This window comes from Manihot esculenta, chromosome 12 (genome assembly GCF_001659605.2).
Source record: "Manihot esculenta cultivar AM560-2 chromosome 12, M.esculenta_v8, whole genome shotgun sequence".
Classification (NCBI taxonomy): Eukaryota; Viridiplantae; Streptophyta; class Magnoliopsida; order Malpighiales; family Euphorbiaceae; genus Manihot; species Manihot esculenta.
Genome location: NC_035172.2, coordinates 5839136 through 5900083, shown reverse-complemented (window position 1 = coordinate 5900083; position 60948 = coordinate 5839136). Strand labels below are relative to the sequence as shown.

Here is a 60948-nt window from a genome sequence, read left to right as displayed (position 1 = left end):
GTTTAATTAGGAATAACTTAACCAACTTTAAGTTCTTAAGAAATTTTTAAGTTCTTAAGAAATACTAAAATTTATTTGTTTGGTTAGCAAGTGTTCTCAAACTTTCAAGAAAACTGATCAGATCTGATGCTACAGAACCAAAAATGGGTTGGAGCTGGCTGGAGAGGGGGATGGCAACCCAAATTTCAGAATACTCGGTTGAAATTCATAGCCATATGAACCACAAAGCATCAATCCGAGATTCAGCTAGGAAAGAGATTTGGCAGAAGGGAAAGAGAGCTGCGAGTCTAATGAAGTTACTCTCCAGTTTCATAGCTTATCAATGATTGCATCAAACGACAATGATGACTTAAAAACTACTAGTTATGATACCATCATATGACTGCTCGTCTTCAATTTACATGATAAATTACTTTCCTTTTACCCCACTCTTCTTTTTCCTTATTATTCTATGCGACACAGGCAATCAAGAAAGAGTGCCAAAAGGATAGAAAGCATGATGAAGTGCACAGGCGAAAAAAATCATGTTAAAAAAAAAAAAAGAGAAAGAAATCACCTGCAAATTTGCCTCTTCTTAGCAACTGTTTTAGGCATCAGCCCATGTGTGATTTTTAAATGCAGCTCTAAATTATTATACCAAATCGACAAAACCTTCCAGAATCATAAGGTTGCACGCAAATGCACATGTTGCTATAATAATTTTAAGCTAGCAAAATCAACACATTTTTTTTGTCCAAATCAAAATCAACACATTTGACTTGCATTATAAGAATTGTGTAGATACGGATCCTATGTTCAGTAATTCAAGAAACATCTACTAATTGCTAAAAGAAAACCCCTGACCTCATCTGTTGAAGGCAACCTAGCAACGAAAGCTGACAATCAACCAAAACCTTGGGAAACCTATTTTCAACACGAATGAAAATACCAAGAGAAGAAAAATCACAAAGAAAACATACTCGGGTAATGAAAGCCAGCGCTCGCCATAAAATAAAAGGCTACCCAAGCTTAATGATATTCTAATTGCAGCCTTATCTTCTACTTAACATCAGGATAATACCAAATGCAAAACGAATTATGCAAATTTGCAGTGGGGAAAGAACAAGGTTAAAACCAACATAAGAGAATATTAGCCAAGCAAGCCCACATTCACAAGATCAAGGACACAAGAGAACCAATAAAAATGATAACTATCACAAGAAATATTATCAGTTTAGCATCCCAATTTCAACTTATAAAGCACAAACCCTTGCTTAGGCTTTTAATATCGTTAGCCACTCACATGGACATCTCTCTTCATAAATAAACATAAGATAGAAAGAAAGTCAGTTCCCAAACTCTAGATCTTATCAATATCTTCATCTTCGAACTCGATGTAATCATCACCGGCACCATCATCCTCCTCATCAAGACCTCCAGCAATACCTTCATTGAGACGTGTATTCTCAGGAAGTTCACCATAGGCCTTCAGAAGCCTAGCTTCATCTGGCATATACTTCAAGATAACATCAGCTTTGTCATCCTGGTAGTCACGCAGCCCAACAAGAATTATATCACCAGCCGCAATCCAGACCTTCTTGTGCATCTTCCCTCGAATGTGACATAGGCGCTTGGAGCCATCAATACACATGGCTTCACAACGGCCATTGCCAAGCATGCGAAGAACTTGGGCATACTCCTGTCCATCTTCCTTGAAGATGAGTTCACGTTTCTCATCATCTGCTTCGTTCTTTCCTCTCTTCCTATTCTTACCTCCCTTTCCCTTATTCTTCGGCATGATTTATGTTTCTGTCACAACACCAAATCAGTTATTAGCTATATATACAGAACTGTGATTTGAAAACCTAACTTTTTTCAAACTAAGATTTTTTTTTTAGGGGGGGGGGGGGGGTGGGTGTTAGTAAACAAACAAAATTTTAGATTGGAGCAAACAACAAATTTCAGGCAGAACACAAAATAAAATAAAAAAAAGAAACTAATTACTTGATAAAAATTTTCCACTTTTTAGTTATATATTTTTTGAAAAAAAAACAAACAAGCAAACAAACAATCAACAACCAAAATTGCAAGCAAACAAACAATCAACCACCAAAATTTAGAACAAGTACCATATCAAGAAAGGAATAACAAATTAGCCAAGAGAAAGCAAAATCAATCCAAACAAAAATTTCATATAGTCCTATAATCAGCAATAAATCGATCAAATACGAAACCACGTATGGGAGCAAAATCTATAAAATTTTGCCTAAAGTTGCATATTATTCCGATGAATTGAGCAGAAAATCATTCAACAACAAGAGAAGAATTAGAAGTAAAAAAACAACCTTAGAGAGAGGTAGCGTAGGGAGACCAAAAGAAGCTGAAGGAAATCTGATCAGTGATCCTGCAAGTTCCAGCCCTAGCCTTTTTGTAGCCAAGGGAAAGGTATTCTGGTCGAACTGTGCCGCCTCACCTGGATTCAGGCCCAAGTTATCCAACTTGACTCGTTATTGGGCTAACTATTCAAATTTAGATCGTGGGCTCTCTAGGGAGGTAAAGTTTTCCCTTTTTTTTCTTTTTTTTTTCTTTTTAAAAAAAAGGCTTATAGTTAATTTTATGTATACTAATTTTCTATTATTTTTTTAATACAATCTCAATCGATATTGCACTTTATTAAATTATTTTTAAAAATAATATGAAATATATAATCAACTTACGATTGAAAACCCTTATACAATAATAGCATAAAATATAAATAAAAATATACTAACCTTGATAAATTTGCAGATTCTTAATGGAATTGAATAAAGCCTCAACTTTATATTGAGAAGAATGATCAAATAAGTCCTCTTTAATAGTGTATTTATAGCCTAAAAAGTTTAAGTCCTAGTTAAAGTTGGATTATAAGTCCTATTCCAATTTAGACTAGGATAAATTAAATTAATTTTAAATAAATAAGAAAATTTTAACTTAATTAATTATAAATTATCTAAAAATCTCTTAATTACAAGAATAGGAGAGAATTTAAACTAAATTTTCTAGTTGCGAAAAACTTAATCTTAAATTTATCCAGAATAAATTAAATAAATTTTAACTATAACTCAAAATAAATAAATTATGTCATCACTGACATTCTCAAAGTAAATAAATAAATTTAATTATAACATAAAATGTTATTGATAATTTAAAATAAAAATTAAAAGATTATTTTTTTTTCTCTTTTAACTTTCTAGGAAGATCATTTTTCTCTTTGGATCATTTTATCCGGGAGTTTGTCTCTTTTTTATCATTTAATCATTTTTTTTTAGATCTTTTCTCCTTTTATAGGAGAGTGATTTTCTTTTCTCTTATCTCTTTTTATTGTTTATTTATGAAATCTTTTGCATGCAGGGACCAAGCTTCGTTTGCTCCTCTATGTTTACAGGATGGTCCTGCATGCTCCGGAGAGAGAAGGATCTTTTCTCTCTTCAGAAATCTTGATGGATCATTTTTATAAATATTTTTAAATTTTTTGAAATTTTTATCAAGATCATAACTTATATATTAGATTTATTGTAGATTTTAATAACTTTAAATTGATCTGAATTCATTATTGCTAACTTGGATAGTTAATCCTCGTCGACATCAAGGAGATCTACTTAGTATTTCCTCCCTCGGTACAAACGTTGTATAGATAGTGCTTTTGGATTTTGGCTGCTAAGCTCTACTCTAAATTGTGGATTTTTTTTTTCCCTATGTTTTACTGTTGTTTTGTGCTTCATAAATTTTTCGCGGCAAGTCAGAAGCTTCCCAATTCAGCATTAGGGTTTCGCTATTGTGGGTTTGGGCTTCTGGGCTTAAGCCTTTGTTGTTTTATTTTATTTTTTGTTGTATTATTTTTTTAGGCCTTAGTAACCTTCTTTTAATAGCCTTTTATGATATTTTTCTAAATTTTAAAACCCCTTAAATGGAATTATCAGGTTTTGATTAAAAAGAAAAAAAAAAAAAACCTTGATGCCAAAAATTTTACCGACACGTGCGTATTATCTACATTTGAAACCAAGAATCTCACAAAAATTCAATTTAATTAATATATTTTTAAATATTTTTTTTATTTAAAAAGAAAATTTTTTACTTTTAATTTAAAATTTTCATATTAAAAAAATAAAAATATTAAATAATCTTATAAAAATTCATTTAAATTTTTTTCTTTCAAAGAGTTTTACCATAATAATAATAATATGCAATTTAATTTTTGATATATCAAGTAAAATGCAAATTAATTTTTATATGTTAAGACGGAATGGTTATGAAAATTTATATATTATAATTATATACAAATACTTTAATTAAATTAAATATAATAATGCACCGTAAATATTTAAAAATTTTAATTACTTAAAGATTTTTGGCCTGTTCTCATGAATTTTAGGTGTAATTTTAAATATTTAATAAATAATATATACAAATATTAGCACATAAACAACCATAGTCGGAAATTCAAAAGCAGGCAATCGGTGAGTTTAGTTTCAAATTTAACTGAATTAAAAAATTTGAAAAGAGAAATTTTAGACATTGAAACAGCACCAAATCAAACTGGATCATCATTTTTCTGTTTACTCCGAATGTATTGAAGTTTCCTTACAAGGGTTTTTCCTTTGCATCTATCTTGTGTCAATATTTCAAAGTCCTAATGCAAGAATATCCTTTTAACTATAATTCCAGAACAGTAAAGAGAATATTATTCACATATTATCTGCAAAATGAAAAATCCTTGGCAATCCAGCTTTCCATGCCAAGATTCTCATAAATTATCCAGCGGCAATTCAAATGATTGTTCTCTTATTTTCAAATGTGCAACACTCACTTGAAGCTACAACACTCCCTGGGTGCTTTCTTTGGCAGCCAAGGATACATCTTCTACAGCAAGTCTACATCTAGAACACATTTTCTGAATGTTGAATCAAAACAATCTTGAGTTGCATTTGCAGTGCATGTATAGAAATGAATGCAAAACCCCAAACAGTTTCAGAATGAAAAATCCAGATATTTACCAGCAGCAGAGAATCAAAATAATTATACGCCGGAACTTATCAAGTCCCGAGCCAAGGATAACCCGACTGGATACGACCTGTGTATTCTCGTCTTCATGGTTTTGATTTTTTCACCAGGTACGATATCAATCTCATTTTTCTTCATGTTTTGCATTGATTTGTCAACTGTATCCAACTCTTTAGCTTCAGCAATAAATTGAAGGCCCTGAAATATTATGTTGGACCATGTTATAAAAGAACAGACAAGAATCAGGATTACATTTGAGGATTTGTCACTCCACATACCTTAGGAGATATATCATTGTAAGTCACTGCTGAATGGTTTGCTAGCTTAGCACCAACGTCCTGCCAAAGTTGAAGACGAAAGTAGATCAATTCATTAACTCAAATTAGGAGATTAAGAAATTAAAAATCGCCTCTAATAGCTGCCTATTCCCCAGCCATGTCAACGTCAAAGTAAATGACATTCTATGTGTAATTGGAGAAACTTACAGAAGGAAAATGTGTTTTAAGCTACAAATGCCAGAGCTTTTTTTCCAAAATGGGAGGTGTCTAGGAAAAAATAATTGCAAAGGTGTGTGGAAGATTTTATTTCCCCAAAAAGGGTGAGTCTAGCCATGTCAAAATCATTAAACACCAAGTCATGATCATGATTTTAAATAATGGTTATCATATAATGTTATTTATAGGTTTTCATGGGGCCGCTACCCGTTGCCTCTGAAATTTAAAGGCATCCCATGAATTGTATGTATAATGGCCATTATCATTTTTATGTAACAGTAACGGTTGTCACCCAGTAATATATTTGCTAAAAGTGACATCACACACCGTTTTCTTCCTTTCTTTACATTTCTGAGTATTTCAGCCACCCAAAGTAATTGTTCTTATCATATTCTCTCAAAAATTTTAATTGTACAAAGCTCCCCTTTTAAGCTAAAAATCATCATAAATATCTCTACTCCACAATTGATTCTTATAGTAAGTCTTTTTTTTTTTTTTTTCTGTTTTTGCTATTTCTTTTCATTATTTGCTGTTTTTATTAAAATATGTTATTAATTTGAGAATAACATCAAATAAAAAATTTAAACTTACTATATTAGTTTAATGGTAAGTTTAAAACTTAATGGAGCATTTAGTACTTATCTTAGTTATAGTACCACATATTCCTTAAAAAGGTAAGTTGATTTAAAATTGAAAAAGATATTTTTTAAGTTCTTAAAAGAAATTTATTTTCAATAATTAAAAATTAATTTATTATGGTGATAATATGGTTAGTTATTTACTATCTACATAATTATTTTAAATATAAATTCATTAATGTTAATGATGTTTAAGAATGATAGATTTAATGCATTCATTTGATATATTTATGCTTATTATACACTTCCATCTCTTAATTCTACTTGTATCTACCAAAATATATCCATTTCATGAATCTTATAAAAAAATATTTAAAAATTGCGTGTAGCAGTTGGCTTTTTGCTACGGTATGGATGTTACAAGCCTATTTCCCTTACTCATTACTGTGACCACAAATGCAGCCATATCTGCAATTTAAAACATGACCAAATTTTGAATTACAACTAGTTAGTGAGTGAAGAGTGTTCATTATTTTCAATCACTACTATATATATATTCAGCATTATTTTCACATCAAAAACAAAAAATTAAAATATTTTTAAGAAACTCAAAACTATTTTTTCCATAATTTCTTATTACTATAATTATTTATAATTTATTTTTTGCATGAAAAATAATGTCAAAATTAAAAATACAAATATTCAACCTGGCGACTCACGAGGCAAGGTGAGCGCCTCCGTGAGAGGCGCCTCGAGCCTCGGGTCACCTTTAACAATATTGAGTAGCTGGAGGCTGATCTCCTGTCATCAAGAGATCCTGTCCAATTTATATCTCTAAAAGTTTCAACTCGAAAATGACCATGTTTAAAGTGAAAAAGCCCTTTCCCTAGCACATACTTTAGGTATTTCAATCGCAAGGATCATGCATTAATTGACTGACTAAGATAACAGTATAGGCTATGTCTAGTTGAGTGCTCCTTGTCAATATCTGGTATCTTCCAATATCCACCAACTCACCAGTTTTTACTTGCATCTTATGATTACTTTCAACGAGAGATTTTACTAATTTACACCCCAACATATCAGTTTCTTCTAAAAAATCCAGAATGTACTTTTTTTGAAAGATAAAAATCTCTTAAAGCTTTCCCAAATCTTTAATTTTAATTCTTGAACCAACAACTTTTCTAATTGAGTCATTTCCTCTTTGTCACTTATCACCATTATATCATTAACCTATATAATAAGAAAAGGGTGATTTTACTCTTGTGATGTTTAATAAATAAAGTATGATCAACATTACTCTGTTGGTAACTAAAGAATATCATGACTTTGCTAAACCTGTCACACCAAGCTCTGGGAGATTGTTTTAGCCATACAAAACCTTTTTTAATTTGCACACCTTTCCTTGTGTCTTCTCATCAGCAAATCCAAGAGATATCCATGAATGCCTCTTCCTCTAAATTTCCATGGAGGAATGCATTCTTCATATCAAATTGTTATAAGTCTTAGTTTAAGTTAGCTACACAAGATAACAAAGACTCTGATTGAGTTCATTTTTGCAACTGAGGCAAATGTCTCTTGATAATCCACTCTATAGGTTTGGGTGAAACCTTTAGCAACCAATCTGACCTTAAACCATTCAATTGTGCCAAAGTTTGATGTGACACCAGAAAAGGACGAGGTGTCAATATGAGACCGGAGGTACTTGAGACCCTGAATTTCATTAGAGGAAAGGAACTCAATAACAGTTGTCTCCTTATAGGGGTGTAAATGAGCCAAGCCGTTCGTGAGCTATTTGAGGTTCGATTCGATAAAAGCTCGACCGAGCTCGATTCGATTTCTAAACGAGCCAAGCTTGAGCTTAATTTTTAGGCTCGTTTGGTAAACGAGCCAAGCTTGAGCTCCATAGTATTCGGCTCGTTAAGGCTCGTGAGCTCGACTCGTTTCTGAGTTTATGAGCAGGCTCGCGAATAGGCTCGTGAACAGTCTCGTTAAGTAAACTGAAATTACTATCATAAGAGAAATAAACTAAACCCTGCATATACTTTCATGAGCCAAATCTAAATATTTTAAAATTCATCTCTATATAGTTTAGTTACACTCTTAAACTTGCATATATTTAGATCATTAAGATTTAAAAACTCATTTTTATAAGTTTACATGCTAATTTGTAGATATACTTATTTATCTAAAATTATTTTAGTTTTAAACTTATTAGTTTTAAACTAAAACTCATTATACATTTAAATAAATTAAATTATTCATGAACTATTTGAGACTCAGCTCGATAAAAGCTCGACTCGTCTAAGCTCGTTTGCTAAACGAGCCAAGCTTGAGCTTCTTAATACTCGGCTCGAGTTCGATATGAGTAAAGCTCGAATTCGGCTCGAGCTCGAAAAAATTTTAACGAACCAAGCTTGAGCTCTTCAAAGCTCGGCTCGGCTCGGTTCGTTTACACCCCTATCTCCTTAGAGGGCTCCTTCACAGTTTCTGATAAATTAGTTTGAGCTTTAAAGTACCTTGTTTCCCCCCACGACTTCTGGTGGGACGATCATGTAACTTCCGGCAAGTCTTCTTAGCATGTCCCTGGTTCTCACAATAATTATAATGCTAGCATGACAGCGACTTTCCTCTTATTAAACATGGGCACGTGCCTCCTCTAGTGAAAGAAAAAGGCTCTTGATCCAAAACTACTGTCATTATGGAACATCAAAGAGACACCTTACCCACACCAAATAAGTTGTTACATTATGGAACAGGATTTTGGAGGATGTTACCCGTTTCACTATTATTTACAGGTCTCCCATAATTTGCAAGCGTAACCTTCATTACTAGGGGTGAGCAGTATTCGATTCAAACTGAAAACACCGACTGAACCGAATTAATTTCAAAATTCGATTCGGTTTTTTATTCAATTCGGTTTGGTTCGATTTTTAATTTCAAAAATTTCGGTTATTTCGGTTCAGTTCGATTTTGATAAAAAAAATCGAACCGAACCGATTAGTGATAATAATTTGTTATTTTCAATAATATAGAGAAATTAAATTATATTAAGATTAAAATATTTTAATTAAATTTTAAAATATTAAAAATAAAGTGTAAAAAATAAAAAACTTATTAAAAATCAAAACCGATCAACCCGAACCGAATCAGACCGGTTCAATTTGATTCGGTTGCTGACCAAAATTGGTTCGGTTCGATTTTTATAAATACTAAAATTTTGGTTTTCGGTTTATTTAGTTCGGTTTAGTTTTGAACCGAACTGTTCAAATGCTCACCCTTATTCATTACAGCCATTGCATAACGGTACTATTACCAAACGTTACTTATCAACAGTGGTTGTCACCAATAATTTGTCTCTTTCAAAATTTATTGTCTACATAATTATTTTAGCTATAAATTAAGTAATGATAATAGTGTTTAAGAATAATAAATTTATAGCCTTTATTTGATGTATTTATGCTTATTACATAGTTGTGTAACTTAATCTTACTTGTATCAACCAATATCTATTCATTCCATGAACTGAGCAAATTTTTCAGAAGAATTTACGTAGCACTAGGCTGTTACTGCTATGTTACAGTCATTATAGCATGTATATGCTACCCACGACCACAACTGGAAGTTAAATCCATGGCAGGATCTATACTATCACAGTTTTAGACTTGACCATGGTGATACTTTTCACCAATAGCTAAGATGGTACCTGTCCACCTTCTAATCTCTCTAGCAGCCATGCATCGCTGGACGCTTCATCAACAGGATATTAACAAATTGGTGGATCCTTTCATTGCAAAAGTAGTTGTTTAGGCTTCTTTTATTTCTATATTTCCATTCAATCGCTTGAATTTTCATGGATAGTTTGAGTACTGCATGGTATCCAAAGAGTTGATGGTAGATCGTGGCTATTAGGGTCTATAACCTGTGCGAGTATTCTTTCAACCTTATGGTGGGTGTCTTTAATCGAAAAATTCAAATGCTTGCTTCAAGAATTTAGAACTTCTAAATTCAATTTCAAATACAGTGCAGAAAACAAAAACACCCATGTGGCCTTTTTCCCTAAAAGAGAAAGAAAATACGAGATGGAGAACAAAGAATGATGTTTGGATTCCAGGATAAGTCCAAAAAGTTGAAATTCAAATGACTTTAGAGGCAATTGAGGGAAATAATCAATCTTTTATTGATATGGCTGTAGCAAAATTGGCTGTGGCAATAGGTCTGCATGCCCTTAAAATGATAGGCAAAGGACCATTAAAATAAAATAATAAAAACTAAGGTCTTTTTCAATGGAACTGTTTGGAAAAGAAAAAAAGAAAAAAGAAATATCAATAGCGTGCACATACTTCAACAACTGAACTATCTCTAACCACTCACAATTTCTCTCTAGTTTGGGGTTTTCACACATTTTCTTTCGAGTACATAAAAAATCATCAAAGACATAACAAGGTTTAAAAAGAGAATTACTGGAAACCCCAACTTTCTAGAATTCATAGCCACTTTCAATAACTTTGAAGTGGCCATAATATGAGAGAACACCTGTCTTTTACTTCCACTGAGCATTATTAGCTAGCTCTTGTTCCTTTCTAGTTGCTTTTTCCCTTTTTTTCATTTTTTTTTTGGGTCGGGGGGGGGGGTGGAGGGGGGTTGCATTGGGCAGTTCAAAGCAAATAGCTGAAATCTATCAGATCAAACTTGGCTTTTAGAAGAAGGAAATCTGACCTGATAAATTTTTGCACCGGACCCATCTTTAAAGCCTCCAGCAAACTGGCAGAGATACCAAAGTCCCGAGTTTGTAGCATCCTGCATGATGTAAGCCAAAAAGAAAGAAAGAAAGAAACAATACAAAGAAATTCAATCACGTCAAAAACGTCCAAGCCATTGCAAAATGTTAGAAAGAAACAATTGATTAGAGAAGCATAAATAACCTGTTTGCTCTCAAGAAGCTCAAGCTTTCCTTCCTGCGGAGTTTATTGAAATAACAAGAAAAACGTGATGAATCTTGTAACTGGATGGAAAGTTAAATATACAAGGACACAACTTACCAGCCCAGATATCATTTGATGGATTATTTCAACATCAAACCCAATCTGTGAAAGGTTTGTTTTCATCTCACCTACCTGCAAGCAAGTTATATTGCACATAAGTTCAACAATAGTAGCACTAGCATGTGCATCCAATTATGTGTTTTTTGCCAGTTACAAATCTCTTCCTCCTCACACACCCATCCAATGATGTGCAGGTGTTGGCATAGAAAGTTTTGGCCCGTCTAGGTATTTTTAGCTCATCAAGAAAATAAGAAATGCAGATTATTTACACTTCCTATTGTACAGAGCATAAATTAGCTAGAGTCTTAGCGGAGAGAAAATCTAGATGCAGCCCCATAGAACCTTACACATTTACACTATATGCTTAACATGCGTCTCCTCAATGTAGTTTATTTTCCCACAATTACATATATATATACTCAACATCTTTTTTATTTTTTAGGTTTTGATTAAATCTATCCGACTCAAAATTACTATATGACAATAATCAGCGGAAGTAGCCATGACACTTTTATTTATAAAACATACAAGCTTCACATAAATGTAGGGTTGAGCATTCAGTGCATTCACTTCTCATCTGAAACAAACCAAAACTAATTAACCAAAGAACTGAAAAGCTAAAACGTGGAAACTGATAAATAGAACCAAATTGAATCAAACAGATAAATTTACTTGGTCAGTTTTGGGCCTATTTGGGCATGTTTGAACCTCTCTTCCTTCAGTGCATAAATTTGGCTTCCATCCAGAGAGAGGGCGAGGAGATTGAGAGGAAGAGAGGTAAGGCTGCACCTATGTGGGAGGAAGAGGCCAAAGCTTTGGAACTATTAAATACGTAGGTATGCCAACCGGCATAGCTAACACATCCAAAGAACATTTTGATCAGTTCATTTTCTTTTTTCTTTTTTAACTGAACTAACCGAATCAAACTGAAAATTTTTTAGAAATGGTAACCAAATGAATTGCTTAGACCAAAAACCATCAGAAAAACTGAATTAGATATGTTAGAATTTAAGGTAAAAACAGATTTCTGCTCAGCCTTACGTAAATGTCACCATGAAAGAGGAATATATGAAAAGGATTGTGAAAGAAGAAAATTTAAATGGCAAGATACTATGCTCACTGAGCTGAAACATAAATGACCTTAGCATGAGAAACAAGGGGAGAAAAAGATTGTGCTAGAAGAAAATTTAAATGGCAAGATACTAAACTCGCAGGAGTAAAATGTTAAGAGTTTGTCTCTTAACAGATTAGGGATTGGAAAGAAAGAGATTGAGAGAAAGAGAATAACAGATGAGAGTGTAAGAAGGAAAAGAAAGATTAGGGAAGGAGAGAGATAGAGAGAGAGAGAGAGAGAGAAGAGGAGAATTGTATTATGAATCTTCTTGGCTTCTGTGAGTTCTTCTTTACTGGTATTTATACATCTTCTACTGTTACAGTGAAGTAGTTACAAGTGGTTACAACAAACTATTATTCCCTCCTTTAACTAAACTTCTCCAAGATTCTTCCTAGAATTCTTCTTCTTCTTTCTGAAGTATGTAACAATAACCCCTCCTTGAGCACTTTCTTGCCCCCAAGAAAGTGGTATTTCTGGAAAATGGGCAGAGATGAAGGTCCTGTCTTCCCAAGTAGCAGCTTCCTCTGGCATGTTCACCCATTTAATGAGGCCTTGAGGGGTTTGCTGTCCATCCCTTGTTATTACTCTTGTATGGAGGACTTTTTCAGGGGCTATGATCATCTGGTCTTCTAAATGAATGGGACCAGGTTCTTGCTTATAGAAAAGAACAGAAATTAGAGAGGAGATAGAGAAAGAAAGGAGAGAAGCAATAGAAGAATAGAGAAAAGTGGAATTCTGCATTTATTATTAACTTTTGGAATGATGCAATACAAGGACAACCCTCCTATTTATACTAATTCCTTTTTGTTAGTTGTAACAGAATAACTGCTTTGCCACTTCGTGCCTATTACAGTCAGCTTATCTCCTTCTAGTATCCCCTATTCATAACATTCCCCACCTTTGAAACCATTCTTGTCCTCAAAAATGAGTAGAGGAACTGACCATGCTTGTTAAATCTGACTAGTTGCCCCAATTTATGAACAGAAAACTTGGAAATATAGGTATTATTGTCTCTCTTGTTGGTATTTTTCAACATTTTAATGCAGAAATCCTCCCTTGACAAGAATAGCACTTTCTTCTTCCGCCTCCTCCACATTTCAAATGCATTCTCTTTGAGTACTATATGCCTACATGATCCCAACTCAATTATACTATTCCTAGAATTCCAAAACTTACAGCATCACATAAAGACTAAAACACCAAGTGTCTACACAAGGCAAAGGTATGTACAAGCATGATGAATTTTCTCAAATCTACTCTAGCTTTGCTTGCTACTATGAGAAAGTAAAAGCTTATGTCATCCTCTGTTGGCAATAAATCTGCCCAACCAGAGCAACATGTCTTGTATTAACACAGTTCCTACTTCCTGATGACTAGAGCTGCAAATGAACAGAACTACCAACAAACAGTTTGGGCTCAGGTTAACCTATTGCTTTGCTCCACTAGGACTGACTCAAAAATCAAACAGGCAGATGTCAAAACTCAGAAATGAGAGACAAAAACAGAAGAATTTGAGTCCACAAGCTCATAAGAATAAAGCTTCTAATAGGTTGGGCCACATAATGCTTATAGAGGATCTCAGAATCATGCAACCATTCAATGTTGAATGGCTTTCTTTAAGGCAAATCAAACATACTTATAAGGCATTGTTCTGTTTAATTAAAAGTAATTTTTGCCTCACAAGTCCCACATCAAAAAGATGTAAAGGGGCAATAACTAGTGCCACATCAAAAAAGAGTTGTCAAATGTTACGAGTGCGTTTGCTTGTCTAGTCAAGCACGCGCTGCGGTTAGAGTGGTCAATGTAATTATAGCTTTTTGTAGGCCACTGTCCCTTGGACCTACCCAAATGTCAAAGGAATGCATGCTTTCACTAATGTGGCACCTCCAGTGCACATGGCTCCCCACTTTGCAAGAGTCTTAGAAGGGTTGTTTGTCATATGCGGCCTTCCCCCTTAGGGTTTCCATATATGGAAACTGTAACTTTCCAGTCAAAAGAAGCTACCTTACCATTGGGCCAACGCTTTCCAGTCAAACTGTGATTGTCCGCTCAGAAAACAACAGCAGAAACACTAATTCTTAATCCCAAACTAGCTGACATCGGCTAATAACTTAAAAAATCTTACAGTTCTGGGATAAGGCAATTTAGATGTTCAGGTAACCTTTTTGCTATACAGCAACATGATAAGCTCAATATTAATCAATGGGTCATCCAATAGGCATCATGCTGAGTTCAAATTCATGCTCCTAATCCAATATGCAATTATCTGCAACGGTGGAATACCCAGTGTCTGGCTCTGGTGGACTTGATTTGACATGCATGCAAACATATGCACACCTTATGCTCCAGAACAAAAGAAAGATGTGTGTGTGTGTGTGTATGCACATGTGTTAAATTCGGAGAGGGTGCTTGGCATATTAAACATTAATGCATTTTAATATGACTTGTATAAATGATTGAATTGTGTTACCCATCAAAATGGCTAGCCAATTTAATGATGCAATCCAATAACTTACTATTTTTCCCTTTCACTTTATATTTTCCGAATATGGGACAAGAATTCCCTACACTTCCCTCTCAAATGCAATCACATGGTTGTCACTTGACAATTAGTTAGTAATAACCCAACCCACAACCCATACCGAGCTTTAGAAATTAGAACCATGTTAAATTCTGCAAGAGTGCTTGGCACATTAGACAATAATTTATTTCAATATGGGACAAGTGATTAAGTTGCTTTACACATCATAATTAACTAGTCAATTTAATTTTGCAACCCAACCACTTATGATAATTTTGCCCTTTCATTTTATATTGTCCCAATATAGGACAAGAACTCCCAACAAATATATATATCTGGAGGGAAAGAGAAAAAGAAAGAAAGAGAGAGAGAGAGAATTTCTATGTACATCATTAGCAATCAGCTTAGAAGTTTCCATCTGCTCCACCACCTTCCAATCCAAATTTTCCAGCCTCTTTGTCAGATGTCTCTTCGTTGACTGCACAAATCAATAGTTGATACAGTACTAAGAGTACAGCAAAACATTTAAGAGAAAAGAGTTGTCGTCTGGGAAAGCAAGAATTAGCCAAAAGATAAACCATCTTACTTACAGCCAATGTTTCAGACACATTCTCCAATTGTTTAGACACATTTGCAACAGCATTTGCCATATTTTTCTTTGTTACAAACATTACATCAGAAAATGACAAGCCCTGCACTACAAAGGTAACAGAATACACCCATAATCAGCAAGAAGCAATAAACTAAGAGGATGTTTGGCTTAGCTTATGAAATTTAGCTTATAAGCATCAAGTGCTTATAAGCTAATTTAAGCTTATAAGCTAATTTTAGCTTATAAGCACTTATTAGCTTATAAGCACTTTTAAATTTTAAGCTGTTACGTGTTTGGTATAGGTAATTATATGTGGTAGATGAAACTTGATGTATTTGGTTAACTTATAAGCACATTTATTATGAAAATGACTAAACGGGTATAAGTTATTTTCCATTAAATGAGAGTATATGTTATACTTTTAAATTTTTAATAAGGATACTACAGTAATTTAATTGGTCAAACCGGCTTATAAGCTAAGCCAACACCCTCTAAGTTGAATGCCAAAAGCAAAGGCATCCATTTCATCTTTGAGTCATTAGAATCTTGCCTTCCACCACATGTAACAATATCCCATTGCTCCTAGTGCAGCAGCTGGCACTAGATATGATGCAAAACTCCCTGTTTAAACAAGAAAATGTATAAGCATCTTTGCATATTTTTACTTTGTCATCGAGACACATAAATCTCCAATGATGCAGAACAGAATAAATCATGAAAATTTTGAAAAACTTTCAAAAATCTAAACCTAGTACATGAAACTGAGTCCTCCTAGGTGGCAAGAATAACATTATTTAAGGAACCATAAATCCCATTTCCTCTTTCTCAAGAAAATGATTTTGCTAGAGTTGGATTCCTCATCTGAACTTATCTTATGACTTGGGTTCCAATCATTGGGCCATAAAAATTTAGATTTTGCTTTTATTTCTTCCATATCAAGCTAGCGAATAACCTCCTTTCAGGAAGGAGGGGCACTGAGAGAGACTGAGACGTCTCCTACTAGCTTACCCTTTTTACTGCATTACTTTGTATCTCAATACCACGGCTTGCTTCCGCTCAAACAGTTATATAAACATGGCTTTCAAACTATGAAAATAAATTAACAGAGAAAGTAAATATGAAGTAATACATATTTCTTTGAGCCCTAAGTCTAACCAGTGAGATCCATTAGATAATTAATTAATTAGCTAGAAGTGGGCAAGTATCTAATAAATTTGATAGACAACCTTTAACCAACTATAAGCTCACTAAAATATTGGAAAACCTAACTGGTTCATTTGTCAGAATGTGAGTATCAATGAAGGGTCCCAAACAGAAATTAAACACTTTTGAAATTAAAAGAATACAAGATGAAATTTGATGAAAGTAGGATGAGCGAGCTACTTAGAATCTACAACTATTGAAGAAAATATGTTGTACTCACCATTAGAAGAAGCATTCCCATTAAAAATGGTCACAGGATTGGATAATGTTAACTCCTTAATCTCTTGTGCCAATTGACGAATCTGAGGCAGCAGCACAAATAATCATTCATCAGGAAATACAATCTTTGAGACAAAGATAGATCAAGAACCCTTTACATAATTAAATTAAGAACCAGTATTTTGCTTAGGAATTTCCTAACCAAGATAAATTTTAACCGTTTTGAGATAAGATGTCTTAAAATAACTACTCAGTGAAGCAGTCAGAGCAGAAGTCCTAGGAAGTGGTAAAAGTGCATGCTGATCATGGTATTAAACAATGGTTGTTACATTACATAACGGCCACTATATAATGGGAAATGTGGGGATTGTTTCCCATTACCCTGTTATTTAAAGTCCCCGCCCGCGATTTGCAGGCGTAATGGCCGCTATCGAACATTATGTAACAACACCAATCGTTATCAACAATTCAATCCTTTTATTCACATGCTAAACAAAATGTATTTTGCCTATTTTGAGGTTCCAATGAGTTTCAGCAGTTCCAAATCCCTTTTCTTTCAAATCTCTCTTTCTTTTTTCTCAAAAAACTCATCATTTCCTACATATTTCTCATATAAGTTTAGATCCATTATAAACTAGTCCCTTTCTTATTTTCTTTCTTCTAAAAGATGAGTTCATTTTTCCTTTTTTTTGGCTTTTATCTTTATAATTTGATTTTTTTTTTTTGTGTTTCTTTTTTGTATTTTTGTTGATTAAAGATCATTTTGACGTTAGTTTTGAGTTGAAATTATACTTTGAGATATTAGTTTATTTGTTAATAGTAATTGTAATTCAATATTTGGGACAAGTTATAAATTTAATATCTATGTTAGTTGTAATAAATAAAAAATTAATGTATAGGTTTAAGGTTAAAAAAGTTGAAAAATAAATTTTTATTAATAAAAATAATGCTTTTGTTAAAACTAAAATTAATTTGCAATTTATTACTTAATTTTATTTTATTAGTTTGCCATAATGATATTTAGTTTAAGTTATGTAGTCTATTTTTGATGCATTTATATCCATTATATAGTTGTATATCTCTCAATATCAATTCATTTTATGAACCTTGTAAAATTTTTTTAAAAAACTTGCATAGCCAGGCTGTTACCGTCATGTTACGACTGTTACAAGTCTGCTTTTGTAACCCACAACCGCAACCGCCAACATGGACATGACCACGATTTAAAACCATGATGCTAAGATAACTAACAAATATAAAAACCTTGCCAAATGTCATAGATGCTAATACAGCAATCATAATAGAAGCAAAATATGCATTATAGATTACAGTTTTTGCCAAAAGGGCTTGACCTTTGAGGCTAAAGATGGAAAGAAAGTACTCTCCACCAAAATTGTGATGAAATTACATTTAAATGCTTTGAACTTAAATTTTTTAAATTCAAAGCACAGAGACGAAGACAATTTCAGGTGTTTTTAACCTTTTCCACTCACTGAGACACTGATTTTTTGTGTAGTTAGATGCATTTTTAGATATAGCTGGTATTGATTTAGTGTTTATATCTTAACCTTGTTAAGCATGAATATCCAGATGGTCAAGTTTATGAGCATCGATAAGTATAACCATGACCAATAGATAAAATTAAGCATATAAATTAATCCATCTTTGAAGGAACACGTGAATTTCATGTGCCATTCCAATTGGGATTTTTTTTTCCAATTCATCATAAATCTCAGAGAGAATGGATCCTATGTTCACATCAGCATTCTTGTGATGGTAAATGGCAAGATGCACAAGATTAGAAAATTTTTCTATTTGTGAAAGTGCAACCAAAGGGAAACGTGTTCAAAATTTGAGCACTCATCAAATTATTATTCCAAAAATATGACTCCATCTAATTTTTCAGCACCCACAGCCATCATATTTCTAATAAAGTTCTAGAGTTCAGCATCTCACACATAAGCAGGAGTTTAATCCTCCCTTCCAACTGACTTCAGAGTTCCACATTAATTATAAACATTAGTAGCAGCAGACCACATAAGAAGCATGGTATCATATTAAAACTGTGTTGTAGCATTCAACAGTCCATCTTTTACAGTACATAATTTTCCAAACTTTAAACTCGCGGGCTGTATGCCAATAATAGTTTCTACTTGTCAATAAAAAGTTTCCCTTATCTTTTCAAACGGTAAAAAGGAGAATTAGGGCAATGAAAAGACAAAGAAGAAGAACAACAACAAGAAAGAAACAACCAAAATTACCTGAGCAGAGAGAAGTGCACTATCGTATTTGTAAGGTGCGATCTCCACTTCATCAACACCCTTGAGCAATTCTTGCAGCTGAGCAATGAGTTCAGACAATCGCCCATTTCTCAATATAATCGAACCAGTCAAACCTTTAAAAACACCAAAAAAAAACACAGTTAAAATGGCAGCCAATGGCCAAAGCAGAAACAATAGAGCAACATCAAAGATACACAAACATGTAAATTCATAAACATTCTTCACAAAACCAATCTAAAAAGAAACACAATCAAATAATAAGACCAAGAAAAAAAAAGAATCAGACAGGAAATTCAAATGGGTCGAAACCAAGATCGTCACAGATCAAGAAAGGTAAAAGATGATGAACTAAGCAATTGAGAGAGTTATACAGCAAAGTCTTAAATCAAGAGTGAAAATAATGCAATTGAAGAGACGGAAAGGGGAGAAAGAGACCTGCACCAGCAAGGATAAGAACTTTGGAGGTGGAGACACCCGCCTGCAGAGCCATGTCTAGTTGTGGTTGTTTTGTTGGGAGTTCCTGTTTGGCTGAGTCGTTTGTTAGCCGCCGTATCCTCTGTCTCTGTGTCCACCACGGCGCAATTGTTCTCAAACACAGCCAGAAAGCTTTCCTTTGTGTGTTTCTCTCTCCTCCTGTTTCCTATTTTATTTTTCTAAAATTAAAAAAATAAATCAACAAAAATAAAATTTTATTGTTTTAAATAAAATAAAATAAAATAAAATTTTACTTGAAAAGAAAGTATACTAATCTATTTTATACTTTTAAATAGAGTTAATCACAATAAACTTCATCAGGGCGAAAACAAGGGTGTAGGATAGCCGGTTGCACGGATATATATTTTTAATAAAAATAAAATATTTCGCATATTTAATTTTTTTTATAATTTGCAATTTTGAAAATTTTTTAAAAATTTTCTTCACATTTTATTTATTTTATATTTTAAATTATTTTTATTTTATATTATTTATATAACTTTATTTATAATAATTTATTATAATCACTAAAAATATATATTTATATATTTTTTATTAATTCATCTAAAAAATTTAAAATTTACTGATATTTATATTTTAATTTTAATTAATCTTAATATGTTATCAGTATTATTATTAGGCCAACCGATAAAAAACTCAATGTTTATATCGTATTCTAATTCAAAATTTTAATTTTTAGATAAATTAATTTAATTTTAATTATGAGTTAATATTATTTTTATATATAAAATTAATTTATATTTAAAATTAATAAAATATTACATTTAATATTATATTTTAATTTTGAAAATCAATTAAAATGACAATTAAATGTAAATTTTATATTATTTAAAATTTAAATATTTAAATTAAAATATAAAATAATAAAAATATTTGATTTTTTCAATCATTCGATTATTAATTTATATGCAAACTTAAATTAATTTTTATATTATTAATTGTTATTTAATTTGTTTAAATATATATTAATTTATAAAAATAATTTTAAATTAGAGAAATTATAAGAATTTTCTTTTTTATTAGCAATTATCTTCATGGAAAATAAATTTTCCATATTTACTCAATTTTCACTATTAAACTTATAAATAAAATATATTAATTTAAAGTAGTAAACATAATATTTTACATTTTTACTATTTTCAAAACTCTTTTACGGACGCTTAAAATACTACTTATATATATGTCATACATAAATAACTTCTATATAGAACTTGAAATTAACTGATTATGAACCAAACATTTTGTTTGTCATTTTCTTTATCTATTATTTGCATATGAAAAAAATATAATACGTTGAATTTATGTCCAATGAGTGAATAATAATATATTCATACAAAGTATAAACAATATTACACATGACAGTTACACCAAAATTATTTCATAAAAATATATAGAAATGTTGTGTATACGAGTGAAAAGTGAGAAAATTAAGTCATGCAGTTGTATATATGTAAGGTCATTCATATTATGGTAACCATTTTGTATGCATGCTTGTAAGGTATTAATAAGTCATATAATTAAATTTTAACTCCTATAAACTCTTAGTAAAATCGACTAAGTAGATAAAGGAAAATTGTATCTATATAGTACAAAGTGTCAAATTGTATGGCTTGGAGGATGAATGTTGTGCCTATATACCTTAAAAGCCGAGAAACTATGTGACACTATACAAGCCGAGAAACTATGTGACACATAGTGTGTCGAAAATATCATATCATGTAATCCATTAGGCGCAGTACTATTAAATTGTATATGGCAAGCCGTACTCTTATTCTCTCTATAACTCCTATCGAAGTTTACTAGGGTCAATAATGTATATGTACATGTTAAATATTTATTTGTACTAAAATCATCTATTTGGATGCTTAACATATTGAAAGAAGCAAGTATATCGAATTATATATTTATAAGCAAACATGTCGATAAAATGAGTTTTTAAAAGCAAACACGTGTGTGTAATGGACTATATTCAGTCATGAGCTTATTGCTATTTCATTAAGAACATGCGTGCAAAGTTTTAATTTATTAAGCTAGCACGTGAATGATTTTACCGCAAAGTTGGTGTGTCAATACTTTTTAGGTCAATATTCAGGTTTCGCTTTATTTTTACCTAAAATTGTGTCACATTTTTAAGTATCGTATGAATAGAATTAGATTAACATTTCTTCATAAACATTGTGTATTTTTATTTTACCTTTCTAAAATGATATGTTACATATAATTCTGACATTCTTAACTTATATTATAAATTTTTCTTTACAAACTGTCAATCAGATACTAACCAGTACAATATTAGTATTTATTTTTAGCCTTATAAAACATATCAGATGCATATATTTGCATACAGATTTAAACTTAAGTGTCTTCTATAAAATTATAGATATACTTCTCGTGGTTCATTTGGCACTAGTCTTAACTCATTTTAACGAGTAAATAATTAGTTATAATATAAGTAATACAAACTGTTCCGAATGCATTATCTCTGTAACCAGTTTAGGTTCACTAGTAACTTACGTAAATTTAAGTAGAGATTCAGAATTTAGTCACTTCATGAAAGATTTAGCTCTTTGTCTTAGATTTCTTTTGGTATATGTTAGACCTAATTTCAATCATTACACAATGAGCTATAAAGCGGCCAACATAAGCTACCCTATTGAAACCTATTATGCCAAATTTGCATTTTTAGTTCCCATATTGAATTTTTTTACTTTAAGCTTTCCAAACACCATTTCAATATTCATATTACACATCCATACAATCAAAGCAATATTACCAACAATCAAAACTAATTCCTAATTTTACATATTCATAAGAAGATCAAAGGAAGATAAAAAATCATACAAAGACAAAACTTTTTGCACAATTCCTTTCAAAAACTTTAGTTACACCTTAATTACTCTCTTTCTTTACATTTACCTTTGGTTTACCTTCTTCCTTTTAAATTTTTTCTTTATAAAAAATAAGAAAAATAAGATTTTTAATTCATTTAGCAATATAAAATTAATTGAAAGCATGAAAGAATATGTTTGCCAAATCTAATTTTCAATTTCTATCACTTATCACTTAAACACCTAAATTTCTCTTATTCTTTCCTCCTTTTCTATGGTTCCTTTGCTGGTTATTTTATTTAGGAATAAATTTGTTTGGATGGAGATCTTGTTTTTATAGAGAACTAAGGTGGAAATGGGAGAAAAGAAAAAGAAAACTAATTTGTCTCCTCTTTTGGTGTAGGTTCGGCCAACATGAGGGACACGAAGACAACAGTTTCTTTTATGTTTAGTCATTTCTTCCTTATATATTTAGGCGACACATGGAGAGTTTAGGTAAAGAGGTAGAAAAAATAGAGGACTAAACTTTAAATTTACTTTTAAACTTTTCATATTCACACTTTAAGATACTAAACTTTTCACCATGTTTTAATTTAGTTTTTAAACTTTTAATACTCATAGATTAACCTACTAAAGTTGCACTTTTAACCTTTAAAAATTTATTTCATTTAGATAAGCATCTCGGATTTAACAAACACCTCAAGCTAATACGTTGAAAAATTCTTAAGCACCTCTCCAAAGTGATTTGATTCTGATTTGCTTATCACATTATCTATTTTATTTTAAGATATGTTAATTTTTTTATTTGAACTTTTTTATGATTCAGTTATTACAATTTAAAGATATTAAAATATTATTACTGATTATTTTTATTTTAACTTAGTCTTTGTATATATAACTTTATATGAATTGCAAGTTAAATCTTTAAATACAATTTTTAGTACTCTATCTATAAGCGAATTGTATATCAAGCGGTTATAGATAAGCTAGCACATTTCTTAATTAGTTCGGAATTAAGCTAGCACCTCCCCTAATTAGCTCGGGATTAAACTAACATTTCCCCTGAAATTAATTAGCTTAACTCTAGAATGGTACAATTTTACTCTAATATATAGTCCCACTATTTCTATCATTAGATTTTGAAATGAGACATTCAACACTCTACATTTTCAACTCAAGCGTGATGCTAGAGAAAATTGATATACAAGAGCTTTTATGGTAATTTTGTTTAGATAGATTTATTATCTAGTTCTTGGGTATTCCCATTATTAATAAGCCAGTTTTTATATTTATTAAAACGTTCTTATTATTTATATCTGTCAATCAAATAGTTTTTTCGTCATCTTTTTTATTAAAAATAAATAAAGAATGACTGGATAAAAAAATTAAGAACGTTTTAATAAGTTTTTCAAAATTGAGAGATTGACTTATTAATAATAGCAATATTTAAGGATTAAATAGTAAATATCTCTTTTATTTAATTCAATTATTTCTATAATTTAGTTTTTTTAATTCAAAAGTATATAATATTTAAAATTTTCAAAATTGAAAAAAAAAATCATATGGTGAGGTACAATGTGCAGTCTATATATTAAAGAAATAATTTAGAAGTAAAGGAAGTGTATATATTGCTCGTTCTCTCCTAACATATTATTGCTCACAAATACTACAATAGAGATGGAGCTAGTTTGCTAATATTAATTATAATTTATTAAATGGACTATAAATTATAGTAAATTTTAACCAACCATAGATTAAAAAGCAAATAGATATATATTTTCAAAGAGAAATAATTAAAATAAATAAATTAATAAATAAATGAGACTTTCACAAAAACATTCTCATTTTTCGACATTTGAAATATTAAAAAAAAAATAACATAAGTATTTTTTTATAAGAAAAGTATATCTTTTTCTAAAAATTAAGTAATGATGTGACTGAAATAAAATTATATTGTAATTGATCAATTTATAAAAAAATAAAACAAGTTAATTAGCACTTATAATAGTCATTTTGATGCTTAAATTAATAAATTAAAGTAAAAAATTTGTGTAATGAGATAATTTTAAAATTTTATATAAAAACACGTGTTCAAATCAGTAAATTCAAGTAAAGAGTTTGTATAATGAAATACTTTTAAACTTTTACATTAATTTCTGTGTTCATTAATTTTTTTATATTGTAAAAAGGTGAGGTTGATTATTAAATTTCCGAAAAAATCTGCTAATACTGACTACTAAATAGGATCTATTGGATTTGTAATAACTCATTATTTAATTTAAGTGATTATTACGATATATTAAGTAATTTTTTTAATGATTAAATCAACTTTTGCACTGAAATTTTTTTATTAATATTTGTATATTTTTATTTTTTAAAATTACAATAAAATAATATATAAATTATTTTTAAATTTAAAAATAAGACTCCATTTATTTTTAAAAAATATTTTTTAAATATTTTATAGTATAAAAATGTTAAAAAATTAATTAATATAAAATATTTTTTAATTAAAAAAATTAAATTATTTAAAAAATATTTCCCATGATTAGAAAAGAAAATCACCTTGATATTTCTCTAATTCTCTTTATATAAACTTATTAATATATTTTATTTTTAAATAAAAATTAAATAATAAAGCAAATTATTTTTTAAAAAATATTTTGTACGAAAAAAATCTTCCACATGAAATAGTTTTCAGAAAATATTTTCAAATAAGTTATTTTCCGCTTCCATACATTCTTGTCCAAAGCAATCATTTCGAAGATAAATCCAACATTTTGATTCCAAAATTTGAACGAGAAAAACCCCAGGAATTTAATGCAAGATAACTAAACCAACTCCCAAGTTAGCCAAGAAATCTTTCATCCCAAACCACGTTACCTCTCGCAGCGATCTCCTGACACCGAATCATCGTCCCTTTCCTCCTCTGATTCTCTGTCTCTGTCTCTATCTATCTCTGTGTATACATGGCGATGCTCTAAAACAAATTCAATTCCAAATTTGCACGTCAAAAGCCCCAAAACATGGCAGCAACAGCTCTCCTATTTCTCCTCATAACTTCTCTCTTCATCCCCTCCTATACCCATGATATTCAATCGCCAGACCAGGAAGCCTTCATTTCAATCGTTATATCCCAGCAAGGCCTCGACTTTCTTAAGAATTTGCTTGTAACCAAAACAATCTCTTCAATAATTCCTCTCAATTTGCCCAGGATTGAAAAGACGGTTAAAGTTCCATTTCTGGGTTATGTTCGTATGCGTCTATCGAACATCACCTTACATGAAATCGATGTCTTATCCTCTTATGTTAAGCCTGGAGATACTGGTGTTGCAATTATTGCATCGGGCACTACTTGTAATTTAAGCTCGAGTTGGTATTATCAGTATAGTTCTTGGCTTCTGCCTGTTGAGATTGTTGATAGAGGAGGCGCTTCTGTTCAGGTATGCTTGTGCTTTGTTGTCTTCTTGGGTTTATGGCAAAGTATGTGCTGTGCAGTTGATGGTGGATTTTCCTTTTTTCTTTTTTGGGTTCATGAAACTGGGTTTTGATTATGAGATGCCTTTTGGATCAGATATGAGTTGCTTGGTTGTGTTAATTATGCTAGTGAAATTTCTGTTGATGAAGGAAGCATAAGTAATCAGAATATGAATTGGTTTCATCTGGGAGTTGTCTTTGAGATTTAATGATTTATTCATTCAGTTTCAATTCAGCATGCTGATTTTGCTTCCTATTTTATTTGAATTAGTTTCATTTTGGGGAAAGATTTTGTAGCTTGTGAAAAAGTTACAATTTTACATATACTTTTTCTTTTGAAATTGACTTTGATTTTTATGTGACTATTTATGGTGGGAATTAATATTGTTTGTGATATTGAATGCCATCCACATTTGAGTTAGAGTTGTTCTTATTATTGTGCAGTAGTACTTGTTTTTGCATAAGTTTGAATTCGTAGTTGTAGCTTAACTTGCTTTTATTTATTTGTTTATTTCTGTATCAATGTGTTTTTCTGCTCATTTATGTCCTTATGTACCTTTTAACAAAGGGACATTGATGAATCTTGCTTCTGGGTAAGGTTGAAGGCATGCAAGTGGGGCTTACATTAGGCTTGGAGAACCAGAATGGAACTTTGAAGCTGTCCCTTATAAACTGTGGTTGTTATGTTAAAGATGTCTCTATCAAATTGGATGGAGGAGCTTCTTGGCTTTATCAAGGGTATGACATACTCTTTATGAATCTCTATTTGATTGATTTGTACTGTATCACTATGCTATCACCATCATTCTGCTTGTTGCTTTCGATTCTGCTGGCCATTTGGTGGGCGTTTTGCTCATAGCCAGGAGAGGGACAGTGCATTATAATTTTTGCTGGGTGGGGCAGGTGTAGAGAAATCCTCCTTGAACCCATTGGTAGTTGACTCCAAAGCTTAATAAGTTTTCTTGCTATGTCTCAGAATGCTAGATGCATTTGAAGAGCAAATAGGGGCTGCAGTGGAAAATGCTATTACAAAGAAACTTAGAGAAGGAATTTTAAAGCTTGATTCATTTCTGCAATCTCTTCCCAAAGAAGTTCCAGTAGATGATAATGCCTCTTTAAATGTGACTTTTGTGAAGGACCCTTTGTTGAGTAATTCTTCCATTGGATTTGACATCAATGGGTTATTCACAGCAAGGAAAAAGTTTCTAGTCCCAATGAATAAGTACCAGAGTTCACAACCGTCAGTTTTCTGTAAAGATTCATCTAAGATGCTTGGAATTTCACTAGATGAGGCTGTTTTTAATTCTGCATCAGCTTTATATTATGATGTAAGTTCGAATACAATATACTTTGAACTGCAGTATCTGAAACCTTGTGTCAGTTCTCTTGAATCAAACTCAGTGACCAATTTTCTGTCAGATGTTCCTCTATTTTGGCCTCTTGTTAATTTTACTTTAGGGAAAACCTTGGTATTACCCTGTCTTTTTACCTTTTTTCAAATAAATTTGAATTATTGAAATTCTTCTAGCAGCAAGGTTGCACCTCTGTGATTAGAAGGCCTTGGTTTTGAGTGGTGGAATCAGCCTGTACAACCCAAGAGGATGACTGCATACAACAGACATCCCTTTCTAGTCCTTCACAAATTAGGAAGTCCTGTGCACTAGGGACACCTAGTTGCTTTTTATTTGCCTTGGGCATTATTTAAAGACATATTTGGCAATAAATAATTGGATCTGAAAGTGTAATTGGACATAGCAATTAACCTACCCTATTTGGTTGTATTAGACCATTTTTTCATATGTACCACATCCAATCATTGGCATTTTGATTTTATATCTCCTAGGTGTAAAGTGCCAACTTGTCTTGGTGTTTGGGAGATTGCTTTTAGGTTGAAGGACATGTTATTTGAATATCTTATTACTGCATAAATTTAATTTTTCTTTTCCCCCAAGTATCTGCTCTTTTGAATATAATTCCTTTTGTATCTATGCTTTACTGAAGAACAATTCGTTTGTTTATCAGGCAAAATTCATGCAATGGGTTGTGGATAAAATACCGGATCAATATCTTTTAAACACTGCTGGATGGAGATTTATTATTCCTCAATTGTACAAGAAATATCCAAATGATGACATGAATTTAAATCTCTCCTTATCTTCTCCTCCAGTCATAAAGATTTTAGAGAATGATATCGATGCAACTGTTTATGCCGAATTAATAATTGATGTTTTGGAAGCAGATCAAGTAATACCAGTTGCATGCATTTCATTGGTAAGTTTGCTGAAGTTAATATAGAAACGTTCTATAATCTTCATTTTTACCAGCTATATAATTTGTGTTGTACTCTTTTTGGTTTTGCCAATATCATGATTCATTTAGATGATTATGACATTCCCTAATTTTTGCACTCAATGAGGTAGGTTATGGTGTTTGAAGTTAGCATAATATTAATAGGTCCTAGCTGACACTCCTGTATATAAAGATAAGAAGTCAGGCGTGTTGCTGTTTTTTGCTTCGGAACTTGGTTATCTCGAGTTAATTTATCTTAAATTTATTTCAATGGTTAATTTGTTCTATTTGTATGTGTTTGCACAGGACATTCATGGCTCAGGTTCAGTTAAGATCTCAGGGAATAAACTCGGGGGCAGCTTGAAATTAAATTACTTTTCCATGTCATTGAAATGGAGCAATATCGGTAATCTTCGGCTGTATCTTGTTCAGGTACAACGAGTCACAATGTGATTCTTTTCTTCTCCCCTTTCCTGTAACATAGTTTGATCAGTATTAATGTTTAGCAAAATGTTCAATATCCTTCCTCTATTGCAGCCAGTTATGTGGACTCTTATCCAAACTGTTTTCTTGCCATATGCAAATGCGAAACTTGGACAAGGCTTTCCTTTGCCGATTGTTCATGGTTTCACCCTTAAGAATGCTGAAATAGTTTGTTCAAGATCAAAAACTACAGTTTGTGGTGACGTGGAATACTCAGAATTGCAGGATCTTAATCAGATTATGTTCACCTAATATGTTGCCTTCTGATGTGTGATGGGGATGCACACCAAGTTCCAGAAAGCACAGGCAGATGTCCCAATTCTGTTGGTGATTCATGTGTGTAAAAAGCTCAGACAGTTAAAACTGGGTTCCTCCACCAATGTACAAACTGTGAAAATGCCATAGATTCTGGTTTGTGCAGATGCTTCCTAGCATTTTTAGCATTCAATTCATTCTTGAACGTGAAGGGTAATAAAGAATGACTTCTGAGATGGACTATAATAGTTCGGTTTTTTTCAATATTGCATTCATTAAGATTCATTAAACACGGTTATTTGTTTCATTAAACAGGGTTATTTAATTCAGTTTTAATTTTAATTCAGAAAACATGAATTTGTATTTCTGAATACAAAAAACTTTTTTAATGAAGATTTTGTATTATTAATTTGAGGAATTCTTATATAAGTTTATGAAATAAAACATAGAATTCACCAAAGGATATTGCAATAAATCCATTGCTAAATTAGTAACTGATTTAAAAATACATTGCTAAATCCGATAATAGATCAAGCAACATAACCTCGCCTTTCTCCCATTTTATTTATTCTCAACACTTTTCTCTTTCTTTCACTTTATTTACTCTCATCTTCATTTTTTTTCTCCTAAAAGTGCGTTATATATACCAATTATTATTTTCGTAAATTTTTTTTACTATTATATTAACAATATAAATAACGTAAAATGTTAACATTTTTTTTATTTGTTATTATATATTTAATAGACTTTTGTAATATTGGCATCTTTTTTTTTCTGTTTAATTATACTTTATTATGATGTTTTTAAAATATATGAAATTGATTAACTTAAATTTTATAAGCATTCAATATAATTAATTTTTTAAAAGTTAATTTTATAGAACATGAATTTAAAAACAAATATATATTATGAGATTTTATATATATATCACAATTAAAATTTAAAATATAAATTAATTTCAAAAAATTAATAATAGTCTAGACATTTTGTCATTATCTTTTTAGTACATTAAAATATTAAAATAATAATTATAAATTAGGATTATTTTCTTATTATATATACTACATACAGGATTTTAAACATAAAATATTTTTATATAGACCTCAAATTTTTATATATTATTAAAACATTACAACCAAAATTTTACAAATAAAAAATTTAATTTTTTGAAAAAATAAATTATATACATATATTTTTAATTTATATATATATAATTGACCATTTTTATGAAATTCTAAGTAAATTGAAAAAGATAAATAACATGTAACTTTACTAATGTGTTGGACCCTTCAATTCTAGTTCCCCCCTGCCAAATGACAAGATTGGTAATTTATTGGCAGTCTAACCTGCAATCTTCTGCACAACTTGGTAGGTTCTATTTAATCTGTATTCATGTATTTTTACACTTCTCTGAGCTTCGCAGTCCATAATTTTTATTATTATTATTTTTATATATTTTAAATATATAAATTAATTATTATAATTTTATTTTATTTTTAAAATAATATTTCATTAAAGATTAATTTTCTAAATAAATATTCAAAACATCGTAATATCTTTAAAATATATATAATAGGAAAAAACAAATAAGCATAAGTTATTAAATATAAATTAGTTTAAGAAAGATTAACAATGCATTCTAATCCTCTCTCCGCTGAAGAAGCTAGAGAATTGATACATATCTAAAATTAATTACCTCCTGAAAAATTGTTATTTCTATTAATAAACATCCATAATAATTTAATCAACTATTAAACAAATCAAAATAACTCTTCTCACCCTAAAGAGGTAAAATATTCTTTACAAAAACAAAAGAGACTCCTACACCCACCTATACTTAGTGCAATATGTTGACAATCTATTATTGTAAACCTCTCCCTGTTTTGAAGGGAAAACAAACCAAAAAAACAAAAAATACTAAAACGAGGAGGAATAACAGTGCTATTCTACGTATAGATTTACAATTAAACATCCATGAAGATGACTAGAATGACCATGACAAAGATCCACACATTAGATGCAAGTATGAATCTTTCAAGTCAGACTAGACATTAAAGATGACAACATGGAGGTTTACAGGCTACCAAGAGGCAATGAGAAATATAATACCCATTATTTTCATCTCCAAGCATTGCCATCATCATCACCGTCGTTGTCATCATAATCAAAGTTATCATCATCCTCATAGTCAAAAGCGTCCTCATCATCATAAATTCCATCTTCATATTGGACTGCATCTTCAGACAAGCCATGCCTCGATTCCTCAAATTCTGAAGATGTACTACTAGTATCATCAGCATCTTCTAATTCACCACTTGATGCTTCGCTCTCCTCTTCAACTTCGTCTTCCTCTTCGGAGATTTCATCAGGATAATCGTTTCTTGGATGGTCCTCAGCTAAGAAAAACAGAAGAAAAACACATAAAAAAAGAAGAGCATTGAGAAACCAAAGGGCTTAAAGTAGTACAAGAATTTACGATACCATTTGAATCATCACTCTCGTATTCTGATTCATCATCTAACCCATCATAGAAATCTTCATCCTCTACCTGAACCCTGAAACAAATGATCTCCTTTCCAATTATAAAAATGACAAAAATAATAACAATGTGAGACCAAAATACGACAAATTTGACACTTACAGAGGAAAAGGGCTTAAGGAATCTTCATCACCTATATCCATGTCATCCCTTATGGTATAATAGTCATATACATAATCATCTGCAGATGACACACAAGAAACAAGATCCTATCAAGCAATGCTCATCAACATGAACAATTACATTCCATACCTAGTACTAGAGAAAGGCTAAACTAATTGTTAATTGCTTGGTGAAGCAATTACAAAAGCCAACAGGATGTCTGAGAAGGTATTACATTTTGCTTTCCCCCACTCCAACCCACAAAAATGCTTCTACATGATCAAATAGGAACATGCGTTGCATATGCTACACAGCACTATAGAAATCAAAACTCACAATAATCATCAAATACCAATCAGCATGCTTTTAAGTAATAATACTGCTCAATGCTCAATATAATCAAGGAAGAGGCATGACCTTGCTTGGACATGTAATCTCGTACATCAGTTTCAATCTGTGCTGCAGCACTTGGAATAAACTCTCTAAGTAGTGGTAGGTAGCTACTAAGAATCCTCTGATCCTCCAAAGACATAACTCTGCAATAGAATCCCAGAGACTCAACTACTTCCTACAATTTGAACACATAAAGAGAAAATATGATGAGGATAGAACTTACTCGTCTTGCAACTCATTGGATCTTTCCTCAACATCAACACGAACAATGTCATAGAAATGGCACATGTCACGTAGTTCTTTATCATGTGAAGTCTCTTTGTTACCTCTACGGCTCCTCCAAATTTGTTCAAAACGGGCATTTTGAGCCAATATCTAATATTAAGTGGGAAACAGGTGAAACAAAATTACACAGAAAAAGAGCAACTAACAGAAAACTTTAAGCATGTCAAAAATCAAAAGCAGTATGTATTCACACCATTCATAATTCTGGGTAAAAATCTAACTCAAACTAAAATAGTAGATTGCTTAGGCTTGCTTTCAGAAAATTATTTGCCTTTCATCTCAAAAGTAATCTCAAAGAAGCCTGATAGTGATAGTATAATGAGATCATATTTTCACTATATATTACAATTATTTTGTGCAAGGAAGATCTATGACTTATAAATTAAAAAAATAAAAAATAAACCATCACAGAATTCATCACTCTCAAGTCTCAACCCCTTGAATTATATATATATATATATATATATATATAAAGGACCATTCAATCAAAGACCCCAGTGGTTTCATGTTTCTATATGAACAGCAATGCATGAAAAATCATGGAGAGAAATTGAAAAATACAATAAAATAAAATTACTGCAAATTCCCAAATGTCCCAGAGCCTGAACTATATCAAATTTTGCTTTTTTGGGGAAAAAATTTTTGGAATTCATTTTATCCACAAATCAAGCATTAATGTTTAGTTATTCATCTACAAATTCTACAAAACTTGTCTTACTAATTTAGAATTTATTTGCAAAATTATACCAAATTTGATAGAAATTGGGCTCAAACAAAAAAAATTCCATAAATTAAAAATCTAAAATTCAAGTGAATTTTTGTATATCATATATTTTACTTTTAACATTTATGATTAAATTTCTTAAAACTTTATAGAACATATCTGCATCAAAAAAGCTATTAGCCCATTTCATCATATATACTTGTGAGCTACTGACAAGCCAATCTAACCAACGAACATTCCTCTAGTACTTGACTTAAAGAATATTCAGTCCCAACTCCCAAAATGGGAGGGACAGCTACATCCTATCTCAGAGATGATCTGGTCAAATTTATGCAGCAGCTAAGTCTAAAGGAGATAAAATAACTTGGCTCACTTCACCAAAAACTCGTTTGCTCATAAACATGACATATTTCATCTCCTTGTCCAGTAACCTCCATGCTCTGCGGTAAATTATGCTTGCCATCCACACAAAACTAGCAAGTTGCACAATGAATTACTCTCTGTTCCATATGATAGGCTTACTTTTTTTTTTTTTACATTAATTAAGAAAAAAATAGTTAATCTAGTTAAACAATTAACTTTCATTAGTCTTTTCCAATTATACCCCCCAATCATATTGCCTCATTAAAAATGAAATAACTCACGTTACTAACTTATTTTTGAAACTAATACATTCTACTTTTTAATACATATTAAACAAGGACATATTACAAGCTAAAAAATAAATTACTGATTTATAAAGGAAAGTAGCCTATAATTTCAAATATATGAAAAAGAAAAATAACAGTACAGATAAAGTACAAACCAAATCTTAACATAAGTACAAACCAAATCTTAACATACTACCATTTCACAAAGGAAAGTGGTCTATAATACCGGATAGATGAAAAGAAAAGGAATCCTATCTTTATGGGACAGCAGGAGTAGAAACCAAATCATAACATACTTCTAGGTACTAGCATAACAACTTCAAGACAGCTACATGATGGAATTTTGAACCATAATAATTATGCCTCTAGAACTTTGAAGATAAAAGAACCATGTGCTAGTAAAAAAAAGGATACAAACTTAAACAACAGAGAAAGCTCAATCACATGTTCATAAAATCAGATTACAACTGGTAAAACTCAGGAAGGACATAATCCAGATATCAAGTATTCTAAACACACCATCAACAATATACATACAACTTTTTTCGTCTACCCAAGACAATAGTGCAAGGGTTCAATATGTCAGCAAATACCATAAATGAAATATATTTCTATGCTTCATATACTAGGATAATCTCAGAAAGCAACATATAGCTCATAGACATTATGTGCCAAATCACAAAGATTCACTTCACCTGTGACTACATGAACTAGAAAGATGCTCTTCTTATTATGATGGAAATTAAATGACACAATTCATTAATTGGCATGGCTTCATATTGATACACAGATGCTGAAGCTCAAGAAGCACTTAACACACACGCACACACATGCATACAGCCATCATATTAAATTTTCTACAAATGAAGATGGACATGATCCTAATATAATGTAAATGAAATACCAATATTTTGGAATTATTAGGTAAATCAGAATTTCACTATACCTCTTGATTTTTTCTAGCCTTGGACAAAAGCTGCTGTTGTTTCTGCAGGCATTATGTTGGAAATACCAAGTGTTAGATAAAGTGCGTAGCAGAAAGTCTCCACCACTGTAAGTGGCAGTTAAGGTTTAGTCACTTTAAGACAGAAAAATGAGAATTTTACATTATCCCTTCTGAAGATCTGTTTTCGTTCTTTACTTTTTGGAATGACTTCAACTGCATCAGTCGAATTAGGCTGTAAAAGCAAGAGAAACTCATTTGATAGAAGTACAATATAACATAAATTCAATATGTTGCAATGGAATTGAAAACTTCTTGGAGGGATAAGGTAAAACATTTGAACACAACCAGCTTATTTTAACATGGAATTCTGGAATACATCACTAAAATGTACTAGTTAATAGACAAAGGCAACAGAAATAGTCACATGCATACCACAAATGATTGTAATATATCAATAGTGGCCTCCGTGCTGTTAACCGTCTCAACATGTTGTACAAAAACTTTCTTAGTCTTCAATTCCTCTACTACAGCAGATGAAACACAATGCGTCAGCATAGATATACAGAGACAGCAACAGATACATGGCAATGATCCAAATTGCAGCAGCCAGAAAATTGAAGAAATGGAAATGATCCAGATTGCAGCCAGAAACTTGAACAAACTGAGGGTAAAAAGTAAAGTAACTGATAGGAAAAAATTTGGGAATTAAATTGAATCTCAAACACAATATTTAACCAAACTCCAGCTATCACTTCTGATACAAGGTCAAACAAATTAAATTAGAATTTTCTCTTCTTTTTCTCTTTCAGTTTTTCTTTTTTATTTAGGATTCCAATTCAGTAAAGTATTTTAATTAGGAGTACTTTTCAGTCTAATATTAGGATTTGTCCTGACTAACATAAATAGAAGAATAGTAGTCAACTATATTATGGACTAATGGTATTATATTTTTCAATTCAGAATTTGAATTCTAAGGTTTTATTTAAAACTAATTAAATTATATTGTTCCAACTCAACCACGATGACCCTATTCAAGATCCAATTGTTGAGACCTAAATGCCCTAAACTCTTCCTCCACTTCAATTTCCCAACTCAATGTCAATGTTTAGAGCATTAGAGTATCGTTAAATTGAAACAAAGATAAAAACTGTGATGCCAATTTATTAACAAAAACCTTTGTAAGAAGATTTAATATATTTACAGTCCTCCCTAACCAATTCAACAACTAACATAAAATTGCAAGCCCTAATTTCCATTTTCTGAAGAATGAATCATGTGTGAAATAGTGCAAACGAAAAACCACACCATGGTTCAGCACTTCGTACCTTTTCCATGAACTGATTCACAACTAATGGACAACTTCTCAAAATCCAACAGCGGGCGCTTTAATGGCCTCTCATTAATTTCCAGCCCTACAATTTTCCACCAGTGAAGATTAGTAAACAGAAACTAGTATAAAGAAAAAGATAGAAAGAGAGCATAGAAAAGCTTCTCAACTCACAGAAGGCATCCAGTCGAGACTGGTTGGACTTGCGCTTAACCCTAACAACCACAGGCTTTTCACTGGTGCATTTGGGAGGAGATGAAGTGCTTCCGCTGACACTCGCCATGCAATCTAGGGTTTGATGAGCTTATTTTGAGTCGTCAAGGATTGGCCAAAAGAAAGGAAACTCAGATTTAAACTATCAGTATCCAAATCCATGCCCGTTACATAAGCATTATGACACACCATTACAATGTAAAGCAACCTAGATCAGGGATGGTACTGGCTAGGCTACCCACGAATTTAAAGTACCCAAACCCGTTTACAAATTTAACTCCACTACTTGTATCCATCCCAAACCCATTTACCATTACCCAAAACCACCTGATCAACTCATAATACAAAAAAAAAAAATCACACAAAATCTCACATTAGCATTACGCTAATCTCACAAAAACAACTCTTAACTCATTCATGATAGTCTTACTTTAACAAATTTTCAATAAATCTCTTAATTACAGTCCTCGGCACATTTACATAAATCTTAGCATTTCCACAAATTTTCAGGGATCTCACATTAACATTTCAATAAAATTCATAAACCCATTTCAATAATCTCACAAAAACAACCCTCAATTCATTCACAATAGTGTTTATTTCAACAAATTTAAAAACAAATTTCACAAATACAACCCCAAGAACATTCACATAAATCTTAACATTTCCACAAATTTCAGAAATCCACATCAATAATCTCACAAATCTTAGAAAGCACACATCTGAAACCACAATCTCAAAACCCATTCAAACCTGCAGTGACTGAGGCCGTAGTGGCGAGGAGCAGCAGTGGCGTGACTGAGGATGAGGACCAGCGGCAAGGAACAGCACCGGATGGCAGAAGAAATGGACCAGCGGACGCAGCGACGAGAACCAGAGGGATCGGCGGAGGAGAGAGAAGAAGCAACCAGGAGCACCGGACGCAGCAACGACGTTGCCAGCGTGAAGAGCAAAGGGACGATCAGCGGGAGGCTAGCGGCTGTACCATAGGGAGAGGCGGAGAGGTGGCAGGGGGTAGGATAGGTAACAGGCGACTGTGTTAGAGAGTTGAGAGAGAGAGAGAGGGGTTAGGGACGGAGATTTAATGGGTTTTTATATGGTATAATTTCATATAAGACCGGGTTTTTCATGATTTTTAAATTTCAATAATTGTTTATTATTTGGGGAAAAGATGAAGTTTTTAAAAGTATTTGAAAAATCTTTTTAACCTGCTGATTGATAAAAAAAAAATTAGTGGGTTAAAATATTTAATACGTTTATGATAGGAATATTTTAATTTTATTTTTTAATTATTATTTTTAAGTAAATAATAATATTAAAGAAAATATAAAACAATGTATTAAGAATATGAAATTAACAATGAGAGATAAAATATACTTGAAAATGAATTGATTATGTATAATATAGGGATAATTGCTAATTTAATTCTATATTTTTACAATTTTTATAATTCTGCCTATAATTTAAAAATAATTAACTAAATTTATATTTTAAACATTTAATCAATTATACCCTATAATATATAATCGATAACATTTTAAAATTTTAAAATTTATTTCTTAATTATAGATTATCAAAGTTTAAATCAAATTAAAAGAAAGAAAATGTGTTAAAATATAATAAATATTTTAATAATATGTTTAAATACTGATAGTATAATATTTAAAATATATAATATATAATTGATTAATAATTATTTTAAACATAATATATATAATTATTAAATAATAATAATAATGTATTTGATTTGATGCAGACAATGAAGAGAATTTTTTTGGAAGGTCTAAAATTTAAACCCTAAATATTCATTCTTATAATCAAGCTAGGATAGCAAGCATCCACAGACACTTTTTTTTATTTAAAATTTTATTTATATATTAAATTAAAGAATTAGGATTTTTTTTCTTCTCTAATATAACTTAAAAGACTGTGTTATTCTTATCTAAACTGAGGAAACCTGTGAACCGACAATAGTAAATTATAAAATTGAAACTAGAAGGTTTTTACAATGGAGAGGAAAATATTTTTATTTCTTTCCTTCCTTATCTTTCTCTAATCCAAACATAGCCTTGGTTCATCATACAACTTGGAAAGTAATCTAGCTTCTTGCACATTGCTGTAAAACATAATATAAAACTATATATATATAAATAATTTTTAAAATTTACTTGTAGGCTAAGCTTAATGCAACAATTTAGCCACTGAAAATTCTAATTAAGAAATATAATTGATGGATTTCCCATTAGAATATTAATGTAAATATATATTTATAGTTTCTGATAATAATAGCTAAACTACAATGAACAAAATATAAATTTGAGCAACGAAAAATTTCAACAAATTTATTATCAGTGACCAAGATAAAAATAAACCCAAAATCCCTTGATCCACTATCCTTCAATGTTCCATCCCATATGCAAATTCACATATGAAAATAGATATAGATATTGGGGCCTCATCTCTTAGTTGTAATACCAAAGAAATTTACATATGTTGAGATTCTCTATTGGATTAGTTGCCTAAGCAACTCTCATCTTAAAACAACATTCAGCTTGCTTTGCACTTGTTCTCTCACATTCCACTGCAATCAGAATTTCAAGTTTTTGATATATTTTCTTTTCAGACTATTAAACATAAGGGAAATAAATAAATCAATGACAATGAACAATCCTCAATGCAATACCTGCAAATCATTAATTTCTTCATCTGTTAGTGAACGCTCCATTGAGCGATAAGTGATTCTATAACAGTGACTTGTCATTCCTTTCTTGTTGGTAAAGTTATCTATCAAGCTCACCTGATGCACAAATAAACAAAAATATAGATCAACCACGTAACGAACTGGCATCTATAACACAGATGTGCTGCTGAGCCAATATCTCAACTTTTTTGGTATCATATACAAGTATTCAATTGCACAGGAAACTCTGGAGTCTGAACCCACATGAAAATGAGCAACAGATACAGCTAGACTGAACTTTGACTGAATAAATCTGTTTACTCCCTCAAACCAGCATGACACATTCTCAAAACAGACAAACAATCAGCTTTCTTGACCAAAATGCAGTAAAAAATAAATTAATAAATAATAAAATGAGAATAGTCATCCCTCAGCTGAATTTAAAACAAAAGATAATCTATGAGACTCAGAAAGGCCATAAAAGTGGTTATCACCACTTGAAGATTACAGGAAAAGTAAAGGATTGATGCATACAATAAACTTCTCCTCAAATTCAAACCCAAGGAAATGTACTATTGGTACTAAAAGATAAATGGATAGAAAACAAGGTTATCTTAGACTCATCAAGCAAGTCCCTTGCCAACCCACTGACATGGATCAAAAGGCTCACATAACCATTGCAAAATGCATCCTCTGATTGATTTATGCAAATTAAACCCTCAGAACCTAGAACCCCACTTCAAAATATAGACAGGCACTTTATAACCACTAACACTTCAAGTCTGTGGATATAACTAATGCAAGAAACATTTTTTTTTTAAATTTTTTTTACTTAACATAATTCTATTCCCTGATTCGTGAAAGGATTTGGTGACCAGAAAGCAATATTATGCATTTGCACGCAAAAAATGATGATGATAAGGAACACATTAATATGTTGTTGACCCGGTAATGAATGAACAAATGCACATGTATAAATAATACAAAAAGAGAGCACATATCATATGCATACCTCCTCAACAAGATCGCCAGCAACTCCTCTGATAAGTTCACATAAATTATTTTCGGTGAATGATTCGTTGATCCAAAAACTCATGTCTTTATAACAAGGAGGATACTGCAAAAGAAGTTTCTAAATTTAAGTCTCTGAATGCTGCACAGCACAGCCAGTCTTTTCTAAATGACATAGAGGAGAAAAAAAGAAGCAACGCCTCGCAATAGGAACAAAATAATCACACCTTTGAGAATGGCTTGAATTTGACACCCAATTGGCCACTACGAAACTACATGCAAGTGTAAAGATCTTCAAATTAGTTACTGGGTATGCTAGATCATAAAGATACCAAAGAAGTCAAATTGTGGCCTTAAAGTATTCAACATTGAAATGAACACAACTGAAAAGGAAACATAACTCAGTACGAAAAATCAGCCAAACGTATCATAATTCATGACTGACCTGAGAAATAAAGCGCTCATCAGTTGACCAGAAAAGCCGAATATCAGGTATATCAAATAGAACCATTGCCAGGCGCTCCAATCCAAGTCCAAAAGCCCAAGCAACATTATCAGGTCTGCCATTTCTCCTCAAAATTTCTTGCTCAGTCACACCACAGCCTAAAACTTCCAACCACTTCTCCTGACAAATCATTGGCCATCATTAAGTGAGTCAAATGCACCTGCGGCATTCTATCTTTGACTAGTAAAGCAATCCCTAATATTTGCAAGGCCAACATTAATTTTTCTGAAAGCTCCTTTATATGCTATACATGTCCCAAAATAGAGTTTTCTTATGGTTTAGTTGCTCACATATTGTCTACTTCACTAAGTTATTCCCTGTTTTTTGGTTCCACATTTCAAACCCTACTAAACTTCTACATCCTAATTTTCCGATATGAATACCGTAATTTAGATTCTACACACCCACATGTTGAAATTTAGGAGTCCTAAAATTTTCGAATAAAAACATGAAATTCACCAAAATAATTACCCAAGTATTAAAAATATGAAGCAAATTTTATTTTTCTGCAAAATTTCAAATCACCTCAAGTAGCATATAAAGCATCATGTATTGAAGTGAAAGGGAAAGGAAATAATAGAACATTTTACGCTTTCACATAAATTAGTAGAAACTAGAAAGCAATCCCTTTTTCAGCAAAGCTCCACAGTCCAACAGAGGGTCAGAAGCTAGTAGCCCAAACTAATGCTGAAAGGGCTTTTACCATAATTTGTTGATTGTAAATCAAAATTAGACTTATCATTTAACTTACATTGATTTATATTAATATGGAAAACTGAGTTCCATTGACATGGCTAAACTAAATTAAATCCATGGCTAGAAAACCATGGATCACTTTGCCTAACACCCCTGGAAGCTACAAGCCAAATAATCAGATCAATTAATATTTTTTTAATGCAGGGCACTCGTAAATTTGTAGTACACTATGCTCTTAGTTGAATGATGGTTAGAGAAGTTCAAAAAAGATTGGTCTAAGAGTACTGATGCTTGAGAGAGAGAGAGAGAGAGAGAGAGAGAGAGTGAGAAAGAAATAAGCTAAATAAGAATAACAGGAAAGAGCGGTTGCTTGCAATGCCTTTATATGAAAATGATGAAGATGCACAAAGTACCTTAAAATATATCTCTAGTTCAAATGAAGGATTGGTGAATGGGAAATAAGTATCAATCCACCGCATCTCCACAGCACCTGCCATTTTTAACAAAACTAACTAAATATGATAAAAAAATACTATATCCTAGACAAAACAATTGCAACTATATAACAAGAAAAATCATTCCTGTATCACAAACATCATTACTGTAGCTGCAATTTATAGCATCATCTACACATTTGCATGTACTTGAGAATTTGTATTGTTACCAAATAAATGCCTGGCCAAACCCTCAAGACATTTCTTTAAATCCTCAGCAGCAAATGATGTGGCATCTGAGCCAGATGCCTCCCATTCATCTGGAGAGAAAACCCGAAACCCTTCCATCTGTATGGAAACAAAATAAGTTTATCACAGAAAAAGAACAGGCCTTAAGAGCAGTTGAAAAGAAAACCATGACTCCAAAATCTATAATGAACCTGATGGAAAACAGGGTAATGAGTTGAATCAATAGAATCTCTACGGTAGACATCTCCAGTTACTAGGAAATGAGAGTGGCCTTTCCTTAATAGCTCTGCCTGATGTGCACTCGTATGACACCTCAAGACAGTTTGAGAGTCAACATAGTATGTGTCATTATAGCTCCTACTTACATGATCAGCAGGAACCAAGACATCATCAAAATTCTGCAAGAAGTGCATTAATTTTTTTTCCACTGAGAAAAGCACCACAGTACTTCCATAGTAGAAATGGTAATTTCTTACAGAGCAATGTCAATTTCCAATTTGTGTTTACCTGTTTCACAGAAACTAGTGGACAGAGATCATCAAATTTATCAAACTTGCTTGAGAAATTGGAGTCAAAATACTCATATATTTCATTCTTCAAAATCCCAAGTGGGTGTTGATTCCTCCTATGAAGTTGCATTCCAAGTTTTGAAAAAATTGTATCCGGAACATTGTTAGTGGGGTCATCTCTAACCACATCTGCAGAAACCAATGTCCAAACTACAATAACCATATGAAGGGTATAACTTGATACAACGTGATGAAAAAGTACCAGTCTGGTTACTATCTACTAAAACCCTACTGGTTTCAAATATACATGTCAAGCCAATGATTAGGAAAAAATTTCTGAAAACACTAAAACAGCACAAGAGAAATAATGAGAATGAAAGGATCAAAATCAAAAGATTCAGATTAGTCAAAACCCAAAAAAAAAAAAACCACAAATTGCAAAATTTTAGTGTATTTAAGGATTAAAAACCGAACCCACCACATGATTATCATTGCCACCAACTACCCAGAAGATCTTACCAGAACAGGAATTAAATAAAAAAATCAGCAGCAATTCAAATAATAACATGAACTTAATTAGTAGTACAAGTAGCAGCGGTGATTAGTCATTCAATTTTTAAAAAGAAAAAGAAAAAGAAAAAGAGAAAACGAACAAGAAAGATTTAAGGAGCTAATAATCATACCATCTTTAGCAATCTTGATTCCACCAAGTTCGAGCACAGAAACGACAGGTCCTCTCCAATTCCTTTTATCAGTAGTAGAGAGAGCAGAGGAGGAAGAGAAAGGCACTGAGAAGGTGCAGTGATTGAAGGCATTTCTTCTTCTGATGGAAAAGAGAGTGTAGTGGGCAAGTGAAAACGCCTTTGCCATGATTACAGAGAGAGAAACAAAGTACAGATAACCAGCAGAGTCAATGGGGTTCTCGTAAGTTTATGATGTCTGGGAGGTAAGGGAAGAATCAGAGTGAAGGGCTGGTTTTTAAGCTGCTCTTGATAGGAAAGGAGTGACTAGTGTTTGGTAAAGCCCAGCTATTTGGCCATTTGGTTTGGATGCCCGCCCTCGGGCAGGTGGATGGGTCGGGTAACTAATTTCCAATAATGTAACATTGAAATTTATTATTTAGTTTTCATATTATAAAAAAAATTAATTTATTTTTTAATTTTAAAATATATATTTAAATATTTTTAATATTTTAAAAAAATATTAATTAAGTTTTTTATTAATTTTAATTATTAAATATCTTAATATTTAATTTTTATGATATTTTTAAAATTTAAAAAAATTTATTAATTAATCATCCAGCAGTTATGTAAAGAGTAAATAAAAAATATTTTATTTTTTAAAATATTTAATCGTTAAAATTAATAAAAAATAAATTAATAAATTTTTTAATATAATTGTAATAATTTTCACATAAACATCATTAATTTGACGAAATGAAAAAATTAAAATTAAAATGTTAAGTTTAAAAACAAAGTAATATATGTATTAATTTTGATGTATTTTAAATAAATATTCTCTTACATGACAATAAACTTTAACTAAATATTGTTTAAATTTCGTGTCATTTGTAGGCATGTATAGTCTTAGCTTTGAGTTTTACACAATGTGAGTTAAAAAGGTTGAAATCTAAGTTATATTTGACCTAATATTTTAATAAATAAAAAATTATTAAAATAAAATTATTTATGAAGAGTGGGTAATAGTAAAATGATAGATGTTTATAACCACGTTTGGCTATTAAATTCTCAGTTTTTACGGACTTATGAGTATGAATAATACTGAAATGTTTTTACGAACTTATGAGTATGAATAATACTGAAATTGAGGAGGTGAAGATGGTAGGTGTTGAGATATAGAGGCATTCCAGAGTTTAATTTTGGAGGTTGAGATGGGATATATTTTGAAAATATCGCTGATTAGGGTAGATGGGAGGCTATGGTGGTGGTAGAACAGTAAGGGTATATTCTGTTAGAAGTTAGTATAAACTATTCGGACAAAATAATGAAACTAATAAAAAGATTGCAGTAGATTTTTGGAGTTTAGATATTTTTTTGAAAGTGAATAACTTTATTTGGCATTTGTGTTTAATATTGTTCTGCTAATTTGAGGAGAAGGCATATTAATGTCGAAATCTTGTATTCGGTGTGTAATGTGGCGGAAGAAATGACTTTTCACCATTTTATGAAGTGTCCATTTGTTGTCGGATTGAAAGGTTTTCGAAATATTTAAGAGTTGTTTAATCATATTAGGTCAGTTTATAATAAAAATAAATAGAGTGTAATTATTTATTTATTATAAAATTATGGTTCCATCGAAATAATGTGATTTGAAGTCCTAAATTTTTAACTATAATTGAGATTGCGTTTGCTTTAGAACATTTTGATTATGAACAAGTAAATGTATTTTAAACCATGCTGTATTGCCCCATCCTGTTATTTGGTTTCCACTTCTATGGATACTCTAAAATGTAATGTGGATGCTTATCAGGAGAGTAAATCTAAAAGCTGTGGTGTAGCATTGTTGGTGTACGATAAGGCTAAATTATGCAAGGGTAGTAAATTTGATGATAATTTCAGAAGTCTATAATTCATTGACGATAATTTTAGGAGTCTATAATTATGAATAATTATTTATATATTTTAATATTAAAAACATACAATCATTATTTTTTATTTTTAATAACATCATTGACTAACAAATTTTAAAGTAGGAAAATATCAAAATTTTAAATTTATTTAATATTAATTAAGTTAAATTTATTTACATAAATAATCTAAATTTCAAAATAATAACTAAAATAAATAAATATTAATAATTTGAAACTTAAAAATACATTTGGTCCAAACAAAATGAAGAAGAAAACTTAATAATTTCTCCCAACATATGTTGAATTTTATGGGGCTAGGAAATATGTCTTATAATATTAAAATTTGAAAATTTAGGCCATAATTGTATAAAATAAAATATGAAAAATACTATCAAAGCTTTTTTCTTTTTTCCTTTTTTTTTTGAAAAAAAGGAGTAAAATTTATGTATTCTGGCAATTATTGATTATGAAATACCTATCATCATCATAACCAGATCATTTCCCATATAGCCATCAAAGCCCAATCTGGCAATCTCGTGTTCTTCCAGATTCTCCATGAATCACTATAAACATCAGCACTCCCTTTCCGACCGAGGGACATGTAAATAGACATACATAGATTACTTCCCTCCTCTCTCTCTAAAGCCGATATCTGTTGCACCCATCTCCCAAATTCGTGATTCTTCCAATAAATCCCTCTGCCTGATTTCGTTTTCTCAATTTTGTGATTGACTAGCTGATGAGGAAGAGGGAGCGAGAGAACCCATGTGGGGTTTGCGGCCACTATCACAAGTATGAGGAAGGAGAGGTTTGTGGGATTTGCGGCCACCGGATGCCGGAATCTGCTGAGAAATCTCCGCTTCATTTTAGTGCTTTCCCTTCTGAGATCCTCCCGGAGTTCCTCTATTTGGGAAGTTACGATAACGCCTCTCGCTCTGAGCTCCTCAAAACCCAAGGGATTTCTCGCGTTCTCAATGTATGCTGCTCTGAAATTTCTTATAATCAGTGTGGTCTTTATTCATTGAAGTTTTGATCTTTTGATGTTTTACTATTGATTACTATTGCTTGATTGCAGACTTGGTCATATAGAGGTCTTTGTTATGCTCTTTCTTTAATTAAATTATTTGGTGTTTGAATTCTAGTGAGTAGGTAAAGGAAAGAAACAGTAAAAAATGAAAACCAAAGTTGGAAAATGATTGATTTCTTTCGATTGGATCTTTCGGCTTGGGACAAGTTTTATGCTGAATGCGATGGAGTTCTTTGAAGTTAATGTTTTGTTTATGAGAGAGTAGCAGAAATTAAGTTGAAGCTTGCATTCAATCAACTTCTGGCTACTATGGATCTGTAATTTGTTGAGGAGCATCCATGGTTGTATGTATCCTACTCGCATTCAAATGAGATTTTGGCTATGCTATTGGCTAGCACGGGAGATTGGTTAAGTGGGTTTTTGATATTCTCATACTCTGTTCTTTAACGTTGTTCTTATTGTGGATTCAATTCGATTTTTGGCTTCCACTCACAAGAGAACAGCTCTAAAGCTTTTGCTTTATCCATCTCTTACGGACAAAAAAAGTGTCCTTCTATAGAAAAGGTGATGCATCTCTGTAATGAACCGATTTAAGATGGAAATTATGGTGTAAAATTTAGGGGTCAAACACTAAAGCTAGCCAAATATTTTGCTTTAGTTATACTGCTAAGAACTTTGCTCTGGATCTAAGCTAGTAAAATATTAGTGAAGGAATATTTCAGGAGAAAAGAGGGAAAGACCAAGCATCATAATTTGTTCCCCTTTGCTGCTTCTGCAATCTCAAATATGTTATATTTCCTTCCTTCATTCTATTTCTTTTATATTCTTCTATGGAAATTATATATTTTTTATATCAATTCATGCTTGTCTGTTGTTGATGTGAAACAGACAACAGTAATTCAGTTAGCCAGGAATAACAAGAGGTCTGGCATATGCTTATATCTATTGTTTTGTCTTTATGTAGACAGTACCAGCTTGTCAAAATCTCTACAAGAATTCTTTCACCTATCATTGCCTCCAAGATGACAAAACTTTACAATTTGATGACGCAAATCAATTTTTAGGTCAGTTGTTTATGGTGACCTATGAAGTTCTGTTTGTTACTTTATTTTGCTTTCTTCTTCCCCCAAAACTGGAAACCAAAAGAAAAAGAAAGGGTATTTCTCAATAAATTCCACTTAACAGAGTGATTAAAAAGTGTGCACTCCCTCTCATGTATTTCTTGTTTATTGTTTGAAAATTGATATTTGCAGTGTACTCAAAAAATACTTAAAGAATAAGATTCCAATTCATTTTTTTTAAAAAAATTTCCTTAATAAATGTTCTCCACATTTTTTCTGCGACATAAAACCATTGATTCCTGAGCATTCCTTCACTAATAATTATTAGCAAGTTTGGTCAGTTGAAAAGTGTTCAGTACCTACACTTACTGCCAACCTTTACTTTCTTATGGAGCTTTTACACTAACATAACAATTTTTGGTCTGCAGGGCAGTGTGAGAAGGATAAGGCTCGTGTGCTTGTGCACTGCATGTCTGGAAAAAATAGGTAGTGTGTGGCTGCAAATTTTGCTCCTTTTTTCTCATTCAAGTAACAAAAGAAGTGCATATATGGGTCCATGTGGGATGTGATCCAGAAGTTCTTTCTTTCTTTTTGTATGGTTGTCAAGGACTCAACATATCTGCTGGGAAATGATCAAAGCATTTTTATTTTATTGCTCGAGAGGATGATAACCATATTCTTTTGACAGGTCTCCAGCTATTGTGATAGCTTACTTGATGAAGTCCAAAGGATGGAGGCTTGCACAAAGTTACCAGTGGGTGAAAGAGCGGAGACCAGCTGTTGACTTGACCCAAGGCAAGTATATCATGATACTACTACTAGCATGTTGTAGGGGGAAACACCGATTGAATGGTCGATATAGTTTAGTTAATTTATGATTCCAGTATATTTGAAGTTATTGTATGCTTAGGAGTTGCAGAATTCTTGTATTAAATATAGGGGGCTGGTATTTGTAGATACGTTTCAGATATATTAAATGTAGACATTGTAGCCTTATTTGTTCTGTGTGTCACTTGTTTCTCAGATATTGGCTGTGTTTCTGGATGTTAATTTGTTTCCTGAAAACACTTGGCCAATGTCGAGTCTCACTTTATTTCTTTTAAACTCTAGCTGTGTACCAGCAGTTACAGGAATACGAGCAGAAAATTTTTGGGTCAGCTGATGGCAACAACCCTTCCGTGCCAGTATTCCCACATGCAGGAGTGCCATCCTTTAGCTTTGGGTTTCCAAAGGTTAATGATCCAGTTCCTGTTCTTGTTCCTGCTTTCAACAGCATTGGCACGACCTCCATTTTTACACGTTCTCTGGAGATTCCTCCTCAAGAGTTCCAGTTCGGAGCTGGCCGTCCTCAACATAATTTATCTGAGAGCCCTTTCACTGTCAATCCACAGAACCCAAATGGCGGAGACATTCCCATGGATTCATAAAATTTCAGCATTTCAGACAATGAGGTCAAAAAGTGTACAAGTTTTCAGAAGTTTGAAACTGCAAATGACAATCTTTTGCTTTGTGGGATACTTTTGTTTTGCCAAATGAGATATAGGAATGATGTTCTAGTGCAAAAGTAGAGCTTCCATCGTGTAATACACTCTGGTTGCTGGAATTGTATTGTATTTGCTGCTGCTTGCAAGTATAGGATGGATGGATGCTCTTTTTATTAAATTCTCCACAAGCTGAAGTGGCACATACCTATTCAATAAGAATCATACGTCTCTTCAAAACTATTTTGTGGGACTCTTTATTTGTGACTTTTTCTTTTGGCCATTTTCTTTCCCTCTTTGGGTACTGGAAAAATAGTGTTTTTTTTTTTTTTTTTTTTCGAAGAAAACCCATCCATTGTACAGTAGGGCTAACGCTCAGATACAATAAGGCTGGGGAAAGAAAACAGGCTAAAAGTCCGAATACGAAGTCCAACCAAAGGGCTCAAGGCTCAGAAACAGTGAGAACCCTAAACATCTGGCTGAAAAAGATGGATCCTCCTCCGTAGTTAACACGTTGGTGAAGGGAAGCACATTCAACAGAAAAGGGTGGATCCTCCACCACAGTTAACACGTTGGTGAAGGGAAGTCTCTAGAACGCCGGACAACAGAAGAAAAAACTAAAAAAGACAACTCATCCATTTTTTCATGTTAATTTCTTGAGTTTATTATGTTCTTAATGATAAAATCAGGATTTTCACTTAAATTTGTAATTTTGAAGATGAATAACACCAGTTAAAAGATGCAACCCTTCGCTCGGTGAAAACGGATCTAGGTCTAATTGATACACACAGATAAAATTGAAACAGAGGAGGAACAGGGACACAGATGGGGCACTGCCTCTCCTATATAAGTAGGTAACCCAGAAGACAGGATAAGTTACCGAAGATGCACACAAGAAAAAAACCTGAAGGAAAGACATTTTTTCGCATGCATCTATTGCCAAACAAACAAAAACGTATGTGGGAGGAAAACCCTCTCTGGGCGGTCAAGAAGGAAAGGCCACCTGCTGCTCGATAGAGTAGAAAGAAAAGGAGACTCTTTTTCAAAAACCAACCATCGAAAGAAGTTGAGAAACTCTCTCTGTAGCAAATAACTAGAAAGAGATTGTGGTTGGTGGTCCTCTCATCCATGTTGGGAGTTATGAATGAAAGAATCAAACTTGGGTTTTACCAATCTGTGTAGCAGTGTAGGATTTACATCCCCATTTGTATTTCCCCTTTAACGGGTAAAAGGTTTTTTTTCAAGATCATGTATACCTTTTAAAGCATTAAATTTTTAGAAAATTAGAGTAGAATGAAGCATTTAGAACGTGGGGTGGGAGAAGGTATTCCTGCTAGTGGGGATAGGGTTGGTTGGATAAGGTGACTACCACCCAACATCTTATGTATGGATACAAATGGTATAGGTCCAACTTAATAACATGGTTTGTTAGCACATGATGGAATGGTTCCAATTTAAAGTCTTTTAACTTTATGGGGGGGTAGGGGTGGAAAAATTATTTAAAACAAGAAATAATTACTATTTGATTCGTTCATAGATGCATATATTTTGAAGGCAACCACACAAGTTTACTTCTATAAAATGGTTGTATTAATTGTGAATTTTACATTCAATGAATTAATGTTATCTCAAGCCATTGTTTGACATGCAATGATTAGTCATGAAGGACATACCGGATAGCAACCCAACAAAGCAACTCCAACCAGCCACGGAGAAATGAAAGGAAAATGGGGTAGGGAAAGAAAAAAGGAAAAAATACACTCAACCACGAAAAGAAAAGAAGAAAAAAAAGATTACTTCCATGAAAGTGAATGTGATATAATCACGGATGAGCCATAGGACACCGGGAGGATGATAGTTTCAAAAACTTATACGGCAGGAATCCTTTAGGTCACAAGATGATATTCCAACAAACCAAAATCAGGGTTAATCAATAATCACTCAATCAAAATGGCAATTTATCAAAATCACAAGGTGGTAATGGCCAGACTAAACTCAAGTGTTAATTCCTAAATAAAATAATATATAAGCAAAAAAGATCTTTTTTTCTATCCAGCAATATGTTAAGTCTTTAAATTAAGACAGCAAATTAAATTGAAAGGAAAATAGTTTTCAATTATAATCATAGAATCAAAAAGGGTGATGAATATTAAATAAATCAATAGTATATTTTGTAAAAAATTATTATAATTTAAATAAAATAAATTTAAAAATTTATATTCAAGAGTTCGAATGATATAACATCATTTCAAAATAACTTATATATATAAACAAAAAAAATTATCAATCAAAGATAACAATTTTTATTTTTTTAAAATAGATCACTTCAAAATAAATTAACTACTATTTAAAATCCTATATATAAAAGAATCATCTTATCATAAATAGATATGTCATTCTTTCCAATTAATTATATATAATTTTCTTTCTAATCCCTTATTTAGAATTTTTTTTATTGATTTCAACGTTAAAATGGTAGCTAACAACAAATTCAATATTGAGTGAAGCAATCAAAGGAATCTACCGGCATCATTCTGTATAAACCACTCCAGTGAGTGACTATTAAAGACAAAAACAGATATAAAAGATATATATTTTGATTGAAAATTACTAAACTAACTTCGATTAATGATTTTGAGAAAATAAAAGAAGTTCAAAATTATAAATTCTACCAAAGCTAGACGGTACAGTGAGTTGAGCTGTTTTATTTTTCTTTTCACAATTTTGTTTGTACAGATTTTATGTGAAAAAAGTCTTAATGGATACAATCACAATGATAAAGTATACGTTTTGCCTAGAACACAGCAGGCAGAAACAAATAGCGCGCAATAGTTGCTTCAATTTCATGATCATAACTCCCAATCCTGTTTTAGACTTGCAATAATCTATAAAAGAGACGTTAATAGTTCGTAGAAATATACCCAATCCATTGACCTATTGACCCATATCAAAAGTCCTTGCCGATTAGCCATTTCTATGGCTCTCAACACAGTCTGGTTACCTTGGAGAATAGACGATTTGATTTCTTTTTCCCTTCCAAGGGAGAAAAGGTGATAAAAAGGGGTTCGAATTAATAGAGCAGGCACTGTATGCACTGGAAAAGATAGAGTAATCCAATATAGCAAAAAGTGGAATTTTTTATGAAGCCAGCTAAATGAAGTGGGTGACTTTGTAAGATAACCCAACACTGCACTGTCCATAAGCAAATGATTGGGAAGTTATGTAAGAACCGTCAGCCACATCAACCCCGCCACTGGTTTGTTGTCCAGTGTTCCCAATTGCATGGTACCATCAAGCAATTCCAAAACTCAAAATTGTCCAAAAACATCACTTTAGTTACAGATGGCGTCTTGATGATTTGCTCCACCAGAAGTACAATCAATCATGTTTTTTATCAAGTACAAGCAATATACAACTTTCACATATGGCACAATACTCCACAGTTCACTTTTATTTTTTGTTCTTTTTCCTTCAAATGCAGTTTCAATATGTTCATACCTTGAGGACTAGCAGGTTACACATTCCTCGAGGGATGATTTAGCGAGCCACAGTAGTCCTGGATCGTTCCGTTTCAACACTAAACAAGTTTCTGTTTTCCCAGTTTCGCTCAAGACAACATCTTCAATAAATCCAACAATTTGCAGTATTTCAATCGCAGCTGCAAGCACAGAAAACATCTAAGCATTTTTGTCCAATATTAGCTCCCACTAATAAAAAGCACATTACATGATATGACAGTCAACGCCAGCTAGATAACCACTTCAAGGTGTACATAACCCAACCCACTAGGGTTATTGTGAGAAACAAGAACTAGAAAGAGTTCAAGCAATTAGATTTCCCAGGTTAAAGTCAACTGCCTTCTCATTTAATTTTCTCCGTGTTACATGCATAATGATTTATACAGTACAAAATTGAAGATCTCAACACCCAGAATGCATGCATAATTGCTCGTTCAGTTGCCCACTACACAATTAGACTGAAATGTAACAGTTTGACTTGCTAACAACACAACAATCATATAGACACCAACATGGATTCCACAGCACCAAATTTCTAGACCTGATAACTAGCAAAAAAAAATGACTTTTTGCAACATGGATATCCCACATAAAACATTTAAGTAGTAACAGGTTGGAGAAAATATGCAGACCTTTATGATTGGCAACATTCTTCTGGATTATGGGATTAGCCTGCAATGTGTATCATCCATTACCAATTGAGAAATTAGAAAATAAAGGAGCTGGAAGTAAACCTTCCATAGATCAGACAAAAAAGGAACTGACAATGAACTTTTCAAAAAACCTAACAAAAATCCTTATTGCTACTAAGCTGTGTACCTTGCGGAGCCTCTTAAATTTCATTTCATTTGGGTGTTCAATCACATTCCTGCCATAAAATACAAGTTATTTAGGATCCTAAGGGAATAAACAAAAGGAAAAACAAAATCAAGTTAGCATCTTTACCTAATTATTTTAAAAAGAATTTGCAACACAATAGTTGCTTCTGTGGAATTAACTTCAGCTCTCAGGCTCTCAACAGCCTTCCGCAGCTTACCACAAACAACAGTAACAGGATCTTGGATTCTCTTTAACTCGTCATCAGGATCTGGCTCATCAATTTTCATACTGGATATTTCCTGTGAGGTCACCAAATCACTGTCAGGATCAGGCTCGGTTCTCTTAGCTTGAGATTCATCAGGATCAGGTTCTGTCATTTCAGTCGACAGAGGGTTGTTCTGATATGGTTCATGGATGTTCACATCTCGTGAACTGCTCTGTTTTGCTTCCAAGTCATCTGGATCAGGTTCATCAATAATCATGCTTTCAGCAGTTTTCTTTCTGGATATTTCCTGTGAGGCCACTAAATCATCATCAGGATCAGGCTCTGTCCGCAAAGTTATGTTTGCTGGAGATTCATCAGGATCAGGTTCTCTGTAATCCTTATCCAGTGAAGTATATTCCATGCTTTCAGACACTAGAGAAATGTTCTGATCTGGTCCCTGGGTGTTTCTTTCTCCTGAATTGCTCTGTTTTGTTTTTGAGTCATCTGGATCTGGTTCATCAATGGTTTTGCTAAGCTGAATCCCACCGTTCAAAGTCTTCATCAGCTGAGGGTGATTACTCTGAGAATCATCAGGATCAGGTTCATACTTAATTTGTTCAGAAGAATGTTCATCAGAATCTGGCTCATAATCAAGTTTCAACTGAACCTTGTGCGGAGTTTCAATGTCTATATTTTCTTCTCTTGCAAGACCATTGTTCTGATATGGTCCCTGGATGTTTCTGTATCCTGAATTGCGCTGTTTTGTTTCTGAGTCATCTGGATCTGGTTCATCAATGATCTTGCTTAGCTGAATCCCACTTCTCAAAGTCTCCATCAGCAGAGGGTGATTACTCTGGGAATCATCAGGATAAGGTTCATACATACTTTGATCACCAGAATGTTCATCAGGATCTGGCTCATAATCAGGTTCCAAATGAACCTTGTGTGGGTTTTCGATGTCCATATTTTCTTCTCTCCCATGATCTATGATATCAGATCTATCATTAATGCTGAAACTGGAATCATCAGGGTCAGGTTCTTTATATTTGCCATAATCTTCCAAACTGTTAGCAGAAGCATTTGCTAGACGGCGATAAGCAGCGGCCACTGAAGATGAACGTGCACTATCCAGCTGATCTGAAACATTTCCCCCAAGCTTCTGAGAGAAGCTTCTATTGTCTGGTACATAAAATTCTTCTTCATAATGGTTCAGATGCCTAAACCCATTCAAGGTGTGTCCCGTTGACTTAGTCCAATCTAAGCTAGCAGCTTCTTGATTCAGCTGCCCCCCAAAACACGTAATTTTAGATAAGGCTGCTTCAATTGAACCTAATATTTAACTCGATAATAATTATATCCTTAACAATACACTCAAACACACACACGGACACATTTTACCTGTTTATCCAGAGCATAGAAGTTTGCATCGTGTTCTGAGTATACCATGTGCGCCTGAAATGAAATAAAAATAATGCACTCCCTCAAATATTATTCACTGAAAATTATATATAACAACAATCACTAGTGTTAACAAAAATAATGGAAAGAATAACTTGTAGAGCTTACCAGTTCATGCAAAAGTGTTTTCTTGATGCTTTCATATTTCCTGAAACCCTTGAGGTCATCAGTTCGAAGACGCAGAGATATCTCTTCTCCATGATTCTGAATAGAAAAGAAGTGTCAACTTATAAAAAAGAAGGGGGAAATTTTAGAAAAGATTGGAGAATATACAATAATCAAGTGCATAATTTATTTCTAATGCCAGGCTGGTCATTACCTTATTGAATCCAAGTATACATTTAGGACTCACACCCACATAACCAACAGGGGCCAACTCGGTCATAATTCCAACACGCCAACGGTGCTTACAAAGGGAGAAAAACACTTCAAAAGTTAGCACATCAGAACAAATGATCTAGGCAATGATTATTAATCTGGAAGAGAAATATCGAATAGTACCTTGTTCATTATTGCAATAATTCCAGGATCAGCAGCAAGCATATGCATCCTTTTCAATGCCTCTGAAGCTGGAGGGTTCAGCTGTAAATGGCAAAATCCAGAGCAATATGACGTCCAATTAAAGTGCACATGTACACAGAGACATAAAAACAAATATTATTTTTTAGTCAATAAGGATTTCAAAATTATCCTATTTCTTAAAAAACCTACGTTGCTGTAAAATATTTAAAGCCTAATACCATGTGTACACTTATCTTGAGTAGACTGTTGGTGTTATCATTTATTTCTATCATGATTTGAGTACAAGAGTGACTGATACCAAAGGTTTTTACTTCTTATCACTGAATCGGATGTGATTTACACTCACAAGCTCTCCAGAACAATTCTTATCTCAAGAACTACAAAGATAGGTGATTCTCAGTGTATCAAGGCGAGAGGCTACGCCTTTTTAAAGAAGGCGACAAAGCCAAAATTTTGTTATATATTATATATATATATATACACTTCAATGAACACCCATATTTAAAGGAAAAATTACATGTTCAAATGAAATATATACATATTATTTGCAAGAGATAAATTTAAAAAAAAAAAGGGAAAAGAAAAAGAGGATTTGCTACTGTGCCAGGTCCAACAAAGAGAGAAGAGAGGATGAGAAAGAGAAGGAAAAAAGGAGAAGATGAGAGAAAAATTAAAAAAAGAAGACATGCTGCTATGCAGGTACAGTAGAGAGAGAAGAGAGGAGAAAGAAGAAGAGAGAAAGAGAGAAAGAAGGAGAGACATACCTGTTTGATGGTATTTGGAGAAAAACAGAGTAAGAAATTTGCATTTTAGTTGTTGCAAAAGTGTTATCTGCTGTTTGAAAGAGATGGAAAGAGACTAGAAATTCTCTTTTGTTGTTTAAAAGCATTTTTTTTTACAAAAAAAAAGGCTTGCTTCAGTGAGGCGTCCCCTCTGGTGCCTTTGTGGACTGAGGCGTCACCTTTGTGCAGGCACCTCGCCTCAGACAGGCGAGGCGAGGGGGTCGCCTCACCTCTCGCCTTTTATCGCCTTTAACAACACAGGTGATTCTCTACGATTACCTCTATATCTCATTAAGGGAAAAAGGGAAAAAAAATAACAAATCCTAAACTGGATACCAGCTACTTTTATCAACCACGTGGACACAGATTAAATTGGCAATAACATGGCAAAATAGTGAGAAAACATTCAACTGAACAGAAAAATATCACGTCTCCACCATGTTTGCTTATTATAATTATAGTTGTATTTTAAATGAAATTTCAATGTGTAGCAATAACCAATGTGGCATCTAATCAAACTACACAAACTTCAAAATCCTAATTTCATTATATAGTCAAGATGCAAGGTAAAAAGAAATTAGGTTAGTTAGTATCGATACTACCCTCTAGAGAGGAGTTAAGGAAATCAAATGCTCTGCCAACTATAAAATATCAAAAGGAAAAAAAAAAAGATAATCAGCAATCTCAAATGCACCTGTAATCCAGGAATTTCAAGCGTACGAAAATCATTAAATGTATAAGGTCCTTGTGGTAGTTTAAGCAAAGGTTCGGTTCTATCTGACGACCGCTGCCTCATTCTTTTTTCCTCTTCATCAAAGCCAGCAATTCTATGGTCAATTTTTGCATTTTGTAGAACTTTATCGACCTCATCTTCAGACACTCCCATCATTCTAATAGACCTCTCCTGAAATGGAATATTAGAATTGACTACAACAATATGGCATGCATAGAAATGGAGCACAAAGAAAGATCATTTATCTTTTATGAAGTAAAATAGGTAAAAGTACCCCAATGATGGAAGCTTCGTGCAAACTCAGTTGTGAATGTTCCTTAGAGAATGGAGACAGCAGCTTTGAACTTTTGCTATAAATTTGTGGGACAATTAAGCGCATAGTATCTGGCTTGACGTTAGTCAATTTCAGTAGTTCATCTCCTAGGTCCTTGAGAGATGCATTAGTGTTTGTTTCTACAATATACTTGCTCCCCCTCCATATCACTGTTACATTGACTACGCTTTCTGGGTTTTGCATGTTGTGCTACAGGAAAAGGGGGAAAAAGGATAAGACAACAGCTTGCAAGTTCTAATTGCGCACCAACATCTTTGAGTAAGAATATCAAATGGATGAAAATAATCATGTACAACTATTAAGAATCATTTACATGTACAAGTGAAAATTGCAATCAACTGCAACATGAGAATTTTGATCAGGAGATAACCTGAATGTTTAAACTGACGGCAATCAGCAACTATGAAAATACTCTGGTTCACTCTTTAACTAAGCTTCTGAGCCATTAAAAGGAAGCATACTGGAAAACCCAATTTTTTACCTCAAATTTTATGTACTTCTGCAATCGAGCCCATTAGCAACAATTTGGTACAATTAAATACCCCTTTCTTTTGATCCACATCCATAAAGTACTAGAACAATAAAAATAACAGCAACATATACCTCCCAGTGCTCCAATCTCATATGCTAGCTATAATTTTTGAAGTGGAATAAAATTGTTTCATGCATAAAAATCTTACTAATTTATCACCACACGAACCATCAACCATTATAAATTTAAAAATTAGGGAAATCATATTTGAAAATAAGGCTTATAGATGATTTCTGAAATCTATTCGGATTTTTAAATCTGTAGTTTTTTTAAAATTAGATACCTGGTACAATTAGGTGGTTGGTCTCGTAGTTCCCATGTAAATTGCTATAATAAAGTACTTAATATTAGCACTATATCCTTGACCAGGGACAAGATTAGAACTGATAAAGTTTTGAGCTAAAAATTTGTACTTCATTCATAGCATATTGCAAATTCAAATAGAAGCTTAGATAGACATAAAAACCTGGTGATACCTTGAAGGCGAGAACTTATTCATGCTAAAGCAAAGCAAACACTTATTCTTGCTAAAGCACCATTACTCTAAACAAGAAAAATGAACAAAACAGAATTCCAAGAGTCTAATACATTAGAAACCAAAAGGAGAAACACACAGCATACACTCCGAAGTTCGAATATTGATTTAGTTTCAGCATTTTATGAAGAGCCTAGACGAGAATTTGAACAAAACTTTTCGTCCACTTCAAGCAACGATTTGCCTGTGAATTTTTGGATTCTATCTTCAAATTGCATAATTAAAACAACGTAAGACCAAAAAAGCCGTATAAAACTTTCAACCTTCAACACCAATTAACAGTACAAACAACAACATCCAGCTAAAATTCATAAAGAAACAAGCTAGAAAGGGCAAAAGCCACAAGCAACGAGTTCAAAATCTGATAAATTCAACAGCCATTAATTACAACCACACAAAACCTCCAATTAAAGTAAAAGAATCAAACCAAGAAAATCAATTAACATGCCACAAGCATGTTAATCAATCCTTAGTTTTGCATATAACAAGACGATAATCAATTACGAAGTTAATCAAGCCTTATAACAAGGCGATAATCGACGATCGACCAAACCCAATATGAGAATTTAGAAAGTTTCAATCTTTACCTCTCTGAATATTGCCGATGTTGAGAAAAGGACTCGAACACAATAAATGAAAATTTCATCGATTTTATTTTGTTTATATAGGAATGGAGGTGCAGAATAAGAGGAGGCGCATTTTATGCGTAAGATTCTAGGCTCGTGCTAAAGTGAGCGGTCGGTGGTTATTTGTTTATCGTGCTTACGTATGCGCTGAGTGCTGATCTGTCATGCAAGGGGCGAGAAAAATCCAGAACCTGAAGCAGATGTAAATTGTTTTCGAGGATGCTAATTCTTTTTATTTACTTATTCATTTTTTTAAATTAATATTTTATGAAAAAATTATCAAAATTTACTTTGTTTGAAATATATTTACAAAACACCCACATATTAAGGGTAAAAGTGAAATAAAAAATATTTATAGAAAAAAAAATTAATGGAAATATATTTCCTTTTTTATAATGAAATATATTTCTTATAACTTGTTTTTTTACCTGCACGTTATTTTTAGTTTAATTTTTTTTATATTAATTTTAATAATTAATAAAAAATAATTAATTATTATTATTAATTATTTTCACATATAAAATAAAAAAAATAAAATATTAATAAACTAAATTCAATTTATTAACTGATAAAAGACTTTAATATATGAATTTTAACGATTAATAAAATTACGAACATAAAATTACTATACTTTAATAAAGAAAACGTTTTCCCGTTAATGGGTCTGTCCAGTAGGTAAAATCATTTTATTTATTAATTTTTAAATATTTATATTATTTTGATATTTATTTTATTATTTAAATATTCTTATAACAATTATGCAATATTTTAATATTATTCTTTAATTAAATTTGCATCTATTCAAAATGATTTAATATTTGATTTACAATTTATTTTAATATTTGATGATATTCATCTGATTGTTTTATATTTTCAAATTTGTAATTATCAAATTAAATTATGGGTATTTTGATTCTTTCAGACTCTCTTTTTAATTCTTTATTGTTGACATTCAAAGATCTAAAACATTTTGTACTATTAAATATATTATATACATCTATTTTGTGGTTGAACTACAAAACACTTGATTGTTATACAATAATTCAATATTATGAAAATTATTTTAACACTTTAATGTGAAATATCATTATCTTATAATTATCTTTAAAAAAAACTATAATCAGAATTATTGATTTTCATAATTAATATTTTAAAGTTTTAATATTATCAAAATTATTATTTTAATAAATATACTGAATTTATATATTATTATAATTCTTAAAATTTTTATTAATATTTAAAATTATTGATGTTGCTTTGATTCTTTTTTTCGAGTAATGGATTTGCAAAATAATAAGAAATATCGAATGGTTTGGTAGCGAAACCTCTGATGTCTAAGTAGTAAAGGAGATTTAGATAGGTCATACATATATGAAGGTTGTCTCTTTAAATAACTTGTCAGTAATCTTATCCTGGTAGAATTTGGATTCTGTGATTGTGTCCAAGAAGGATAAGAAAACCTATTATTTAGGACTTTAGTCTGGAATGAGTCTTGAGGGCTTGTTTAGTTTGGAATGGGTTGTATAGGGTCCATTCAGGCTTCTATGCCTTTAATGGCTCTTATGTTAGTATCATTAGTCCCCCATTTGTCCATGAATCTTTAGGTTCAAGAAACCTCCTTATTCTGCTTTTGCTTCTTCTTCTTTTTCTTTTTCATATATCGTATTATGTTGCTTTTGAAGGATACTACGTTAAAAATTTCTAGTTTTTTGGCCTCCAACGACAATTTTTGACCTTTGCCAGCGGTGTTTGGTCTCCAGCGATATTTTTTGCCTTCAACAACAACTTTCGGCCTACGGCTACGGTTTTCAGTTTCCGGCGACAGTTTTCGACATCTGACAATAGTTTTTTGCCTTTGGCATTAGTTTTCAGTATCTGACAGTGGTTTTCGCATCCAACAACAGTTTTCAGTCTCCGGCTATGGTTTTCAGTCTCTGGCGATAGTTTTCAGTCTCCTGCAATAGTTTTCAGCATTCAGTAGCAGTTTTCGGTATTCAGTATTAGTTTTCGGTATCCGATGACAGTTTTCGGCATCCAACAACAGTTTTTGGTCTCCGGCATTTTTGACCGATGGTTTTCGACTTCTGATTTTTGGATTCCAACTTTCAGCTTCCAGTTTTGGGTTTTCGATCTCTTGCTGGGTTGAAAAGGATTTTCAACTTTTGACTTGATAGGAAAGGTTTTTGGTCCCTTATTGGGTTGAAAAGGATTATCAGCTTTCTCATGGTAGAAAAAGTTTTTAGTCCCTTACAAGGTTGAAAAGGGTATTATAGGCCAAATGCATAATTTGCCCCTTTATCTTTTTATGAAAAGTCATTTTACGCCCTCAACTTCAATAGTTTTTGGTCTCTAGTGATAGTTTTTAGTCTCCGGGGATAGTTTTCGATCTCCGAGGATAGTTTTCGGTCTCCTACAATAGTTTTCAGCATTCGGCAATAGTTTTCAGTATCCGACGTCAGTTTTTGATATTCGACAATAGTTTTTGGCATCCGACAATAATTTTTGGCCTTAGGCTACAATTTCGGTCTCTGGAGTTTTCGGTTTCTAGTTTTTGGATTCCAGTTTTCA

The 60948-nt window shown here is 32.2% G+C and overlaps 7 protein-coding genes across 14 annotated transcripts; 2 read left to right on the top strand and 5 right to left on the bottom strand.

Annotated features, from left to right (window-relative positions):
* Positions 1-1171: 1171 nt before the first annotated feature.
* Positions 1172-2481, bottom strand: LOC122725250 (eukaryotic translation initiation factor 1A). The gene is made up of 2 exons (XM_043962273.1): positions 2325-2481; positions 1172-1788 (listed from the first exon to the last, which is right to left on the bottom strand). The coding sequence occupies exon 2, from the start codon at positions 1775-1777 to the stop codon at positions 1340-1342; it is 438 nt and encodes a 145-aa protein (XP_043818208.1). The 5' UTR covers positions 1778-1788; positions 2325-2481; the 3' UTR covers positions 1172-1339.
* A 2184-nt stretch (positions 2482-4665) lies between these two features.
* On the bottom strand, positions 4666-19701 carry LOC110627766. 2 transcript variants are annotated; one of them, XM_043948854.1, is made up of 12 exons: positions 19503-19701; positions 19047-19180; positions 16787-16868; positions 15914-15984; positions 15362-15463; positions 15160-15249; positions 11134-11208; positions 11017-11049; positions 10811-10891; positions 5298-5357; positions 5013-5217; positions 4666-4895 (listed from the first exon to the last, which is right to left on the bottom strand). In XM_043948854.1, exons 1-11 carry the CDS (start codon positions 19555-19557, stop codon positions 5035-5037), a joined length of 966 nt encoding a protein of 321 aa, XP_043804789.1. In that variant the 5' UTR covers positions 19558-19701; the 3' UTR covers positions 4666-4895; positions 5013-5034. The 2 variants fall into 2 exon arrangements, with proteins under 2 accessions (XP_043804789.1, XP_021629820.2); XM_021774128.2 differs by having other exon boundaries at positions 4666-5217.
* A 5432-nt stretch (positions 19702-25133) lies between these two features.
* LOC110627273 (putative BPI/LBP family protein At1g04970) lies at positions 25134-29158 on the top strand. The gene is made up of 6 exons (XM_021773523.2): positions 25134-25833; positions 26466-26605; positions 26844-27195; positions 27890-28138; positions 28463-28588; positions 28694-29158. The coding sequence occupies exons 1-6, from the start codon at positions 25417-25419 to the stop codon at positions 28889-28891; spliced, it is 1482 nt and encodes a 493-aa protein (XP_021629215.2). The 5' UTR covers positions 25134-25416; the 3' UTR covers positions 28892-29158.
* Positions 29159-30645: 1487 nt separating this feature from the next.
* LOC110628664 (RNA-directed DNA methylation 4) lies at positions 30646-37162 on the bottom strand. 4 transcript variants are annotated; one of them, XM_021775453.2, is made up of 11 exons: positions 36827-37162; positions 36035-36163; positions 35859-35945; positions 34966-35057; positions 34694-34765; positions 34534-34575; positions 32152-32303; positions 31953-32071; positions 31536-31614; positions 31376-31449; positions 30646-31290 (listed from the first exon to the last, which is right to left on the bottom strand). In XM_021775453.2, exons 2-11 carry the CDS (start codon positions 36141-36143, stop codon positions 31013-31015), a joined length of 1104 nt encoding a protein of 367 aa, XP_021631145.2. In that variant the 5' UTR covers positions 36144-36163; positions 36827-37162; the 3' UTR covers positions 30646-31012. The 4 variants fall into 4 exon arrangements, with proteins under 4 accessions (XP_021631145.2, XP_021631146.2, XP_043804900.1 ...); XM_021775454.2 differs by having other exon boundaries at positions 36035-36148; XM_043948965.1 differs by having other exon boundaries at positions 36035-37162.
* A 1226-nt stretch (positions 37163-38388) lies between these two features.
* On the bottom strand, positions 38389-43212 carry LOC110627743 (phenylalanine--tRNA ligase, chloroplastic/mitochondrial). 2 transcript variants are annotated; one of them, XM_043962210.1, is made up of 10 exons: positions 42841-43212; positions 42156-42346; positions 41840-42046; positions 41630-41747; positions 41379-41455; positions 40210-40389; positions 39992-40036; positions 39766-39870; positions 38757-38870; positions 38389-38654 (listed from the first exon to the last, which is right to left on the bottom strand). In XM_043962210.1, exons 1-10 carry the CDS (start codon positions 43025-43027, stop codon positions 38604-38606), a joined length of 1275 nt encoding a protein of 424 aa, XP_043818145.1. In that variant the 5' UTR covers positions 43028-43212; the 3' UTR covers positions 38389-38603. The 2 variants fall into 2 exon arrangements, with proteins under 2 accessions (XP_043818145.1, XP_043818144.1); XM_043962209.1 differs by having other exon boundaries at positions 42156-42367; positions 42841-43170.
* A 1997-nt stretch (positions 43213-45209) lies between these two features.
* Positions 45210-48576, top strand: LOC110628828 (protein-tyrosine-phosphatase IBR5). Of its 2 annotated transcripts, none has more exons than XM_021775642.2 (5): positions 45210-45723; positions 46739-46838; positions 47264-47321; positions 47524-47630; positions 47960-48142. In XM_021775642.2, the coding sequence occupies exons 1-5, from the start codon at positions 45487-45489 to the stop codon at positions 47995-47997; spliced, it is 540 nt and encodes a 179-aa protein (XP_021631334.1). In that variant the 5' UTR covers positions 45210-45486; the 3' UTR covers positions 47998-48142. The 2 variants fall into 2 exon arrangements, with proteins under 2 accessions (XP_021631334.1, XP_021631332.1); XM_021775640.2 differs by having other exon boundaries at positions 45216-45723; positions 47946-48576.
* Positions 48577-50994: 2418 nt separating this feature from the next.
* LOC110627844 (probable serine/threonine-protein kinase kinX) lies at positions 50995-58487 on the bottom strand. 2 transcript variants are annotated; one of them, XM_021774219.2, is made up of 12 exons: positions 58342-58462; positions 57058-57186; positions 56628-56876; positions 56315-56524; positions 54818-54898; positions 54636-54722; positions 54425-54520; positions 54257-54310; positions 52780-54140; positions 52654-52702; positions 52467-52506; positions 50995-51974 (listed from the first exon to the last, which is right to left on the bottom strand). In XM_021774219.2, the coding sequence occupies exons 3-12, from the start codon at positions 56868-56870 to the stop codon at positions 51823-51825; spliced, it is 2373 nt and encodes a 790-aa protein (XP_021629911.2). In that variant the 5' UTR covers positions 56871-56876; positions 57058-57186; positions 58342-58462; the 3' UTR covers positions 50995-51822. The 2 variants fall into 2 exon arrangements, with proteins under 2 accessions (XP_021629911.2, XP_021629912.2); XM_021774220.2 differs by lacking the exon at positions 57058-57186 and having other exon boundaries at positions 58342-58487.
* Between the last annotated feature and the right edge of the window lie 2461 nt (positions 58488-60948).

Excerpts from the sequence above, each read along its gene's own strand:
- LOC110627844 (XM_021774220.2), bottom strand. The coding sequence starts at position 56,870 with ATGCAAAACCCAGAAAGCGTAGTCAATGTAACAGTGATATGGAGGGGG. Across the intron at positions 56,525-56,627 it reads ACGAAGCTTCCATCATTGGG|GAGAGGTCTATTAGAATGAT; the intron begins GTACTTTTACCT and ends ATTCCATTTCAG. Across the intron at positions 54,141-54,256 it reads TCTATGCTCTGGATAAACAG|CTGAATCAAGAAGCTGCTAG; the intron begins GTAAAATGTGTC and ends TTTGGGGGGCAG.
- LOC110628664 (XM_043948965.1), bottom strand. The coding sequence starts at position 36,143 with ATGGCGAGTGTCAGCGGAAGCACTTCATCTCCTCCCAAATGCACCAGT. Across the intron at positions 32,304-34,533 it reads AGGCTAGAAAAAATCAAGAG|ATATTGGCTCAAAATGCCCG; the intron begins GTATAGTGAAAT and ends ACTTAATATTAG. Across the intron at positions 31,291-31,375 it reads CGAGAGTGATGATTCAAATG|CTGAGGACCATCCAAGAAAC; the intron begins GTATCGTAAATT and ends TGTTTTTCTTAG.
- LOC110627743 (XM_043962209.1), bottom strand. The coding sequence starts at position 43,027 with ATGGCAAAGGCGTTTTCACTTGCCCACTACACTCTCTTTTCCATCAGA. Across the intron at positions 40,390-41,378 it reads AACTAGAGATATATTTTAAG|GAGAAGTGGTTGGAAGTTTT; the intron begins GTACTTTGTGCA and ends ATGATTTGTCAG. Across the intron at positions 40,037-40,209 it reads ATGAGCGCTTTATTTCTCAG|TTTCGTAGTGGCCAATTGGG; the intron begins GTCAGTCATGAA and ends ACTTGCATGTAG.
- LOC110627766 (XM_021774128.2), bottom strand. The coding sequence starts at position 19,557 with ATGGCTCTGCAGGCGGGTGTCTCCACCTCCAAAGTTCTTATCCTTGCT. Across the intron at positions 15,250-15,361 it reads ATGTGTCTGAAACATTGGCT|TCAACGAAGAGACATCTGAC; the intron begins GTAAGTAAGATG and ends TGATTTGTGCAG. Across the intron at positions 5,218-5,297 it reads ACAATGATATATCTCCTAAG|GGCCTTCAATTTATTGCTGA; the intron begins GTATGTGGAGTG and ends ATAATATTTCAG.
- LOC122725250 (XM_043962273.1), bottom strand. The coding sequence starts at position 1,777 with ATGCCGAAGAATAAGGGAAAGGGAGGTAAGAATAGGAAGAGAGGAAAG.
- LOC110628828 (XM_021775640.2), top strand. The coding sequence starts at position 45,487 with ATGAGGAAGAGGGAGCGAGAGAACCCATGTGGGGTTTGCGGCCACTAT. Across the intron at positions 47,322-47,523 it reads TGCATGTCTGGAAAAAATAG|GTCTCCAGCTATTGTGATAG; the intron begins GTAGTGTGTGGC and ends TTCTTTTGACAG. Across the intron at positions 47,631-47,945 it reads AGCTGTTGACTTGACCCAAG|CTGTGTACCAGCAGTTACAG; the intron begins GCAAGTATATCA and ends TTTAAACTCTAG.
- LOC110627273 (XM_021773523.2), top strand. The coding sequence starts at position 25,417 with ATGGCAGCAACAGCTCTCCTATTTCTCCTCATAACTTCTCTCTTCATC. Across the intron at positions 25,834-26,465 it reads GAGGAGGCGCTTCTGTTCAG|GTTGAAGGCATGCAAGTGGG; the intron begins GTATGCTTGTGC and ends CTTCTGGGTAAG. Across the intron at positions 28,589-28,693 it reads TTCGGCTGTATCTTGTTCAG|CCAGTTATGTGGACTCTTAT; the intron begins GTACAACGAGTC and ends CCTCTATTGCAG.